General features: G+C 37.7%; 4 protein-coding genes across 8 annotated transcripts in view; 2 read left to right on the top strand and 2 right to left on the bottom strand.

The window, feature by feature from the left end:
• LOC104600927 (phosphate transporter PHO1-like) overlaps positions 1–8,779 on the top strand; it is an 11,542-nt gene extending 2,763 nt beyond the window's left edge. Inside the window, exons 6-16 of one of the 4 annotated variants that reach the window (XM_088901309.1) lie at positions 133–204; positions 1,580–1,709; positions 2,947–3,067; positions 4,310–4,378; positions 5,259–5,508; positions 6,397–6,501; positions 6,630–6,674; positions 6,855–7,007; positions 7,793–8,071; positions 8,161–8,297; positions 8,458–8,779. In XM_088901309.1, the coding sequence (XP_088757435.1) occupies positions 133–204; positions 1,580–1,709; positions 2,947–3,067; positions 4,310–4,378; positions 5,259–5,508; positions 6,397–6,501; positions 6,630–6,674; positions 6,855–7,007; positions 7,793–8,071; positions 8,161–8,297; positions 8,458–8,548 (1,452 nt within the window). In that variant the 3' untranslated portion in view covers positions 8,549–8,779. The remainder of the gene's footprint in view (positions 1–132; positions 205–1,579; positions 1,710–2,946; positions 3,068–4,309; positions 4,379–5,258; positions 5,509–6,396; positions 6,502–6,629; positions 6,675–6,854; positions 7,008–7,792; positions 8,072–8,160; positions 8,298–8,457) is intronic. The other 3 variants (XM_088901310.1, XM_010264097.3, XM_010264098.3) reach the window with 3 other exon arrangements.
• Positions 8,780–13,472: 4,693 nt separating this feature from the next.
• On the top strand, positions 13,473–47,503 carry LOC104600926 (succinate--CoA ligase [ADP-forming] subunit beta, mitochondrial-like). The gene is made up of 12 exons (XM_010264096.3): positions 13,473–13,816; positions 14,000–14,110; positions 14,338–14,449; positions 16,630–16,694; positions 26,981–27,058; positions 42,249–42,323; positions 42,407–42,559; positions 42,683–42,817; positions 45,498–45,662; positions 46,489–46,611; positions 46,902–46,973; positions 47,128–47,503. The coding sequence occupies exons 1-12, from the start codon at positions 13,715–13,717 to the stop codon at positions 47,203–47,205; spliced, it is 1,269 nt and encodes a 422-aa protein (XP_010262398.1). The 5' UTR covers positions 13,473–13,714; the 3' UTR covers positions 47,206–47,503.
• Positions 47,504–51,392: 3,889 nt separating this feature from the next.
• On the bottom strand, positions 51,393–55,124 carry LOC104600925 (long-chain-alcohol oxidase FAO2-like). Of its 2 annotated transcripts, none has more exons than XM_010264095.3 (3): positions 54,479–55,124; positions 53,799–54,071; positions 51,393–53,264 (listed from the first exon to the last, which is right to left on the bottom strand). In XM_010264095.3, exons 1-3 carry the CDS (start codon positions 54,725–54,727, stop codon positions 51,513–51,515), a joined length of 2,274 nt encoding a protein of 757 aa, XP_010262397.1. In that variant the 5' UTR covers positions 54,728–55,124; the 3' UTR covers positions 51,393–51,512. The 2 variants fall into 2 exon arrangements, with proteins under 2 accessions (XP_010262397.1, XP_088758042.1); XM_088901916.1 differs by having other exon boundaries at positions 54,461–54,854.
• A 4,946-nt stretch (positions 55,125–60,070) lies between these two features.
• On the bottom strand, positions 60,071–60,766 carry LOC109114921 (uncharacterized). The gene has a single exon (XM_019198354.1). It carries the CDS (start codon positions 60,764–60,766, stop codon positions 60,071–60,073), a length of 696 nt encoding a protein of 231 aa, XP_019053899.1.
• Between the last annotated feature and the right edge of the window lie 11,323 nt (positions 60,767–72,089).

Here is a 72,089-nt window from a genome sequence, read left to right as displayed (position 1 = left end):
CAGTGATTTAAGCAAATGAACAAGCTATAATAGTCAAACCGGTTGAACCGACCCGGCCACTGGTTGGGATTTATATCTGGGTCAATCTCCTTCTTCTTGATTTTGTTCCAAAAAGGATGATTATGTGAATAGGTGGCAAACCAACAAGCTTCTGAAAGTTATCTGAAAGCGGTGAAGAGATCACATTTCATCAGTTCCGACAAGGTATGGTGTAGTTTAGATGCCTTAGCTAATTAAACTCAGACAGGTGCTTCTATCGGTACGAAAGCAAGGATGCTTATTGTACACCAATACAAAGAACAAAGAATGAATAAAGGATAACTATCAATAAATAAATAAAAAATGAATTAAGGACGGTACAAAATAATCTAAATCGGTTTGTAAAATAAGGAGTTTCACAAAATTCTTTAGGCTCAGTTTGGAAGGAGTATAAATATAAATATATAGAGTACAAAATTTTATATTTTATATTATTTTGTATGTATTTGTATTTGTATTCTTTCCAAACTAAGCATTAGCTTATCAGTTTGGAAGGAGTATAAATATAAATTTGTAGAGTACAAAACTTTATATTTTGTATATATTTGTACTGTATATATTTTTATTTGTACTCCTTCCAAACTGAGCATTAGGCTATATTTGTTTGCAGTGCAAATGTGATTTTGCATCCATTTATTTGTAATTATAATTTGCCCTCTTAATTAATACAACTTTATACTTTTGGTCTCTCATTTGTATTTACTAGATGTGCATATTTTGCATTCAAAAAACTAATAGAAAAATTATACCACTTTCTTCTTACCTCAATTCTCTCTCATATAAAGTGGGAGCCATATCATCTTGCCTCCTAAGTCCTACCTACCAAATAAACAAATTTTCTTCTTCCCATCTCCATTCTCTTTTAGTGGAGACCGCTTCATTTTATTTTCTATTTTATTTCTCACAAGCAAATAGGACAAAGTCAAATCTCTAAAGCAAAAGTAAACTAGAATTTGCACTCTCGAAACTGCAAATTCTTTTCCCTGCTCAGTTTGGAAGAAGTACAAATATAAATATATAGAGTGCAAATTCTTATATTTTGTATTATTTTGTATGTATTTGTATTAATTTCTATTTCTCTCTTATTTTCTGTCAAATCAAGCACATCCTCGTGGTGAATATTCTTCAAAGTTTTGAATTTAAATAAGAGGGTCATGATCCTTAATTTGGTTGAGTTATCGATTATGATACCAAAAATACATGATATCTAAAAAAATTGTGACCAATCAACCAGTATCATAAACATGTTAACCAATCAAATAGAATTTATCAAAATTCACTGATGGGTTTTGATTGGTAAAACCTCTTCCAATATCATGTGTTTTTGGCATCATAAATTTTCCCGGTATAATAGGACATGTTTCTTTTTGGATTTTCAAGCAAAAATAATTTATAACATAGATTCATGGATATACACAAAAGAAATTATACCCTTTTTATCAAATTTATTATGAACATTTGGTAATTACTGATCAATTTGAGTGGATGATTGAAGAGTTTATTGAATTATTTATTTACCTGAGGGTGTGTGTGGGTGAAGGTGGTAAGACTGGCGGATGAAGTGGAGTCCATCTTCACACAGCACTTCGCCAACAACGACAGGAAAAGAGCAATGAAGTTTCTCAAACCCCAACAGAACAAGGATTCTCACATGATCACCTTCTTTGTTGGTAATGAAAAATCTTCCTCCCCACCTTGATAATAGCTGAAATTGCTTAATTGAATGATTTATCATTTTTGTCTTTTTGTATAGTTTTAAAAATTGACTCGAAAATGGAATCCCTTTGACCACTGTGCTGTATCAAACGGTTTGGTTGTCCTTTAGAAGCCCACACACTAATAACTAATAAAAGGGAGAGACAACCCATTTTTGGATACTTCGACGTGGATGGATTCACTGCACTCACTGACTCACATGCTTCCTATTTTCATTCCTTTTCTTTTCTGACAGATGAAGTACTTAGGTGGTGTTTGGTTGTGTGGGGTAAATCTGATTTACTGTGGATTCAACCACATCGTTGTGGACCTGTAGGTGCACTACTGCACTTGAATCCACCTTGATTGATCATTGATCATTGAACCACCCCACAGTCCACACCACACAATGTGTTGTACTGTTATGTACCGTGTTGGAGTGTGGGTTTTGAACTGCACCAGCACCACCAAAAAACATGTGCTCTACAGCCAAGACATATTCCACTTTCCAATGGGGGGTGATAGTTCATTCGGGTCGGGTCGGAACGGGTCGGATTGGCATACTTCAAAAGTCAAATAGACCCAAATTCAGTGCAGTCAGTCGAAATTCTTGAAGTCTGATTGTGGGCCCAACCCTAACCCATTTGCAAGTAAAGCCACCAAAATGGATGGCATTGCTACTTATGTATGGTAGTATAGTGCAAGCATAGAATCCTAATCGATCCGACCCGATCTCTTTAGGCGGATCAGGGTTGATGCATTGGGTTGTTTTTTGCTTACCGTATTGTATGACTACAAGCAAATTCAATTGTGCTTCAGCTTGTCTCTAACAGCTGCTGCTGACTTTTTTTTGTTGGTACTTCTCACTTTAAAAGGCCTTACACCCACCCTGATCATGCGGGCCTAGTCAACCCTGATAGTGATACTTACTACGCTTGCTTAGCGATGTCAAATCGGGTTTTGCATGTTTTAACCCGAACCCGATTGACCTACACCCCGACCCGAACAAATAACCAGACTTTTGTTAACTTTTGACCGCTATTGGCTCTCTCTTCTACGTATTGATGGACGGTTCTGATGCACGAATTGTGGGTCCATCGAGATCGTTGGGAGTTTTCATTTTGTATGATCAAAGGTGAGAAAGAAGAAGAAAAATATGCATTATTGGGTTAGATTATACCAAGCCTGATGATCAGCTGGATGTTGTTACAGGCCTCTTCACGGGTTGTTTTGTTACGCTATTCGGTGTATACGCAATCTTGGCTCACTTGTCCGGTATGTTCTCGGCAAGAACGGAAGCTGGATTCATGGAAACCGTTTACCCGGTTTTCAGGTACCAAAATTTGGGAAATTTCTCAAGATCTTTTGTTTTTTGTAATTTCTCTTTATATTATAGCTTTAATAAAATATTAGATTTTAATTTTAATAGTAATTTTTTCCAAAATTCAATTTAATTAATTAGGGAATAGTGAATTCAAACATAATATATTTATTTAAATTAAATAGACTTTTATTGATTTCAATCTGGGATGTGCAACTTAGGCGGGTTTGAGTTGAGTTTTTGTTAAATTCTAAATGGGCCCGGCCTGAGGCCCAAGCCCGATACATGAAAAATCTTCAACTCAGGTACCCAAACTGTTAGATGGGATCTCCTGAAAGCAAAAGGCGCGTCCGCGTGTAGATACCTTGGGAGCATCACATCCAACCATAGGGAACATGTCTCAATAACATACAAGTATGGGAGAATTCCCAATGTGAGGTTAGATGTCATTCTCTCAGGGCATGTACACGATAGGATGATAGATTACCTCAAGCTCAAACCTAGATGATGATGATGATGATGATGATGATGATGAGCAGGCATACAACATGCAACTTGGACCAGGTTAGTCCAAACCCAAAAAAAAAGTTAAATGGTTGCGTTGGGTTGAAGGTCGAGTTAGGGTTGAAGCATCAAGAAACCAAACCCAAGCTAACCTAAACCCAACATTATATTCATATTTGCATACATGTGTATAGTGTCTATATATAATTTGTACACATACATCCATTTGTATGTATGTGTGTCTATATGCATATGTATGTATATGTATCCACAATTTTAATTTAAGGCTATGCTTGATTTGTAAGGGTTTCCTTACCTTTCCCTTCCTTATCTTTTCCTTCAAACCAAACATAGCCTAAAGGTTAAGACTTTTGTAGTATAATGACTTTCCTGTCTGATAAATTTTTATATTGACCAACTGTTTAAGTAAAAGTGGCAATAATACCAAACAATACCATAATATGGAAAGGTGTGTATGTACCTCTTGACAAACAATTAGGCTACAAATACAAATATGTAGAGTGCAAATCCTTATATTTTATGTTATTTTATATGTATTTGTACTATACATATTTATATTTGTACTCCTTCCAAACTGAGCCTTAGGGGTTTGCACTCTTAATCAAATAGGGGTGTTTTCAAATCCAACAACAACAAATTTACAATAATGTAACTGATTGATTATTGGGGTTATTTTGCTTACTTTTTTTCTCTCTTTTTTTAATACCTCGATCCATGGCATTTGTCAAGTTTAAATGCTGGAAGTCATAAGACCTCAATGCTCACGTGGAGTTCCTTCATTTCACCCTTTTCACACTGGTGGGTTATTTATTTTTAAAATGAAAATATAAAAAAGAAAATCACAAACCTCTCAAGTATTCATTCTCTCTGGAAAGTGGAAACCCCATCATGACTCTCTCTCTCTAACCAATAAAATCCTTTTAACTTCCCCCTCCCTAATATTTGTACCCTTTCCCCTTCCCCATTAGATCCCACTTTCTTTCCTCTTAAATCACTTTGAGCCCCTCTTATCTCTACCTAATAAAGTAGGGGCATAAATTGAATAGGTTGGTTCAGGTAGGGTGAATCCAAGCCTAACACTTTGCATGGGCCTTTAGACCAGACCCAGATTATGGTGAAAGCCCAAGTTTGCCAACCCAAACCTCACATAGGCTAAACCCAACATAAAATGTGATGGGCTCAGATGGGTTTGGATGGGGTTGGTTAGGTTGTTCAAAATCTTCTCACTCGTGTGTTGCACTTTTTTCTTTAATTTTGACTTATGGTAAAACTGGATACCACTATGATTGTAAAGCTATCTATGAGGAAGGTTTGTTTTTTTATTTATTTATTTTTATATAAATATTAGTTATATATCATCATTTATTTCTCATATCTCATACTTATTCAAACATTATGAAATAATCATTGAAATGAAATTTCATGATTTTTTATTAAAAAACTCCCATCGTCCTCAAACACTTGTTTTATTAATTGGTATGCACAAAAATCATTTTCTAAAGCTTAATTCTTACGAAATTTCTATTCAATCTTATAGGCTCACTCACTAAAAATATGAATGAGGAACAATAAAGGGTTCCTTAGAAAAATATAACAAACTAACTAAAGGTGGAAAAGTAGCAACAAATTGTTCTAAAATTGGGTTTAGTACTAACAGATTGCTATTGATTTTGTGTAGCATGTTTGCCCTGCTTAGTTTGCACTTGTTTATGTATGGGTGCAACCTATTCATGTGGAGGAGCACTAGGATCAACTACAATTTCATATTTGAATTTCCACCCAGCACAGCTCTCAAGTACAGAGATGCCTTCTTGATCTGCACCTCCTTTATGACAACAGTTGTGGCAGCCATGGTCATCCACCTCCTTTTGAGATCCAATGGGTTTTTGCCACAACAAGTCGATGCAATCCCCGGGGTTCTCCTTCTGGTGAGATTTAACCACTTGAAAGTTCTTAATGCTTGCTTTCATTTTGTTAAATATCAGTTCTTCAGTTCTAGTTAGATAACTTGAGCAGTCATAGTTTACAGACTTCAATTGCAAGGGAAGTTATTATTACTAGTATACAATTTGCAGCCAGCATATCATATGATAGGGGCAGGTCAATAAGGACATGGATTATAGTAGTTAGAAATGTAGAAATGGTTTGAGCATAATCTAACAATGGATATAGCACTAAACAGTGGAGTGGCAGAACAGGATACATGTAGACAACCCATGTACTTGGGTTAAGGCTTAGTTGAGTTCAGTTCAGTTAAGGAATCCATTATGGTAGTTCAAATTGAATGAGAATTTAAACTATTAACATTTGAGAATTTTCAAATAATGAGTAGAATATAGATTGGATTCCTGCAACAGACATAGAATAGTTGCTGGGACAATGCTTTGCTAAGTTGAATAACACTTGAATCAGTCTAACTCATTAGACTAAGTCCTGTTCTTGTAACCTTTAGAGCCCAGACATGCGTTGAATGGAATTTTGTTGTCTGATCCTGGAAAAATGGAGTCTGTTCATCCTGATGGAATATTACTTCCCAAAACATGTTCCCTCTAACAATACACATCTCACTTACTGTGTCAGAGAGATGTTATTCTTTCTTCATTTTTCTCTGAACTTAAATTCATGACCTTGTGGTTATATGCTCCATTATTGAAGAAACATTTGCATTGGACTTATCTGACTCCTTTAGCTATATTCCACATAAAATGTATAGAGAGAAATACATATCTCTTAGACTTAGGATTGCTTATATTCTACATATAATGTATACAGAGAAACATTTGAGCCTGTGTATAACTTTCCAATTCCATTTTCAGTTTTACATAGGATTGCTTATATGTCCATTCAACATTTTCTACCGCTCAACTCGATACTGCTTTATCCGAGTTATGCGTAACATCATATGCTCTCCATTTTATAAGGTACAGATATTTTTCATTTTCATTTAATCAATTTCCCTTTCTTTCTGGCCAATCATGCCTTTGAATCTACAAAATGCTCTAAGGTCTAGAAACTAAGCATCTTCTGATTCACAACATGCAAATTCCAGGTTGTGATGGTAGACTTCTTCATGGCTGACCAATTAACTAGCCAGGTAATCTTCCACACTATAAGCTCAGAGCTTATTTGAATCTGTAAACTTGTTTAGCCTAACAAATTAATAAATTACAACAAAAAGTGTATCAGTACAAATCATAGAAGTGTGTTTGAAAGATGCTTTTGTTTCCTTATTTTGCTTCTCTAATGGGTAAGCATTTCTTTCTTTTGTCTTCAGATTCCATTGCTAAGACACATGGAGTCTACAGCCTGCTACTTTCTTGCAGGAAGCTTCAAAGCTCACCGGTACCATACCTGCAACTCTAGTAAGCTTTACAAGGAGCTTGCTTATGTTGTCTCATTTCTGCCATACTACTGGCGTGCTATGCAGGTATATTAAGAAGCTGTTATTCACAATTTCACATGTTCCTACATCTATGTATTGCATATTGTAATGTAATATGGCCTCTGGTTTAACAACTTAGTATGGAACCCTAAATTCCTAGTGTTTTAAACTGAAAGCATTACTATTTACTACATGAGGACATAAGTGCATATAAAAGAACTTAATTCTATTTTGATTGTTCTTATAGTAATCTTGTCAAGGAACCTAAATAGGTTTTAATTCTCTAACACACTCCCTCACACAAAAACCCATCAGGCTTGAAGCATTGATAAGCATTGGCCCACTCATTCCTTGTGAAATTTAATTAATTATAAGGCTCTGATACCTTATCAAGGAACCATTCAACCTAAAAGTTTAAGCTGTTAGGTGGGGACTACTTCATTTTACTTCTCTTAAACAAATAAGACACAGTGAAATCTGAATCAAAAGTGATGAAGGGAAATTTGGCCCGCCGGATTGTGGATCATCAAAAAGCAAACCAGAATTTACACTCAACCTATTTGCACTCCTATGCAAATGCAATTCAAACATCAAACAAACTGAGCCTAAACATCAAACATAGAGTGACATTGCGGTTACCAAGATCATCCAAAATTCCAAATTCAATGTAGAAGGGTTAATAAATATTTGAAAATTTAAGAGAAACTGAAAAATTTTCAAGTTGAAAGAATATATATTCTCAATTCTATTGATTCTTTATTACAATAGAAGAAATCTTATTGACTCTCAACTACCATGACTAACATTTGGTAAATTGATGTATTTACAAGTGTTTTAGAAGATGGCTCGATGAAGGAGATGTCAACCATTTGGCTAACTTGGGGAAGTATGTTTCTGCCATGCTGGCAGCTGGTGCCAGGCTAACATTTGCCATGCAGCCTACTCAACTGTGGCTGGTTATGGTCATAATTACTTCTTCAATAGCAACTGTTTATCAGTTATATTGGGATTTCATCAAGGATTGGGGGCTTCTCAACCGAAAATCCAAAAATCCCTGGCTTAGAGATGATCTGATCTTAAAGAATAAGTGCATCTACTATGTTTCCATTGTGAGTTCTCTTTACCTCAGTAAGACTTCAGTGTTTATCTCTTCTCAGGCTGCACTATAATTCCTAAACAACACTTTATTGAACTCTAGGCCTTAAATCTGGTTCTAAGACTTGTTTGGGTGGAGACCGTTATGCACTTTAACTTGCATACTGTTGAGTCTCGGCTGCTAGATTTTTTCTTGGCTTCACTTGAAGTAATACGACGTGGGCATTGGAATTTCTACAGGTACTTTGCCTTTTTTCTTTTGGAATACACAGAACTAATTGTACTTTGCACACTTGGAAGTTAAGCCATATACAGTTGAAACATAAGATTTATATACATTCCTTTTCTAGTAAGAAATATAGGGCCATTCCTGAAACATCAATTTTCCATGACTGAACAGATTGGAGAATGAGCATTTGAACAATGTAGGCAAATTCAGGGCAGTGAAGACAGTTCCATTACCATTTCGTGAGATGGATTCAGATGACTGAAATTGTTTGTGGGGTTGTAAAGTAAGTCTGGAACAAGAAGAAGCAGGTAATCTTGATAAATGTTGGCAACAGGAGCCTAGTCTTTTAATGTGAAATAATGTACTTAAAGGCTGTACAGAAGGACAGGCAAGACTATGTGTAATCTCCTTTGTGCATTTGGTTAGTTCAGATTGGGTGCCAAATTGGATTTAATGCTTAAAATATATCTTGGGTACAAGATTTTGCACTCTACATGAGTCCAGATTTGCTCCTCACAGCATGTCCCAGCCACATAGAATGCATAGGGGATTTATTATTCAGGAACAAATCCCCTATGCATTCTAAATATTTGTATTTTTATTATTTCCAAACTATGCCTTGGGGATGTTTGATAACAGTGGAAATAGCTGAACTGAAATATGACATATTGCTTTGTCTTTTAGCAATATTTTAAATAATAAAATATTTGAGGGTATTAGCAATCAATCCAAGTTCAGCTTCAGCTTTCTTAACAACTTGTTCACTAAAAACAAAGCAATGTCATTCAGTTCAGGCACATGGCTATTAAGAAAAGTTTCGAGGACCAAACTGTTATTTTCTAACAATAGCAGAGCCTTCATCGTAAGAAGTTGCAACTAAACTACTAGGAAAAATGAAAAACAAAAGTATGCTATTATAACAAAATATCTAAAATAGGAATGGGTTGAGGAGCTCAATAAGTTTTTCCCATGTCAGCACTGAGTCGACTGCTTGGTTAGGTTGACATAAGGCAAAAGGAATTTTAGACTGGACGGGGTCAATCCAAAACTGGTCCATTGACACCCTTAGCTGCAACTTGGGCAGGCTCAGGTGGAGCATTTGTTAAGATTTGAATACTTCAAAGTTAGGATACCCAATTTGAACAGCTATCATTGACATGGTTTTAAAAACGAACCGGTCAAGGGTTCGGTTACCGGTTCAAACGGTTTGACCGTTCGATCCGAACGGCCAGCCCATTCTGACAAAAAAATAAGAAAAGTTGGAAAATGGTCAAAACCGTTCGAACGGTTAATCAGCCGGTTCATCGGTTTGCTGACCAAAATCAACGGTTTTGGGGAAACGGAACCAATCAAGTGACCGGTTCCCGATTTTCCGGTCCGACCGTCCGGTCTGGTCCGGTTTTGAAAACCATGATCATTGATCATTTGATAACACTCTTAACATTCTCACCCCAAAATATGGTAGCTTTCTATGTTAAATTTCACTATTTAGACTGTTTAGTATTCATTAATTGTTCTGTGGCATCATCATTAATGTAAGTGTTTACAACTGAAAAAGGGCCATTTTAGACTTAGAAGTTTGAAAAGTTTGACAAAATCCCATCGAGCTTTCGGATTTCAACACTTTTTCAGTTTTTCTGACTCTATTTTAACTTTGAAAAAGGGCCATTTTAGACTTTGAAGTTTGAAAAGGGCTGTTTTCACCCTCAAATTCTAATGGAAAAAGCCATGTTAAGCCAAAAAAGGGCAACATTGGAAACGTCGTCAATGGTTCCATTAGATAATAAATAAAACAATGTGACACTACTCAAGTTAAAAAGTTTTCAAATTTACAAGCCACTTTAGACCCTAAAGTTTGAAAATACTTCAAGGGTCTATAATGGTATAAAGTTAATTGACTAAATTAAATAAATTACACTAATTAAAATAATTAATCCAATTATGTAAATTAAGTCAATTAAGTAACTTAAACTAAGTAAATAGAGTTTTTAAATAAACAAAGTTAATTAAGGTAAATAAGTAAATTAAGTTACTATTAATTAAGTAAAGTAAGAAATAATAAAGTAATTAAAAAATTAAATAAGTTAGTTTAATTTAGCAAATTGGTTTACTAAGTTTACTAAGTTAATTGACTAAATTAAGTGATTGTTAATTCACTATTAGCTAAGATAATTAAGTTAGTGCTTAAATGATAATTTACTCTTAATTATTATTAATTTAACGACTAATTATTTGTTGCCATGCCATCATAGACCCCTTTATCATTATTGTTAATTTACTCTTAATTATTTACTATTATTAATTTAATGACTCTAATTTCTTAAAATTATAATTTACTTAAAAGATCATTACAATCATGATAAAATTAGTAAATTAATTTTTTAATCAATAGATTTTTAATATCTAAAGTGGCAATTTCAAACTTTAGGGTCTAAAGTGGTTTGTAATTTTTCAAATTTTTTGACTTGAGTAGTGCCACATAAGCATGCTTTATTATTTTATTCATTGTCTAATAATTAAGCCAACTATGTAAATTAAACAATTGATTAAGTCAATTAAGTAAAATAAGATAAGTAAATAGAGTTTTTAAATAACCAAAGCTAATTAAGGTAAAAAAGTAAATTAAGTAAAATAAGCGATAAGTAAATAAGGTAATTGATGAAAATAAATTAGTTAATTAAGCAAATTGAGTTCCTAAGTTAACTATGTTAATTTAGTAAATTAAGTAATTGTTAATTTAGTATTAATTAAGCTAATTTAGTGTATTTACTGTTATGCCAACATAGACCCCCTTATCATTGTTGTTAATTTACTCCTATTAATTTATTGACTAATTTAATAAAATTATTGAAGTAATATACTTCAAGAATCATTGCAATCATGATAAAATTAATAAAATTTATTTTTTATTTAATAGATTTTTAACATCTAAAATGGCCTTTTCAAACTTTAGGGTCTAAAGTTATTTGTAATTTTCCAAATTTTTTGACTTGAGTAGTGCCACACAAGCATGCTTTATTGTTCTATTCATTGTCTAATGGAAATGTCAATGATGTCTCCAACTTCATCCCTTTTTGTCTTAATGTGGTTTTTCCATCGAAGTTTGATATTGAAAATGGCCCTTCTTAAACTTTTGAGTCTAAAGTGGCCTATTTTCAAAGTTCAGGGGTTGCTTGATCCAAAAATCTCTTTGCCCCATCCAAACTTTTGTTTGATTAAAATGCTCTAATTTTTGAATTTTTCCCTCTATAATTGTAAGGACATAAAATGTAATTTGAACTACTACTATCCAGGTTATTTATTTTTCTGTCATTAAGTTATATATTTTTGACAAAAAAAGTCTGATATATATTCCTATTCTTAACTAAAATGCCCTGTTTTTAAATTTGATCATTCTCTAATTTTGAGGGGAAAATGTAATTTGAACTAGTAATTTTTACCTCATTCAGTTCATTTTCATTAAGTCTTATATTTAAGGTATTAACTCTCATTCTCTCTCATTAAATCTTATATTTAAGCTAGTTTTTCTCACTGGTAAGTTCTTTACCTAAATCTATATCTAATACTTTTAACAATATAAAATTAGGGATGGCAATTTCTATCCTACCCAACGAGTACCCGTCCCTACTAGCCTCAATAGGGTGGGTGTGGGTTTGGGATTTTTTAATCCATACGTGTGTGGGTAGGGTATGGTATTAGGGTAAACCCGACCCTACCTAACCCACATACTGTTTGAAGGCATGTCGACTTATGCATTAGGTGTTGAATTTAATAATATTTTAAATTTTATGTGAAGAATAATTGATAGCTTATGTATTTTTTTCATGTTTTAATCAAATAATTAGGAATTTTGATGCTTGTTCATGTTATTTTACTTGTTTATTGCTTATATATCATAGGAAATTAGATATGAGTTCTAAAACCAACCAGCCAACCCGACCAACCCACCCTTAAATGCAAGGAGGGTAAGGTCAGGGAGGGTTTTGAAAATCCAACCTGCTACGGATCTAGAGAGGTAGGTTGGATTTAGAATTTACAAAACCCTCAATGAACCCACTGCATTGCCAATCTAATGTTGCTCGATCCGAGGTGTTTCTTGAACCGAGGTTGTAGTTAGATAATCATGCCAATTGGGCAGAGCCAAGGTGGAAGGATGAAGCTGCGCTCCAAGATCTGAAACTAAGAAGGTGGTCAGAGGCCTAAGGAGTTATCCCCTGATTAGGTACTCCGACGCTCAAGTTAATCAAGAATGGTAGGTGGCCGGGCCAAGCAATTAAGAGAACAGTTCTGGTTCAGACAAAGTCACAGTATGGAAGCAGGAAGTCAAAAGTCCCTTACCTCGAGCGGGGGTTACCTACTTATAGCTAAAGATCCATGTCCGATTCGAATGAGGCTTCTAGGATTGTCGGGATGAGGTTGTCTGCCGAGGTCTTCGAATAAGGCCTAATCCCCGACGAAATTGTCATTCTTATCCATACGACACTCTCTTGTCTTGGTTGTGCTTATCCGATGACGTGGTGCCGACGTGGCCAAAGTGATAAGGCTAACGAAATAGAAGGAACAAGCTACTCTAATAAAAAATGAAGTAAAAAAGTATATAAAAGTAAAAAAGAATAAAAAAATTAAAAGATTCAAAAATAAATTATTAGAAAATAGAAAAATAAAAATTGGGATCCATAAGAAAATAACACAAACAAATGATAAAATGAAATTCAAAAAGTAAAAAAAGAAATCAAATAAAATAAAAATTTAATTAGGGGATTTTTATTGTGATGGTTTATTCATGATTTGTTTTTTATTGATTATTAATTGCTATTAGTTAGTAAATGAATTACTCATTTTTATTTATGATTATTTGGAATTTGATGTGGGCCTAGAGGAGTAACTAACTTCTCCCCTTTCTCATCCGAACGTTAACCAAATTGGTTAATCAATGCTTTAGATCTTGAAGTCACTATAAATAAAAATAAATTTTGATACCAGAAAGTCCCATCATCTACCTTTCCATGCATATATAAGTCTATCATAATACATATCAAAAGCGTATCACAATACACATCCCTACTCAAGCTTGTTACATATACAAATACTTTTACTTTGTTATAGGGTGGTAATTTGTAAAACGTCCTAATTTTTAATTAAAAAATGAAATATTAGATAATTTTTTTTTCGAAAAATATTGGAATGCAAACGATTCGTACGCTTTCTCCACGTATTTAGAGAGAGCGGCCATTCGAAGGACGATTCCAATTTCATGCACCAACATGACGAGCCGACGATCCGTCACATTTTCCATTTAGGCAGTCGCTTTCTGTTTCTTTTTCTCTGCTGAACTACATCGTTCTTCCCATCTAAGCTGCAGCATTCCATCAGTTTTTTAGGGCATCGTCTCTTAGAATACCCCGTCCTTCGCTCGAGGATCTAAGGAATGGCGAGAGGATTGCTTGGCAAGCTCGTTTCTCGGTCTCTCTCTGTTGCCGGGAAATGGCAGCAACAGCAGCTCCGGCGTCTCAACATCCACGAATATCAGGTCATCACCCTTCCGTTCTTTCTAGTATAGTTGTTGTTTTCTTCTTTTGGATCTTTGTTGGTTCTTCGATGACATTAGAAAAAACGAAGCTTCAATATTATATGATTGTCTTCTTTAATTCAAGCGTTTGGGTTGTTGTTTTGGTGTTTTGATGATTATTTCTGACTGATGAACATGCGACAGGGGGCCGAATTGATGAGCAAGTATGGGATCAATGTGCCAAGGGGTGTTGCTGTTTCTTCTGTTGAAGAAGTTAAAAAGGCGATTCAGGATGCATTTCCTAAGGAGAACGAGGTAACTGAAGGTTCATGCCCCCCGGGAATTTAATATGGAGATATGTCTATTTCCTTAAGTTTTTGTTGTTCATCATATTTGCAATCTAAGCATTCTCTTTGTTTTATGGAGCATGCTCGAGGTGTTTTATATGTTTGCATTTTGTGGGTGTTTTACATGTTTTCATTTGGTGGGTCAATCTGGGTGGAAATTTAAATAATGTGAATAACTAGCACTTTTTAATGTAGTTGGTGGTTAAAAGCCAAATCCTTGCTGGTGGACGAGGCTTAGGAACCTTCAAGAGTGGTCTTAAGGGTGGAGTTCATATCGTTAAGACTGATCAAGTTGAAGAAATTTCTGGTATGAAAAATTTTCCTTGCATTTTATTATTTATTTTTTTTGAAGAAGGTAATAAAGTATTGTATTGATAAAGCCATGCTAAAGAAAGTATATCAGCCCATGTACAATGAGGACCTGTACATTGGGAATATGCAAACAAAAAAAAAAAAATAAAGAAAAAGTTTCAACCAAAAAAGGTCGGGTTTGCAAAAAAGAACTTAGCAAACCTATAAGGTAACTTTTGATTTCCTCCAAATCCATGATTTTTTTTTTGCCAAAAATGTGGTGATTTCTTGCTTTTCAAATTAACCAGATTATAGTGGCAGTGAAAGTATTCAATTATAGTTTACCCTTCCTATTCATTCCTTTCCAGCCTTGCAGAAGCTATATAACTGATTCTGTGAAACATAAGTGAAAGCCAAAGCAGGAAGTTGTCAATGCCCATAGTTTGTAAGAGTGCTTGCAATAAACGAAAAGATGATTTGGGGACTCTGTGAGTTCATGGAATAAGGAGAAAAGAGCACTGGATCAGGGCAAGCATCTCCTTATCAATCTGTCTGTAGTTTGGTATCTTTCATGAGTGGCTGTCCAAATAAGGTAGGCTATTTTTGATGGAATGTGGGATCACCAAATTTTAACCCAAGGAAAAGCATCTTTCTGCATGAATTGGAGGCTTCCATAGAATGGTGAGGCTGCTTACCACCTCTTAATCTCCTGCCCCATTTCTTTGCTGTATTTGGGTATTGTTTTGCTTTCCTTTTGGTTGCAGGTGGATCCTCTTGTTAGTTTTTGATAGGCTTTTTACCTGGTCTTTTCTGAGGGGCACAAAGAGAAAAGGCAGAATCTTGTGGAAATGTACAAGGGCAAAAGTAATTTGGACAATTTTCTTTTTTTTTTTTTGGGGGGGGGGGGGGGGCGGGAGAATTCAAGAATCTTTGACGATAAAGAAAGGAATAAAGAGGCAGTTATCGAGATTGTTACAGTAAGAGTAGCACACTAGGTGAAGACTGTGAACTGTTTTCAGATTTTACAGTGGAAGACTTCTTTAGAAATTGGGGGTCAATAACTAATTCCTCCTCTAAGAAACAAAAAAACCTTGAGGTATCCCCCCTTTCAATTGAAGACTTCTTTAAAATTAAATTTACGGAAGTAGTTTGGGCGACCTGGGACCTTTTGGAATTGGAGTGATACGGGATGAGGGTGGGAACATTTGTGGACTGTTTTTGGGGTCAATTGAACAGGGTGATTCAGTGAGAGCAGAATTCTTGATTGTGGAAGGGGATTCAAAGATAGTAATTGGGTGGTTGAAGGAAGGAAGGGGTGTTACGGCAATATATAAATGAATTCAGGCGTTTCAAGATGCTGTCAAAACATGTGAACATTCAGGTAAGATGGGTAAGAAGATTTGCTTGGCAGATGGATTAGCTAAGCAAGGAGTACATAGACATCATTTGTATTGGGCTCAGTTATAACAGGGTGGTGGGATTCTTTTGTTGTAGAGGGATTTCTGATCTAACAATCTCTTGTTGTGTAATTCCTCTTTCTTTTTAAATATTTAATAAAATTCTGTCTGATAAAAAATGTTTGTTAAGAAGTAAAATTCCAAGGGAAAATGGTCCTGAGGCTGGAAAGGACCTGGGAAATGAGAGAAACAAAATTATCCAGGAGGCAGGAGCACATCTTTGGCATGGGAGCTTAATCACTCGATGAAAGGAAGAACAAACATGTGGGTTGCCCCTTTGTTAATCTTCTGCAATTTTAATAAGTGGATCATAACCTTTGTTATTTCTGATGAAAGTGGTTCAAATGGTATGGAGGATTCCGATGGGTTTCCAAGGGCTATGGTAGGTGGTTCTAGAGGCATCATTTGGTTCTCAAGTCTTGAGACTCTCAATGGTTCCTAGTAGTGACATATTTGCTACTTATCACCAATAGCTAAGTTCTTCTAGGCTTAAGTGTAGAACTCTGGTAATTGTTTTAATTGGAGAAAATATTCATATTCCTTTTTGGAGATTACTTTTTCTTTGAACTTATTGTTGTAGACATCCTCATGACATCCCAATCTATCAGGATTCATCATTAGTATTGACTGTACATAATTGAAGTTATCAGCATTGAGCACATATTGACAAAATTCTGAAAATATTCTTGTTCTTTATTTTGTATTTACCTGTTTTAGATTTTGATCCCATTGCTTGCAGGAAAGATGCTTGGGCAGATACTTGTCACCAAACAAACTGGACCACAAGGGAAAATTGCGAGCAAGGTTAGGCATCTTTATCTTCCCTATTTCCAATTTATTTTAAATTCTACTAGTCTACCTCATCAGCTAGCTGGCCATTAATGTATTTGCATTATTCATATTTATCTTTACAAAGGATATGGCACAGAAAAGCTAGAAGAGCTAGGGGCAGACTGGAAGGACATGGGTTGAAGTAGTAAGAAATGATTTAAGCACTCATAATTTGACAATGGATATGGCACTGAACAGAACAGAATGGTGAAACAGGATTCATGTTGCTGACCTGATATAGTTGAGACAAAGCTTAGATGATGATTATGATCTTTCACATACCTCTTATAACATTGGAAACTCTTTCAAATTAGAAAAGTATATCTACATAATTTTTGCATTATTTGTTTTTTTTTAATATCTTTATATTTTATTGTAGTGTTTTAAAGCCTGGTCTGGAGGTTTAACTACTTTCAGTGAACCCGTCAGCAGTTCAACTGTTTCAGTCAACCCATGATGTCATCATTGTAAAAATTTAAAAGTTAAAATATACAATAACTGGTGACCTGTTGAACGGATCAGATGGGCCAATGGTTCAACCATTCTGGTCAATGGGTTGTTGACCAAGTCAATAGGTTTTTTTTTTGTAATATAGTTGATTAGCGGTTGACTCAAACTGGGATTGTGAATGGGTCACCAGTCTGATGGCTGGGTTGGCAACAGGTTGAAAACACTGCATTTTCATTGGTAACTGACTAACTTCTAGTTGCTTTTGTTTATTAAGTTTTTATAAACTACCATAACAGCATGATTTAACTACAGTGCCAAAATCAACTTTTCTATGAGGCTTGGTGATTAGGAGAGGGAAGAAATATTGGAAGGATAGAATTAAAGGAGAAAGAAATGCGAGATATCATGTAATAAGCAAGATGACAATCAACAATTACTAAAAATATCATCGTTGATTAAGCTTTTCTTTTCTTATTTTCCTAATACAAGAATAGAGGCTTAACCCAGGAGTTTGTGGTTGGGAGGAGGAATGGAGGAGTTTGTGGGTGTGGCATGATGGAAAAGAACTCTAAAAGTTGAAGTAAAAAAATTTCTATTTGAGGAGATGAAAATCTAGGAGGAATACTGCAGTTTAAATTCTTTTGGACGATTGGAAATTTCTCATTGTGTCTCAAAGCGGTCAGGCCAGACTGGGGGACATGGACCGACTCATCCAACCCAAGCTCATGGGGCTAGGCCTAATTGAGCAGCTAGGATGGGGCTGTCTTGTGACAAGCCTTTGAAGAAAAGTAATACAAGAAGTGGGTTGATGCTAGCAGGCCCAAGGTGAAATCATAAAGTGGCACACGACCTTAAAGTGGCCACGCAATGGGGGGGAGTAAGGAATTGATAGGTGCTAAAAAGGGTCTATCTTCTACCTCGTTGCATTCCTCATCCAAAGCGACTGTTTGCTCAACTTCTGTTAGCACTGGAGCCTCCTTGCAATGGGTTCCTTTGAAATTAGTCCCTTGACTCTCGCTAGAAAGATGGAGGCCTAGGTGTTTAAGGTGAAGCGATTTAGAGGCAACAGAGAAGGCTCTTTAGGCAATGAAGATACAAGTGATTTCGATCTAGAAGATACAACAAGCTTGGGGAATGTGATTTAACTCAACCAATGAATCTAATGGAAGCAAATAATTTTGGAACTGAGATTCTTTGGTTTTTTTTTTTTTTTTTGAGGAAGTGTCAGGAGGTTCTAAGGAAGATGGGGAAGTCGCTGCAGTTGAGAATGTCCATATGATATTTAAGAGTATGACAGAGAATGCTGACAGGGCTCAGGAAACACCTACCCCAACAAGGAAGTCCGCCCTCTTAGTTTAGTCTAAACAAAACTTGAGTTTGAAGATGCAAAACTTGTTTAGGAAGGTTTGCATTGTTACACCCGAAGGGAGTTAGCCAGTCAAGGTTTGCTTGGATGCCTTAGTTGACAAAGAGCGGTTTCCCACCTCTAACCTTCTACAACAGACTCAGGAACAGGGAAGGGATCTAGACTTAAACCTAGCCTTTGAATCTTTGGCTCCAGAGATAGGTCCATCGGCTCCCACCCAAGCAGGTAACTTTGTCCTTTAGGTTTTGGATACTGATGTGTGCACTGTGCCTATAACAGATTATTCAACATCCCAGCTGATCAGACCAGAGCAAGGAGGGAGGTGCGAATTAGGAAATATGAATAGTGAGTTGGGCTTGATCCTAAAAAAGAAGCAAGAGGAGGAATTGGAAGGAATATGGAACCAAACCTGTGCTTTATTGGAGGAGTACAAGAAGGAAGAAGAATTAGAACTTCCAAACAAGAGAGGTGTGGGGGAAGAGGAGAAATTAAATCCTTAGATTAGGGAAGAACAAACAGGTGAAGGAGAGTTAGTAAATGAGAAGGATCAAAAAAAGAAATGCAAAAAGAAGAAGAGATCCGAGGTGGGGAGACTAATTTCCGATATTGAGGGAGACATTGAGTTTAGTGGTAAAGGGGAGAGAAGGAAGGGTCCTTGTTAAGGAATCACCGAACCCAAAGAGGGATCTGTGATTAGTGTGTGGCTGGATGAAGATTATCAGTTGGGATGTGAGAGGCTTGGGGAGTGCAAGGAAAAGAAGGTTGGTTAAGGAACTTTTGTGGAGAGAGAGACCTGACATAGTTTTATTGTAGAAAGTGAAGTTAGCATAGTTGGACAGGAGTTGGGTAAGAAGTGTGTGGAAATCTAGAGGAGTGAGTTGGAGTTCGCCTCCTTCTTGGGGAGCCTCTGGAGGCTTAGTCACTATGTGGAGAGAGGATGTGGTGGAATTAGTAGAGGAGCTTATAGGAAGGTATTCAATATCTTTGAAATTGAAAAACTTGGGTGATGGTTTTACTTGGGTAACTAATGTGTATGAGTCAAATAATCATAGAGAGAGGAATGAATTATGGGAGGAATAGTATGGAATCAATGGATTGTGGGGTGGACTTTGGTGTTTAGGAGGAGATTTTAATGTCATTAGATTTTGTAATGAGTCCAACATCCCTCAGAATGCGGTCACTACGAGCATGAGAAAATTCAATGAATTTATTGATACCAGTGAGCTGAAAGAGATTTCATTGCTGCAAGCTAATTACACATGTTCTTACTTTCAGGAAAACCTCTTTGCTCTAAACTGGATAGATTTCTTTTCAATGAAAGGTGGAAAAACCTTTGGAGGGATTTGGTGGCTAGGGCATTACCTAGATTAACCTCTAATCATTTCCCAATTCAATTAGGTCAGGGGCTCTTGGGAGGACCTCGCCCCTTTAGATTTGAAAATATGTGGTTAACTCACCTTGACTTTGTGTGAAAGGTCGAAGAATGGTGGAATGATGATTTAAGAGGGGTTAAGTGGCAGGGAGTCAAATTTCACAAAAAGCTAAAGAGTCTTAGATCCAAGATAAAAGAGTGGAATAAAGATACTTTTGGGAGGTTAGAAGAACAAAAAACCTTATTACTATCCCAACTGAGGAGCTTGATCCTAAAGAATCCTAAGGGGTCTTAGATGAGCAAGGGAGGGTGTTGAGACGAAAATTCTAGAAAGATTTGGAAGAAGCATTGTTGAGAGAAGAGATATCTAAGTACTTTCATAACCTAGCTAATGGAAGAAAGAGAAAATTTCGTGGCCAAATTGGAATTTGATGGTGAAGAGATCACAGATCAGGAGGAAATGGCAAGGAAATTTGTGGACCACTTCAAGTCTTTGCTGCAAAGGCCTTTGAATAATAGGTCCAGGTTAGGAGTAGAGTGGCCATGTTTAAGTGAGGAAAGTCTGAATTGGCTGGAAAGGGAGTTTGATGAGGAGGAAATTAGACGGGTAGTGTTCATGATGGACAGATCAAAAGCTCCTGGCCTAGATGGGTTTACAATTGCCTTTTATCAAGATTGTTGGGAGGTGGTCAAAGAAGACCTACTTGGGATCTTTAAGGAGTTTGTCAATAGACATCAAGTGAGTCGGGGAGTCAATGCCACTTTTTTAGCCTTAATTCCTAAAAAGTTAGATGTGAGTCACCCTAAGGATTTTAGATCGATTAGTTTGGTGACGAGTATCTACAAAATTTTGGCAAAGGTATTGCCTTTGAGGCTAAAAGCAGTACTACCTCCTCTAATAAGTCAAGCTCAAAGGGCCTTTGTGCAAGCGAGACAAATAGCTGATCAAATACTCATAGCCAATGAATGTGTGGAGGATATGAGGACAGGACAGCAAGGTGTTCTTTGTAAGTTGGACCTTGAAAAGGCTTATGTCTTAGTGGACTGGAGTTTCCTTTTGGAGTTCCTGTTGAATTGTGGTTTTGGGGATAGGTGGTGTAATTGAGTGAAGGGCTGCATTAGCTTTGCTCACTTTTCAGTGTTGGTAAATGGTGTGGTTAAGGACTTCTTTCTAGCTTCCAAAGGATTAAGGCAGGGAGACCCCCTCTCCCCCTTTCTCTTTACCCTTGTAGCAGATGTGTTCAGTAGGCTACTCTCAAAGCCGGATAGGGAAGAGACAATAAGAGGATGGAGAATAGGAAGGAATAGAGTACCAGTGACTCATCTCCAATTTGTAGATGACATTTTTATTTTAAGTTAGGGGGTTGACCTAAGGAAAGTGAGGAATCTTAAAAATTTGCTTGATTACTTTGAGAGGGTCTCAAATCTAAAAATAAATATGGAAAAGAGTAGTGTGGTAGGGATAAACTTGGATGATGGGGCTATTGATTCTGTGGCAGAATGTTTGAGGTGTTAGGTTGCCTCTTGGCGAATTTCTTAACTTTGTCAGGTATGATACTTGCTCTAGCAACTCTGTTTTGTTTTGGGAAGATATTTTGGTGGGTGCCTCAACCCTCAAAGACCTCTTTCCTTCACTCTATTCCATTTCCTTGTTTAAGCATAAGGTTGTCTCCCATTTTCTCCCCTCCCCCTTTTCCCGTTTGTCCTTGACTTGGAACTTTGGTTTCTGTACGGGTTCAAGGGATGCTAAACTTGGTACTGTTATGGAACTTCTTGGTGTCCTGGATAGTGTATTTGTATCCTCTAAATCCGAACAGAAGAATTTGGTCTCCCCACCCTAAAGGTTCCTTCACTTGTGCATCCTTCTTTGTCCAGTTAAGGACCTTTGGACTTGGCCTATTCCCCCTAAAATCAGTTTGTTCTGCCGGGAAGTGTTCCATGGGAAGGTCAATACTTTGGACTGTTTGCAGAAGAAAAAACCTTTCTTGTGTTTGTCCCCTAATTGGTGTATTCTTTGCAAAGCAAATGGTGGGGATTGCTTCCACTTACTAATTTCCTGCACTTTCGCTGTAACTATTTGGGTTTGGATGTTGGTGGAACCAACCTGCAGATATAAGCCTACTCTTTTTTTTGATGAATGAATGATATTTTATTAAATAGAGATAGAAATAGTACAAGCATGAAGCACTCTAAGAGGAGGCAAGAGGTGTTTCCTACCCTTAAAAGTGGTTCCAAACCCAACTCTTTTCAGATTGCCGTTATAAATTAGCCAAAAACAGAGAATCCCTTGAAGCCTCTTGTTTAGCTAAAGAATCTGCCAAAGCATTCGCCGATCTACTAACCCACTGAAAGCTAACTGACATGGTTCTCGTAAGCCATTTGACTTTTTTGATGATGTCCCTATATCCCCAAACAACAGTTTCTGGGTCCGACATCCATCCCACTATCACCTTAGAGTCTCTTTCAACTATCAAATTAGTCACTCCAAGTTGGTTGGAAATCTTTAGTCCTTGTACCAAAGCTAATATCTCAGCCCTTGTAGAGTCTCCATAACCCACTGGACCTGAGAATAAGGACAGAATGTTGCCATCCTTATTCCTCAAGATCCCTCCTATACCCGATATAAGCCTACTAAACCCATCAACTTTTGTGTGGCCCAACAAAAGAGGGAGAATTATGTGAAGATGAATTAGAGCTGCAACACTTTTGACAATTTGGGAAGAGAGGAATGCAAGGATTTTCCAAGAAAAGGAATGGAGACATTTACTTATCAAGGAACATATCCTAACAAGGACAATTCACTGGCTGAAAACTTTGAATTCTTTCCATTTGTTTTCCTTTGATGACCTTAGGAGGAACTGGTTAGTAGTGGCAAATAGCTCCTCTAGGAAGGAAAAGATCATTGCCTCTTGGACCCCACCATCTGACGGTTGGGTAAAGTTGAAAATTTTGATGGAAGCAATCAAGGAAACCCTGGTCCCTTAGGCATAGGAGGAGTATTGAGAGATAAGGAGTTAAAGACAACATCATCTTAGCTTTATACTCTGGTCCAGTGGGAGTAGGAGACTCGGTCAGAGCTGAACTATTGGCAGCTCTACAGGGTATTCAGATAGCAAACCATTTAGGAGTTGAGCGTCTTCTAATTGAAGGAGACTCTAAGATTGTTGTGGGCTGGTTAGCAGATCTGGAGTCAGTCATTTGGTGCTACAAGGATTACCTAAAAAAATGCAAGCTGGCTAACAAATAACATGTCTGTTAGCTCACTTTGGGTGAGCAGGTCAGCGAATGCTTTGGCTGATCATTTTGCTAAACAGGGGGTATTGAGGGAACATCTGTACTGGGAAACATTGTAATGTCTTTGGCGTAGTTTTTACACTCAAACTCAAGGGAGGTTGCACCTCGTGCCCCTCCTTGGGGTTTTTGTAACGTTTCTGATGTATCATTAATAAATCGTTTCTTATTCATAAAAAAATATCATCGCTGATTTTTCTTTCTAGATGTTCGAAGTTGTGAACTGTTTACAGTTAATACATAGTACCTTTTCTTCTAGCTAAAAGCTTTACTAAACAACATGAGGTATGAAGTTCTGGGTGAAATGCTAAGCAGGGGGAATTCACATCTGCGCCCTACAGAGGTCATCCCAAAGTGCCCCACAACACATCCCAACCATGTATTGGGAGCATCTCCAGTGGCAAGTATGGAAGGTGTTTCAAATACACGGTTGGGATGTGCTGTGGGGCACTTGTGGGGCACAGATGTGTACTCAAGCTGGGGACGTTGACCTGAACTGAACTTCCCTGAATCCCAGGACATTATTTGAATTTAGTTTCCCTAACCAGTTGCTATATAGTTTGTTCCAAAAGATGCTAAAGTGAAGGTGCATTCTTTTTCACTGGCTAGTGGTGCTTTAATATTGAATGTGTCCGAATCACCATCCTTTCTTGTATTTTTGATTGATGGAAGTCCTACCTGTTTAATACAATATTTCCATTTACCTTTCAAAAAAAAGTTACTAAGTGACTTTGAAGCACAGACCTAGTAAGTAGAAGTGAATGAAGATAAATTTTAAGCGACTTATTGGCAAAATTTTAAATAAAAGAAAAAAGCAGAAGTATAACTGGATCTAATTGCATATATGGTTCAAAAGCTGTTTTTTTTAATCAGCATAAGGAGGTTTTATTAAGGAAATTACAAGGATACATCAATGTGGAAAAACTCCACCTTGCGCAAACAAAAATTACAATTTTGCCCAACACAATTGATGCCTAAAAGATCCTTGTTTAGCTAGAGTATCCACCATCCAATTAGTAGTTCTGTTCACCTATTCAAAATTGACAGTTAACTCCCTTGTTATACTTTCAATCTCCCGATTGGTGTGTTTATAGATCCAAGGGATTTGGGTCTTACTTTTTTGTCCATGAAATGACCACCTGGAGTCAATTATCAAAAAAAAAAAAGGCCACCTGGAGTCCTCTTTCACCTCCAAATGTTCGAATCCAAGCTGCTTTGCAAGCTTTACACCTTGGAGTGAGGCCATCATCTCTGCTGTCATTGGGTCACCATGCTCAACAGGTCCTGAAAATAAAGCTAGTATCTTGCCCTTTTAATCATGGAAGACCCCTCATAACCGGACACACCTTGGTTGCCTATAAAGCTTCCATCAAAATTGAGTCTTTTAGAGATGGTTGCCAGAGGTCTTCATTCCATGATTATTCTTTCCTTGTCTTGAGCTGAAAGTGCTACTTCCTCTACTTCCAATTTCTAAGAATGACAATCAATGAGAAGAATTGAAAATCTCTCGAAGTCATCACCCAATGTGTCGCTTTTACTTTTATTGTGTCTAAGACTTTCAATTTGGATTGACTTTTCTTCCATTCCATTCTTCCCATATGGTCCAAATCAAAGCTGCCCTTACTTCTCTCCACAAAATCCTTTTCCTTTAGCTATCAAGGTATCAGAAACGCCAAGTGTATTAGAAAGGTAATTTTAAGAAATGTATTGGGATATGCCTTGAATATGCATGTGTATCGGAGAAAAATTAAAATACACATGGAAACACTACAATTACTTCAATAAATCATAAAAATACATCAATACCACTAAATATAAAGCCTCAATGAGGTATACATACATTACATTAATATATTTTAATGGGTTTTGTGTAGAAATACATCGTAGTCAATTATAATTTTCATTAAAAACCCCTATTCTTAACTATAATTTATAAATTATAATTCTTAAGTTTTAAGGGATGGGGAAAATCCAACTATTCTATCCAACCATAAAACATGCATTGGCACAACTTCTATGTGAAAATATAATTAATAATTATTTCTTATTTAAATAATTACTATCTATTTTTTAATTCCAAAAAAATACAAAAAAATCAAGAATAAATAAACATTGTACAATGTATTCAAAAAAATAATTATTGAAGAAGAAATTTTAATTATTCTATGGATACAATAGATCATCCATAAATCTACAATATATTCAATCCTTATGGCTAGATCATAAAAATATAATTAATTATTATTTATTTTTTAATTCTGAAGTATAAAAAAATAAAAAGTAATTTTTGAAGAAGAAATTTCAATTGCACTGTGGATGTGAAAGATCAAAGATCATTCATAGATCTACAACATATGTAGTCTTTATGGGCAAATTATAAGAAAATATAAATAAATAAAATTCATTATTTATTTTCAAAAAATACAAAAAATGAAAAAATATTGTACAAGAAATTTCAGTTGCTCTATGGATCCATAGGTCTAAAACATATTAAGTCTTTATAGGCAGATAAAAAATACATTTTTCATTTTTTTGTTTTGTTATTTTATAATTTTCCCAAATTTCTTCATAAAATTTTCCATAGATCTACTCATAACACCAAAAAAACTGTGGCTTTCAATACAAGAAATGTAGATCAACATAGATTTAAACATTTTCAAGAATTCAAGCAGAAAATAAAAAAAATAAGAGGTCATAAGATATTATGAGAAAAATTGAAAAAACTATCTATTTTTGCAGTATTTTCCAAAACTTGAAAAACTTTCAAAAACCTTAATGATTCACACTTGTTTCTTGTATTTTGTTGCAGATTTAGCACTGTGGCGATGAGGTTTGGAATTTCAGTCGTTTGGGGGTGAAAGAAGGCTTATTTTTTTGGGGGGGGGGGAGAAACCTTCTTTCCTCCTTTACTTTTTAACAAAATTCCCCCTTTATTATTTTTTCTTATTTTCTATTTGTATCTTTTTCCAGCATATCAATCGATGTGCTACCATAGGCCCGATATGCCACTGATACACCACTGGTATGGGTATGATAAGGTGGAAAAAAGATGATACCACCTATTTCCCACCATATCCTGTATTGAGCCTTCAAAGATATGATACTATATGCCCATACGGGTATTTCATATCAAAAATTTAAACCTTGGTCTCAAGAAGTTAGGATCAAAGTGACCTACCACATCCTGAGGTGGAAACAACCTGCACCTAAAGAGAGAAATGCTCCCAAATACAAAGCACAAAAGGGCAGGAAATAGTGGTTCGAAACCTGTTGCTTTCCCTCATGGACGTTTTAAGCTATTTCAAAAAATTGCAGTCAAACCCATCGGAGTAAATCTTAACAGTTCTTGCAGTTCAACCATGATTTGTTTTCCAAAACATTGGTTTGGATTTCATACAAAAGTTTTAAAAAATTCTAATGTCTGGTTGGGTGAATTAATTTAATGTGTACTTATATGTTGATTTTTATTGTCTATTTCCATTTGAAACCTAAAGTGGTCCATACTTAATGTGGTCCATGTGTGTATGGATAATGAGCACAGAAAACATGAAAATTGTGCTTCGACTGATGGATGAGCCTGTGGTTATCATGCTTGTGGACCTGTATACGGAATTATGTATCTTTTTAAAATATTGTCACCTCTATGCATTTTGGTATCTTCTGCTTGTGTTTTCTTCTAATGAATTATTCACTGCAGATTAGTGTTTTTTCATGAATGTTCCATTTGATATTTGTTTGTCTAGAATAGTTCTGAGTACACTGTCAACTATCTTCTTGCAGGTTTACTTGTGTGAAAAGTTGTCACTTGTCAATGAGATGTACTTTGCCATCACTCTGGACCGTAAATCTGCTGGACCAGTATGTTCCCAACTCCACTACTATATGTCTGTCTACTTTCGTATATAAATTACTGAATTTCCTTAACAAATCCATATCCTCATCTTCATAATGATGGTACTGGATGCTTTGCAAGTATGTGTGAAATAATTTTCTCGTAAGAGTATGCTATAGGCTCTGATTTGGGTTACAATATTGCACTTAAAGTTTATTTTAATATCTGTAATGCATGTACTTTACGTCTGTATATAGACATGATTTCAAGGTTTCCATTAACCTTTCCAATTAACACGGAAGGGAAACAACTGTTTAGGGTTCTCTTGGAAGTACATATTCATTTTCATTTGGCTGATTAATTATTATTGGAAAGAACAACCATGTATTCAATGAATAGGAGTATGTTTGTTCATTGTCTTTTTCTTCTTTTTTTTTGGGGGGGGGGGTAATACTGTGTTTTTCCTGTTTGCTTCTTTTTCTTTTTCCCCTTCTCTTTGTTCTTTTTCTCCTCCCCATCTCCAGCATTAGAAGAAGGGAGGAACGATTGGTTGGGGGAAAAAGGAATTGAGCTTTTGAAAGGGTTCTGAAAGCTCTTGTGGTTTTGAGGAGGACAATGAACTCTTTTCAAATGTTTTTATTGGAAAGTTGGAGGTGGAATTAGGAAGGAAAAAAGATGTTTGTGTGGGTGAAGAGGTCAAAAAAGGTGAGGATTCTTTGTTAAACTTGAAAAAAATCCAAGGAATCTAATGCTGGTTAGTTGTTTCATATCACAGAAGTGTTTCATCATTTGAAGGAAGGGTTAATTGGGGATGGCCCATGCAGCAAGTATAAGAGAGTTTACAAGAGGAAGAGGATGAAGGATAGAATTTGAGCACAGATCAGTGCAAGAAGCAGTTTTATTGTGAAGTTGTTGGAGAAAGGGGTGGATAAGAAAAAAATGGCTCCATGTTCAGATGCTCAAAAGGAAAAGAGAAAAATGGATCGAGGAGGAAAACGGAGTCCAAGAGAAAAATGGTTCAGGGTGTGGATGAATTTTTAGAGGAAGAGAAAAATGGAGAGGAGGAAAACGGGGAGGTGGTTATGGATCGAGCGAGAGAAACAGCTCGAAAGGTTGACTTGGAAAAGATAGTGGAAACTGGAGTCCAAGTAAGCAAGATGTTAGAGCTATCGTTTTTAGGAGGGGAAGAATTTGTGGGAAAAAAAGTTGGGAACTGGAACAGAGTTGTATTGAAAATAGAGAAAACTTTTAAGGGAATTTGGTGGGGTTGGTTTTGGTTTAGAGATATTAGGGGGTGTTGTTTTTTGGGCTATTTTCTCTTTGTAAGGTTTAGAGATGTTTTATTTGGGTTGGTGGGTTTGTGGTTTAAGTTTGGGTTATTGGCTTTTTGTGGGTGATAGCTTATCACCATGTTGTACTCTCTTTTTTTTAATAAATATTTTTTTCTTTTTATTTACTTTTTTTAAAAAGTAGCTACTGTTGTTCAGTTAGACAAATTAGAGCATGGAATGCTAAAATGTAGGTGCCATTTGGGAAATTGATCTAAGTACGGATTAATAATTTTTTTATTACATCTTTGGGTGGCACTATCCATGCCATAGAAACTAGGATGACATACATATCAATAATGTGAATCGTGCTATATTGGAACCAAAAACAGAGTCATGGTCTAGAAATGTATGATTATTTGGCATATTGGTGAAAAAGGTATGATGTACCTTGAGGTTTGAGGAACTAACTTATATATACCTTGTGGTTTCAAGAACTACTTACATATACCTTTTATGATGGTCCCACATGGTTAGGCACTCACCCGTCTACTAATGGAGTGTTTAGGGCTGTTTTTATCTATAACTAATATTTTTGTTATCCCAAATTTATGCTTCTATTTTGAACTGAATAAGGAGATATCGCTCCCTAAAAGCCACCCCTCCTCTCTTTCTCTTTCTCTCCGCTATTGCAACATAAAGCCTGCAACCACCCCAACCTCTGTTCAAGCACTGAAGAGATCTCACTGCCGCTCCTCATCTCTCCCTTTCTACTTTCTCTTCTCCCACCATTCTTGGTTCATTGCAACACAAGATGGAAGAGGCGAAGCATATTGCCTTATTTCAGCACCAACCGGTTTCTCCAAAATATAAGTTAGGGAGGGTGTGTTTGCTTTTTGGTTGCTATCTTCGACCATTGAGAATGCAACTTACATCTGGTAGCAACAGAAAACGATCATGTGGCTACTCTCCAGGATCTTTGGTGAGTCCTTGTTATCTAAAACCGCTAAACCTTATCTTTTTCTCTCCTCTCTAATCTGATTTCTCTCATTTGTTGTGCACTGAATAGGGAGGGGTTCCTTCATTCTGAACTACTAATAGCAGAATGGTAGCTTTATTAGCTATTTCTACATGTTTGGCTTCATGGGATCATGCTAAAGCACACATTCTGTTTTATTATCCACTCAAAGATGATCCTCATTTCAAAAGTCAACAATTTAATTCAGAGTTCCTAGAAGCCATTCAACAAGTAGTGATATCTTGGGAGTTGGGATGCCATTGTGAAATCAGAAAATCCCATGACCCCTCAAGCTGTTCTAGTGCAATGACTTTGATAGGACCAAGAGTTACAGCAAACCAATGCCTGTGCATGGGAATAGCCAGCCTGCCTACCAAGTTTACAAAAAAAGGGAGAAGCCACGTCAGCAAGAATGTAGTCCAAGTGGCTGACTGTTAGAACAGAATAACAGTCCTACAACAAGCTGTAACCATCTTGTAACAGACTGCAACTGTAAACAACTTACCTGTCTATAAAAACCCGAAGAAGAAATAAAGAGCCACGGAATTTCAACTGAACAAAGCTCTCTCTCTCTCTCTCTTTCTCTCTCTTTCTCTCTCTCCCTCTGAATCCCCTTTTCTTCCCCTCTCTCTGTTTCCCTTCAGTTCCTCTTCCCTCACGAGTTTGGTTCACTCTATGAACCCTGAGTTAGGCAGCACCTAACAGATTGGTATCAGAGCATGACCAATAAGCGATCTACAGCAATGGAGGCCTGAGTTGATCAGGTGGAAGTCGATCTCCACCGAGTTTCAGGCGAGATGTGAGGTCTCAAGGATACCTTAACAGATCTTGCAAAGATTGGAGCAAAGCCCGCCGGCTGAAGACAGGGAAATCGACCAAGATCGAGTTAGCCAAGGAAGCAATCGAAGAAGCAGCTCTACCTTGGAGAGAAACACCAAACTGAGCTTCCCAATTTTCTCAGGCGGAGACCCCATCCCATGGATATATAGGGCGGAAAGATTTTTTGAATATAACGAGACATCCAGACCAGACATGGTGGCATTGGCAGCAATGCATTTGTACGGAGATGCCATCCCTTGGTATCAATGGTACCGCCGAGGACACCCCCATATTTTATGGCTCGATTTCACGGATGCTCTGTGTGTCCGATTCGGGGCTTCTGGTTATGAAGATTTTGATGAGAGTCTTGCGAAGATAAAACAAGTAGGAAGTGTTTGTGACTACCAATTGGAGTTTGAACGTCTATAGTTGAGAGTCCAAGGGTGGCTGGAGAAGGCTCTGGTCGGAGCTTTTGTGGGAGGACTCAAGGAAGAGATCCGGTTAGAGGTCAAGGCGATGCACCCAGCAACGGTAATGGCCGCGACAGCCCTAGCCCGCACCCAAGAAGAAAAGATAGCTCGAGCCCGACATCTAAACAGGCCCTGGCAGCAAATGAACAAATCATTTACTGCATCAAGACCGGAAGGGATGGGGTTCGGTAAAGATGGCAGCATATTAGGCAAATCACCAGGTAACTTAGGCCCGAGTCCCGTAATTCCATTCAAGAAATTAACATGGGCAGAAATGCAAAATCACCGAGACAAAGGTCTCTTCTACAACTGCGAAGAAAAGTTTGTCCCCGGTCATAGATGCAAAACTCAACAAGCCTTCCTGTTACAGACTGAGGAGGAAGAGGAGGATCAGCAACCAGAAGAAGGATCGTCAACTGAAGAACACTGGGTCGAGACCATACAACCAGAAATATCGCTACAGGCCTTAGCAGGGTTCTCATCACCCCAAACCATGAGGGTGACGGGTTTAGTTCGGGGTTGCCAGGTGTCTATCCTAATCGACAGTGGTAGCACTCTAAACTTTGTAATCACTGTGCTAGTCAGACAATTAGGATTGCCAGTTCAGCCCACAGCCTCATTTAAGGTCCAAGTGGCAAATGGGACCTCACTCCAATGCATGGAATTTGCACAAGCATTGGGTTACGCATCCAAGATCAACAATTTCAGGTTGACTTGTATTGGGAATTCAATGGTTGCAGCAACTTGGGCCTGTTCTATGTGACTGGGCCCGTTTGTCTATGGATTTCATGATAGAAGGGACAAGATACATTTGCAAGGCCACTTAGCTAACCGAGCCAGCCCAATAAGCTTGGCAGCCATGTTGAAAGAAGCACGAGACCCAAAGCAGCTCATCATCTGGGGATCAAATCATACAGGCCCAATGCTATCTCAGGCCCAGGATACAACAACTCAAGCTGAATACAAACAGCAGCTTCGCAACATCCTCCAGCAATATGCTGCAGTTTTCAAGGAGCCAACGGACCTACCTCCAACAAGGGATCATGACCACAGAATCCCACTATTGCCGGATGCGCCTCCTACCAATGCAAGGCCCTACCGTTACCCTTATTTTCAAAAACAAGAAATTGAAAGGCAGGTTCAAGAACTGTTGGATAAAAATTTTATTCAACCCAGCCACAGCTCATTTTGTGTGGATTATAGGGCACTTAATAATATTGCGGTTAAGGACCACTTTCCAATTCCAATAATAGATGAGCTACTGGATTAACTCAAGACTGCAAAAATTTTTTCAAAGTTGGATTTACAGGCTGGATACCATCAGATTAGAGTCCATGAAAGTGACATTTCAAAAACGGCCTTCCGGACTCATGATGGCCACTATGAGTTCCGGGTTATGCCATTTGGCCTTACAAATGCCCCAACTACCTTCCAAGCCTTAATGAACGACTTGTTTGGGCCACATTTATGTCGTTTCATATTAGTCTTTTTTGATGACATTTTGGTGTACAGCCCCACATGGGCCCAACATTTAGTGGATTTGCAGATCACCCTAGACATTCTGTTACAAAATCAACTGTATGCCAAAGAATCGAAGTGTGCCTTTGGGCAGGGCCGTGTACATTATTTGGGCCATGTGGTGGAAGACAGAAGGGTCTCAGCAGAGCCAGACAAGATAGCTGCCGTCCAACAGTGGCCAACGCCATGTAACACCAAGGAACTCCGGGCATTCCTAGGACTCACAGGGTACTACCGACACTTCGTTAAAAGCTATGGGATAATTGCAGCTCCACTGACAGCCCTTCTAAAGAAGGACTCATTCAGCTGGGACAACAAAGCCCAAGTGGCATTTGAAGCCTTAAGAGCAGCGGTGTCATCCCCACCAGCTCTAGTCTTACCGGATTTTAACAAACCATTTGTGGTTGAGTGCGACGCATCGGGACTGGGCGTGGGAGCGGTGCTGATGCAAGATGGTCAGCCCCTTGCCTTCTTCAGTAAAGCATCATCTGTCACACAAAACCACTCTTCAGTCTACAACCGGGAATTGATGGCAGTTGTATTAGCAGTTCAGCATTGGCGCTCCTACCTGCTAGGCCGTAAGTTTGTAATTAAGACTGATCACCAAAGTCTGAAATTCCTATTGGAACAACGGGTCCTTTCTCCAGATCAGCAGTGGTGGGTCTCAAAGTTAATGGGCTTTGATTACACTATTGAATACAAACCGGGAGCAACAAATAGGGTTGCGGATGCATTGTCACGTCAACCCAAACATAGAGTGGGGAGCATACTCCAATTGGAGGTGTTCCAACAACCCACAACCGCACTATGGGCCCAACTAGGGGAGGCAACCGATAGTGATAAGGAACTCCAAGCATAAAGACACAGTTGTTGCAGCGAACAGGGGACAAACCGGGGTATTCTATCCAAGGGTTGGTGCTGTACTATAAAGGGAAAATGGTGTTACCAGCGGACTCAGCACTTTTGGACCAACTCATAAATTACTTCCATGCGACACCGATGGGTGGACACTCAGGAGTCCTACGTACATATAAGAGAGTGTCGTCCCAATTTTATTGGAAGGGTATGCTAAAATCCATAAGGAAATACATATCTACATGCCAAGTATGTCAACAATGCAAGTATGAGGCCCAATCCCCAGTTGGCCTGCTAAAACCATTACCCATACCCAACCAAGTTTGGGAAGATATCTCTATGGATTTTATAACAGGCCTACCGACCTCTGCCGGTAAATCAGTTATATTAGTAGTGGTTGATTGCCTTACAAAATACGGCAACTTCTTAGCACTGTCACATCCATTTACTGCAGTTACAGTAGCTAACACTTTTATACGGGAAATAGCTCGGCTCCATGGGTTCCCAAAGTCTATTGTATCTGACAGAGGCCCAGTCTTCATCAGCCTCTTTTGGAAAGAACTTTTTCGCCTCCAAGGTGTACAGCTCAGCAAATTTACAAGCCCATCCACAGTCAGATGGGCAAACGGAGGTGGTCAATCGTTGCTTAGAAACATATCTACGATGTTTCACCGGAACAAAGCCAACACAATGGGTTCAGCTGGCTGCATTGGGCTGAATGGTGGTACAACACTACCTATCAAATATTGGCTGGGATGACCCCTTTTAGGGCATTATATGGTCGTGATCCACCCGCACTGATTCCCTATGAAAGGGGCTCCACAGCAGTAGCTTCACTAGAAGAACATCTGCTAAATCGAGACAGCCTTCTACAGGAACTTAAACAGAACCTACTCCGGGCCCAACAATGGATGAAACAATCATATGATAAACACCATAGGGAAGAACACTATCAAGTTGGTGATATGGTTTACTTGAAATTGCTTTCTGTACAAAAACAGAGATGGAACAAACTGGCACCTCGCTACTTTGGACCCTTCAAGATCTTGGAGAAAATTGGACCTCTTGCATACAGATTGGATCTCCCACCAGATTCAAGAGTGCACCCAGTCTTCCATGTCTCAGTTCTCAAAAAATGCCTGAAACCAGAGGCTATAACTCAACCACATCTTCCAAATTTCTCAAGTGACATGAACCTAGAAACAGAGCCGGTGCGTATCACTAATTTCAGATGGGTCAAAAAAGGCTCCCACATTGTTCCAGAAGCCTTAGTTGTGTGGTCACAACTACCGGAAGAGGATGCCACATGGGAACCCTATCTACAACTACAACACCAGTTCCCCCATATTGACCTTGAGGGCAAGGTCCAGCTTAACCAGGGGGGTATTGATAAGACCAAGAGCTGCAGCAAACCAATGCCTGTGCACGGGAATAGCCAGCCTGCCTACCAAGTTTACAAAAAAAGGGAGAAGCCACGTCAGCAAGAATGTAGTCCAAGCGGCTGACTGTTAGAACAGAATAACAGTCCTACAACAAGCTGTAACCATCTTGTAACAGACTGCAACTGTAAACAACTTACCTGTATAAAAACCCGAAGAAGAAATAAAGAGCCACGTTATTCCATCTGAACAAATCTCTCTCTCTCTCTCTCTCCCTCTGAATCCCCTTTTCTTCCCCTCTCTCTGTTTCCCTTCAGTTCCTCTTCCCTCACAAGCTTGGTTCACTCTACAAACCCTGAGTTAGGCAGCACCTAACAGACTTCTTGACAGATCTAGTCTAGTTTTTTATGCAATTCTTCAAGCATTCACCTATATATTACATTCAAGGTTGGGTTCAAGTGAGGACTTCACTCCTCATCCTAGTCCCCGCTAGAGCAATCTCCATATTCCACCCGATTAGGTTGGGGAGGCTGAATGCCTAGTAGGACAAGGAAAATTGGCATCCCTAAACACCCCAAAGATTTCAGACTGATTAGTTTGGTGACTAGCATCTATAAGATTGTGGAAAGGTGCTATCTTTGAGGATTAAAGCATAGCTTTCAAGTCACCAAGGCAACCCTAGGCGATTGGGGGGGCGCTTATTAGGCATCACCTAGTGTGTCAAATGTAACCTTGCTTTTCCTAGCGTTTCAAGGCAGTGTCTAAGAAATATCATTGCCTTGGAAAAGAAGGGGCAAAGCCTTTGTTTTTGTCATAGAAAAAAGAATAAAAAAATCAGAAAAATAAGGAAAAGGAAAGCTGATGATGATGGGGCAAAGCCCTTGTTCTTGTTTTAGAAAAAAGATAAGAAAAAAAGCATCAAATGAAGAAGGAGAAGGGGTGTAACCTGTATTTTTGTTCCAGAAAAGGAAGGAAAAGAATAAAAAATTTAAGAAGACAAGGTTATTTCCCATATGGCTATCTCAGAAAAAGGTGCTGACGGCAAGAAGAAATCCCACCTAGGCGTTGCCTTGACAACTATGGATTAAAGCTGTACTTCCCTCATTAGTCAAGCTCAAGGAGCCTCTATACAGGGTAGACAAAGTACATATCAGATTCTTATAGCAAATGAATGTACGAAGGAGATGAAGAGGTTAGGCAATCAAGGCTTTGTCTGCAAGTTGGATATTGAGAAGGTCTATGAGTTGGTGGATTGGAGCTTCTTAATAGAAAAGGAGGTGTGGGTTTGGGGATAGGTGGTCAATTGGCTGAGTGGATGTCCATCTTCTTGTCATATATTCACTTTTAGTTAATGGAGTGGTCAAGCATTTTTTCTCAGCTTGTAATCCACTCTCACCTTTCCTGTCTATAATTGTGGCGGATGTGTTCAATAGACTGATTTGTAAAGCGGATATGGAAGATTTAACAAGTAGTTGGAGGATAGGTAGGAAGTGTTCTGGTGACCCATCTTCAGTTCGTTGATGATATTATTATTTTCTGTGAGGGTAGTGACCTGAGGAGGGTGAGAAATGCTAAGAATATTATAAACTCCTTTGAGTGTGCCTCCAATCTGACAATTAATTTTGAAAAAAAGTGTGTGGTTGGAATCAATTTGTAGGATCAGGAGGTAGAGGCTAGCAGATTGCTTAGATTGTTCCACGTCCTCTTGGCCCTTGACCTACCCAGGTCTTCCTTTAGGTGCTAACCCAAAAGAGTCACTTTTGGTATCCAATTGTGGAAAAATTTGAAAAGAAATTGGTGACTTGGAAAAAGAGTTACATATCCCTATGGGGTAAAGTGACCTTGATTAAGGCTACACTTGCCAATCTTCCAATTTTTTCCTCTTGGTGTTTAGGATACCTCCACTAAAAAGTTAGAAAAGGTGATGGGAGACTTTTTGCGGGAACCAAGAGAAATGAAGAAGGATTATTTGGTTAGGTGGGAGATAGTTAGCAAAAGTAAGGAAGATGGGGGCCTAGGATCAGGAAATGTAGTTCATAAGAAGGAAGCTTTTACTAGGGAAGTGGTTATGGAGATGGCCTTTGGAGAGAGAGAGAGAGGTTATGGCACAACTGCACAAGTTGGTGACTAGAATTCATCGCTATCTGGAGAATGGTTGGGATGCTGGGATATCTCAATGGGCAACTCTTACAACATCTTGGAAGGCTATACATGGGGTCCTCCCCCAATTCCTCAGATTTGTACGTTATAATGTCTGCTTTGGAAATAATGTTATTTTTTTGGGAAGATATTTGGGTGGGCAACCAACCTCTTGAAGACCTTTTTCATTCTCTTTACTTTCTTTCCCTTTATAAAAAAGAGTCAATTTCTAAGTTTCTTTATTCTCTGGTTCTTCCTTTGGGATTTTGGTTTCCATAGAGGCTTATGGGATGATGAATCTGCTTGTGTTTTTGAACTGTTATTGTCACTTGAGTCTGTTTGCTTGGATCCCCTCAAACCTGACTTGAGAATTTGGAACCCTGTTCCGAAAGGTACCTTTACTTGTTCCTCTTTTTCCAAATCCCTCTGTTCTACCTCTGCTCCTCGGGTTTCCCATATATAGAAGCCTGAAACCTTTCCCCCCAAGATTGTTGTTTGCCGCTGGGAAGTTTACTATGGTAAGATTAATACTTTGGAAAACTTGCAAAAGAAGAGACCTATTGCAGACTGTATGGTCTGATTTTCGGTGTCTTGTGTGGTTTGATTTTCGGTGATCAGGTAAGAGGTTTTATGCATTTTTTTGTTGGTGTGAATCAAATGAGAAGTCTATTTCAGACTGTATGGTGGGATTTCAGATTGTAGTGTGCTAGGGTTTGTGCACCCTTCAGTGTGATTCGAAGGGAGGGGTGTTCCTTAAACAGTGTTGGGAAGTTTCAGGCAGTCGTGGAGTTGGGTTTGTGGTGTAAAGAGTGCAATTTGCAGCAGTAGTAAGTGTGCTGAAATCAGGGTGTAGTGTGATCTAGTGTGCAGTTTGCCGAATTCAGCAATATCAGAATTCAACAATGGGAGACAACAATGATAGCAAGACTAGTGTGATGGTCCCTACTGATTACCTGAATGTTCAAATGACCTCCATTAAGCTGAATGGAGAAAATTATGTACCTTGGGCCAAATCTGTAGAAGTCTTTATTAAGGCAAAGAAGAAGGTGAAGCACATAAGGGATGAAAAACCTTCCACCGATTCTCCTGAGTATGATGATTGGGAGTAGGCAGATGCACAGATCATCACATGGTTATGGAATAGTATGGAACCCAAGGTTAGTGTAAATCTCATGTTCCTTGATACTGCCAAAGAAGTGTGGGATCATGCTAAGAAGCTGTATTTGGGTCAAGATAACACAACCAGAGTATATTAGTTGTACCAGGAATACTTAAATCTACAACAGGGTAATCAGAGTCTTGAGGAGTACTATGCTAGTATGAGAAACATTCGTATCGAATTGAATGTTTATCACCCCCTCACTTTTGATGTCAAAATTTAGCAACAACAGAGAGAACAACTTGATGTGACTCGGTTTTTGGTGGGGCTGAAATCTGAATATGAACCAGTGCGGGCTTAGATACTAGGAGGGTCAGCTCTCCCTTCCTTAGAAGAGGTGTTTGCTCGACTCAGGAGGATTTCCATTGGATCTATTGAGAACCCTAATATTTCCGATAGATCAGCCCTAGCAGTATCTAGAGGCCATGGTGTTAGAGGTGGAGCTCGGGAAGCTCAGTTTGGCCGTAGTGGACCTACATATAACCGTGGTGGTGGTCGTACTAGAGGTCGAGATTCAGGGGGAGCCCGTGGCAGAGGACGTAGTTTGGGTCCAAGGAGGTGTACACACTGTGGTATGGATGGACATACCATCAATTATTGCAATGACTTGCATGGTCCACCTTCAACTTGGGCCAATCATGCCGTGACCAGTGATAGTAGCTTCGGACAGGAGAGCCATTTAGCCGATCATGTACCTTCTACATCCACAAATGTTGCTGGGAAGGAGATGATGAGTATTCCCCGTGATGAGTATGAGAGGTTAGTACATGCCACATTTCAGCAGAACACGACCACTCTCGCACATTCAGGTATGGCTTGTCTGGCATCCACACCCCATCCTTGGATTATTGATTCTAAAGCCTCCGATCACATGATTGGAACTCCAAGTGTGTTTTCTTCCCTCTCATTCTTCAACATCACAATCTGTTACCCTTGCTAATGGTTCCACATCCTCCATTTGTGGTGTTGGTAATGTTGACCTGGACCCTGTATCCCTATCCTCAGTTTTGTATGTCCCTAAATTTCCTTTTAATCTTATGTCTACTAGTAAGTTGACCAAGTTTCTTAATTGCTCCATTACCTTTTACCCCTCTTCGTGTGTTTTTCAGGATCTCAAGACAGGGGTGAAGATTGGTGGAGGGCATGAAGCTGGTGGATTGTATTATCTTGATGGTGGTGGAAGTACGTCAATAGCTCTCAAATCGTCTCTCTCTCCTCTCTAGTGGCACTGCCGATTTGGTCATCCTTCATTGAAAGTTTTGATGTCTTTGGTTCCTTCATTGTGTCATCTTTCTATTTTGGATTGTGAGTCGTGTCAGTTAGGGAAACATCATCGTGTTCCCTTTAGTCCTAGAGTTGATAATCGTGTATTGAGTCCTTTTTCTTTGGTTCATTCAGATGTTTGGGGTCCTTATAAAGTGGACATACAATGGATATAAATATTGTCATTTTTGTTTATGATTATTCAAGGATGACGTGGCTCTATTTAATGAAAGAAAGAAGTGAATTGTTTACCATTTTCCAAAAGTTTTATGCTGAGATTAGCAACCAATTTGGTGTTCACATTAAAATTTTTCATTCTGATAAGGGCTGTGAATATCTCTCTTCATCATTTCAGGACTACCTAGACCAACATGGCATTATCCATCAGACTTCATGTACCTACACCCCACATGCATCACATGAATGTTCCCAAATCCTTTTGGAGTGATGTAGTGCTTACTTCCTGCTTCTTGGTTAATTGGATGCCCACGTCTATCCTTGATGGTCATTTCCCATTCACCACATTATTTCCTACCTTGTCTCCGTTTCCTCTCTCTCCTCGAGTTTTTGGATGTGTTTGTTTTATTCATAATTTGGGGCCAGGAATGGACAAGTTAGATGCACAGTGTATTAAGTGCATCTTCCTTTATCTATTCCCGGACTCAGAAAGGGTATAAGTGTTATCACCCTAGCTCTCGACATTCCCATGTATGTGCTGATGTTACTTTCTTTGAGTCTACTCCATTCTTCTTGGGGTCCGGTGATGTTTCTTCCTCCTCATCACCTCCTCCCCTTCCTCTTCCAGTTGTGGACTCCCTTCCTCTTGTTCCCGTAGTGACCAAGTTTTTGCCTCCGGTGCCACCACCTGTTGAACGACCACCGATCCATCATGTGTATACACATCGCTCACATGTACTGGCACCTCCTCCAGCTTCATCATCGTCAACAGATCTGGCAGCTATTACCACACCAGCCCCGACCCCAGTATCTGATCTTGATCTTCCCATTGCCTTGCGGAAAGGTAAGCACAGTTGTACCCTTCATCCTATTTCTAATTATGTTTCACTGACTCATTTTTCCACTTCCCATCGCCAGTTTATCTCTTTGTTATCCTCTGTTGTTATACCTAAGGATGTCCATGAAGCCCTTGCCTTTCCAGGATGGTGCCGTGCGATGGAAGAATAATTCTCAGCTCTGGCTCAAAATCATACATGGGAACTCACCACTCTTCCTCCTAATAAGTAGGTTGTTGGCTGTAAGTGGGTTTATACGGTTAAGTACTTACCTGATGGTAGTGTAGAGCGGTTGAAAGCTAGATTGGTTGCCAAAGGGTATTCCCAAACCTATGGTATTGATTACACAAAGTCTTTCTCCCCGGTTGCTAAGATTGGTTCAGTCCATGTTGTGGTTTCTCTTGTTGCGATGTATAATTGGGCCCTCTATCAACTTGATATCAAGAATGCCTTCTTGCATGGTGATCTACTCGAGGAGGTCTATATGGAGCAACCACTGGGGTTTATTGCTAAGGGGGAGGATGGTAAGGTGTGTCGGCTACCAAAGGCCATTTATGGGCTTAAATAGACTCCTCGAGCATGGTTTGGCAGATTTAGTGAGGTAGTAAAGAAGTTGGTATGAAACAGTTCCAAGTTGACCATTCCGTCTTCAGTCATGACTCTTAGGTAGGGAATATCCTATTAGTGGTGTATGTAGATGATATTGTCATTATCGGGAATGATAAAATGGGCATTGATAGGTTGAAGATCTTTCTGCAGGATCATTTTCAGACAAAGGACTTTGGTAAATTGAAGTGTTTCTTGGGGATAGAAGTAGCAAGGTCCAAGCATGGTATTAACTTGTGTAAGAGAAAATATGCCTTTGATTTGCTTGAAGAAACATGTTTTTTAGGTGCTAAACCAGCTAGAACTCCTATGGAAACAAACACTAAGCTGAGCAGTGATATGGGTGCAGTGTTTGAAGACTCTGGCAGATACCGGCGGCTGGTAGGTAAACTGAATTACCTAACCATCACTCGGCCAGACATTTCATTCGCAGTTAGTGTGGTAAGTCAGTTCATGCAGAAACCTTTGGTTCCACATTGGAATGCGGTTATAAGGATTGTGAGGTATTTAAAGGGGGCTCCTGGTCGCGGTATGATGTACAAAAGTGGTGGAAAACTTGAAATATAAGGATATACTGATGTTGACTGGGCTGGTTTTGTATCTGATAGGAGATCTACCACAGGCTATTACACTTTTCTTGGGTGTAATCTGGTGACATGGAAAAGCAAGAAGTAGACAGTTGTGGCAAGAAGCAGTGCAGAGGCAGAATATAGAGCTATGGCACATACTACTTGTGAATTAGTGTGGCTAAGGAACCTTTTACAGGAGATGGGATACACTGTTGATGCTCCAATGAAGCTCTACTGTGACAATCAGACTGTAATTCACATTTCCTCTAATCCGTTGTTTCATGAGAGAACCAAACACATAGAGGTTGACTGTCACTTTGTTAGAGAGAAGGTGCTGAGTGGAGTGATAGACACTGCATATGTCAACACAGGGAACCAGTGGGCATATTTGTTTACTAAAGGGTTGAGTCGGGGGAGAGTGGATTACATATGTAACAAGCTGGGATTATATGATATATACTCTCCAGCTTGAGGGGGAGTGTTAGTGTCGAGTATGTAGGGGTAATTTTGTCTTTGTGCTTGTGTTTAGGTGCTGATGTGTAAGTTTATGTTAGATTTAATGTCCCTAACTTAAGTAGGGGCATATGTGACTTTTCCACATACATCTAGCCGAATGGGAGAGTGAACTTTTTCTCTCATTCGAACCAGAATCTTTTCTCCTTGTTTCTCTTCTGCTCTTCTCCTTTCTCTCTTTCTCTCCTTTTCTCTTCTCTCTCTCTTCCTTGACTGTTATCAGTCTAACAGGCAGACCGAACACTAACACTAGATAATGGGTACACCCTAAAAAAAGAAAAAAAGGTAAGAAAATGCACATATGGCATAGAGTCCACATTTTCATTAAAAAAAAGATCCGAATGCATAGTTTCTGCCTTTTTGATACTCATAAATTGGACCATTGAATTGTGGAGACCATGCTTTCTCATCCTTTAGCTCATGAGATCATATTTTGTTGCATTATATTGCTGAATTTGTCTGCTCTTGGCACCTTTTGTTAATAATAACCACTTTTATTTATCAAAAATGATTTTCTGACCCTTTATTATATATTTATATTTATTAGTAATGAAATGACTGATATTGATAATAATAGTGGTGGTCTATGATATTTGACTGGTGCTTATCTTCATGTCCATTCTCCAGCTCATAATTGCCTGTAGGAAGGGAGGAACCAGTATTGAAGATCTTGCAGAGAAATTCCCTGACATGATTCTTAAGGTTATGTATCTCATCTTCGTATAATGATTGACAATACCTTTTCCAAATTTATGTTGCTGAATTTACCTTATGTTTTCAACCAGGTGCCTATTGATGTTTTTAAAGGAATCACAGATGAAGATGCTGCTAAAGTTGTAGATGGTTTGGCTACTAAAGTGGCAGATAGAAATGCATCAATAGAACAAGTGAAAAAGCTCTACAAACTTTTCTGTGAGTGTGACTGCACATTGTTGGAGGTGGGAAAAAAGAATGTTTTGTTTGTCCATACCTTTTCCAAATTTATTCCCTTTCAACTCACAGCATCTTTTGTGCCTTTTTTTCAATAATTGATCCATTTCTGTGTAATATTTGCTTAACAGATCAATCCCATTGCGGAAACATCTGATAACCAATTGGTGGCTGCTGATGCAAAGTTGAACTTTGATGATAATGCTGCTTACCGCCAGAAGGAGATATTTTCTCTCCGTGATTCATCCCAGGAGGACCCTCGGGAGGTTCTTACTTTTCTTTATTTATAGTTTCTGTTAATCTATGTCTGTGAAGCTCATCATTCGTGTCCATTGTGATGCCATGGATATGCAAAAGAGGACCCTTGGAAATTCTTACTTTTTCTTTATTTATTAGCTATTTATTTTTTTTTTCTGATCATGATGTTTAGTGGCATTCATGGCTACCTCTATTATCATGACCATGCAACATTGTTGCATAGACATGGACAGGGGGGTTGGAATCTGATGCATATATCCACTAGTCTGACTTGGCAAGATAAGAAAACATGGATTTGCAGACACGTCTGTGGAAAAGTATATACATTAGGATTTTTTGAATTCTGACATTAGATTACCTGTATGAAGGGGTCTAAAATGTCGCCTTGATTACCAAGTAACATTTGATATGAAACATGACTTTCATCTTCTACATTAGTTATTCATTTTTATCAATTAAGCATGGAGATAAAAAGGAAATGTCATGTAGAAGTGTCCTCATGAATCTATGGATTGTTAGACTCCAATTTGTGTCCCACACAGACACATCCATTTAGGAGAGTCCATGCAACATGGTATGCAAAGGAGCAATAAATAACCCCATGGGCTTGGTAAAATATATATCTGCAACTTTTATCAAGTCAAATGCTGTATATAATTAATTATTTGTCTGTATCCAGTTTACCCCTCCTTAGACCCTGGATAAGGAGAAAGAACCAAAGAGATAGAGATGATAGTAGAGAAGAGAGAAAGAATTGGGTTTTATGGAGCCAAGAATTGATTAAACTGACGCAGGTACCTCTGAGTCATAATAATATCAACACTCTCCCTTGAGCATATCTATCCTGCATAGATTATTCACAAGCTTTGGCTATTAAGAAGGTAACTGATTTTTAGTCTTTATAGAAGATAAAAAAACTTTTCCATCACTGACTTTCTAATAAAATGCTAACCCGCTTTGCAATGTGGACTGTCAAACAATATTTGTAAAACTCACAGGGGTGTTTTCAGCTACAGTAATAAACTCCTTGCTCCACAGCCTTGTTCTTATCTTTAGCACTTGACCTAGCTACCATGATGGCACTGAATAGTTGGGGCAAGGCTTAGATGATGATGATAGTGACTTTTCTAGTTAATCTAGAGAGAGAGAATAGGACAAAAAAAGAATTGACTCCATATCTTGCTTTGAATCTGAGAATACAATGGGTTGGGATAGAGGCTAATGTAATGGCTGATTATTTAGCTAAGCCAGGGGTAAATAGGGTTCAACAGTACAGTCTGTACTGGGCTCAGTTGTAATGTATTTCTTCATAGTTCATATGTACATTAAAATAGCCCCATTTGTGGTTATTTCAACCATAAATTTAGCATTATTAATGTATTTGTGGGATTTATAGGAGTTTTCCTAATGTATCCAAGTGTATCCACATCTTTCCACTGTATCCATGCATTTCCAAAGTGTATCCATATCTATTTCTATATGCAAGTTTACCAATGCAATACTCAATACCGATATTTTGAACCTTCCTTAGAATAAGAGGGATCCTTAAGACTTATGCTACTTATCAAACCTAAATTCCCTTTAACACCAATGTAGAGACTACCAAATTGAGACCACTCTAAGAAAATGGCTTCTTCTATATCTATTGTGGTGATCTAAATATTTGGGCTATTTCCATAACCCTGAGATCTGAAATCTTGATCAGTTGACATCTCTCAGATATAAATTAACCTAACACAGGCTTTTACAAGAAATCTTTCCTCAACAGTCAACTTGTACATTGTTAGGAAGGGGACAGCATGTCTGACAGAAGAGAAATACATCCAAACTATCAACAACAATCAAGCAAGATAATCACAACCTTTCTGAACTGCTCAGCTCATACTCTTATGGTGTTCCTAAGGTTTGGTCATTACGAAACAGCTAGAAAGCTGAAAAACAGCGGCAGCAGAAGTGGCATAGAAGAAATTTCACCTGAAAACCTGACCTCCACAAAAATTTAAGACTTGATTCATTGATCAACAAATGTCATACAGTACTGTAACTGTGTAAGTGGTCCTATTCACCAACTACTTCATGTTACATCATATGAATCAAACAACCACACATGAATTTTTCTGAATTTCTGCCAATCTTTTTTTTTTTCCGAAAAAGAACCTTAAACTTCAATCAACATGAGTCAAATGATCAGAAAAAGACAACAAAAAACAATTCCTACCAGATTTAGGGTTTTTACTTGCAGTTGTGGTCATTGTCTGCTGATGTCATATGTACGTCCAGGATGTCAGAAGGGCATCCTGGAGAGCATGTTCAGCAGAAGAGGCTTTTTGTTTATGAAACTGAAAGGGAGAACATAGAGGGAGGGAGGGTCATTAGCTCTCTTTATTTACTAAATGTAAATCAAGATGAAGAAAATAGTTATTATGCATAGTTAAAGTTTTAATATGTATGTGCATGCGTTTGCACATGTATGCATGTGTGTGTATTATATGGTTTTGTTTCTGTATATTGTATGATGAGTCTTGAGCTTGGTTCTTTTCTCTTATGTTGAGCCATTTGCACAAAGGAAGTCAGGAAGACCTTTACTCTGACACCTAGAGAAAAATCTAAAGACAATAGAAACGAATCTAGATTATTTATACAGTTTTCTCCTTTTGTTTCTTACACTAGTGTTAAATTTATTGACAGGTTGCTGCATCTAAAGCAGGTCTGAATTATATTGGTTTAGATGGGGAAATTGGTTGTATGGTGAATGGTGCAGGATTAGCAATGGCTACAATGGATATAATTAAATTGCATGGTGGAACACCTGCCAATTTCTTAGATGTTGGTGGGAATGCCTCAGAAGGCCAGGTAATGGGTTGCATTTTGGCTTGCTAATTGTACATTATAGTCTTGCTTTACCATGATTTTCATTTGGCCTCTGTTCTTATTGTAGCAGTCAAATTTGCTCTTTCCTGCTAACAACTCTACAACACCAGCAGATGAGCTGTAAAGCACCTCTTTTGGAACCTTTTTAATCAAAAGAATATATTTTTTTTTGTGACATCACATAGCAGACATAATAGGGGACTTGAGGGGTCATGTGAGACCCTCTGGCCAAACCACGGAAAGTTTGCAGTTCTGCAACAGTACGTCCATTTTTTGGAGTCATTCTGTGTGACCAACCAAAAATTATTGTTTGGTTCCCTTCATTATTGGGTTAGAACTGTATTTGTTCTTTCATTTTTTCTTCTTTTATATAAACATTATTGATGCTGATTAGAAGAGTAAAACAAAAAGGAAAGCCTTGCCTTAACAGCTTAATTTAAACCGGAGGGGGGATTTCTGCAGTAAACAGTGTGCATATAAAACTTAGTATACATGTAATCATGTATTATCTATTTGAAAGCTAGTGTAAATGAGGCATTTATGTGTACTTTTAAGTCTATACTCTACCACAGTATATAGAAAAAGCAAGGTGAATGAAAGAAAGCAGTTGGCTTTTCACTTTAAGTGATTGCTGCAATAATTTTTCAGTCCCCTGAATGGTTCATCAGTATCTTTTAATTACATGTTAGCACCAAGAAACACAATGCAACATCCTAAAGAAAAAGTGGCTTTGTATCTTCCATATTGATCTTGTAGAATTATGTCAGGTTTCATTTTTCATATTAATCTTCTCTAATATTCTGTGCAGGTGGTGGAAGCATTTAAGATATTAACATCTGATGAGAAAGTGAAAGCAATCTTGGTTAACATTTTTGGAGGAATCATGAAATGTGATGTAATAGCAAGTGGAATTGTCAATGCTGCTAAACAGGTGATTTACTGCACCTGTATTCTATGTATTCATGTCAAGTGTTTCTAAAAATAGTTAGCACCTTCAAATTATAATCTAGTTGGAAGAGTACCAAATTTTGCTGCCATTTTCCATATTGGTGTGAACTTGTATCAGGAAAAGCTGAAAAATATACATGAAATTCTGTCAGTTCGAGTTTTGGCCAAAACCCATTGAGCATCTTTTTGGTGTAATCACAAATATGTTTGTTCAACTGTCATTTATTGACTTGCTGCAGATGTAATAAACATTTGTTTGGTTTTGTTTGGAAGGTTGCTCTAAAAGTACCAGTGGTCGTTCGTCTTGAAGGCACAAATGTGGACCAGGGGAAGAGAATTCTGAAGGTAAATGTGAAACGTTGCACCACTAGGCATCAAATTTATTTGATCATCACTAGAAATTTAGCAAGTTAGCATTTATTTCTAACATTAGAAGATGAAAAAGAACCATCAGAGTAATGTTTCTTTTATTGCTGTTGACCACAAATGGATGCTATAGGAGAGTGGGATGACATTGATTACTGCGGAAGATCTAGATGATGCAGCTGAGAAAGCAGTTAAAGCAGCCGCAAGTTAACTTCAATCCACATATTGTAGCATACACTTGATTCTTTTCTTGTAAATGTAATTTCATGTATGGGTGAGTGAACATACGAATTTGGGTTTGGGCAAAAGGGAAGAGTGGTAAGAAGATTCAACGGAGGTTCCAATGGAGGTTCAAGTAAGAGATCTTGAATAGTGCTGTGGCAAACACGGACAAATTGTCAAATTAATGAATCATTGTGTTCACCCCCTCCCCCCTGCGGGAATTTCAGAGTATCAATACATACGATACTCAATTGCATATTGTACGATTCAAGGTGTTGATACTCTTAGATGATGATGGTGATTATTATTATTATTATTAGGGTAAAATACAAAAACCTTCTCTCTATTTTTTAAAAAATTAACAAGTACCTCCCTTCCAGATCAAGACGGAAAACGTTAAAGAGATTATCAATTTTTTAAATACCTATTTTACCCTTTTTAAATACTGTTCATCTTTTTTCCCGTTTAAACCCAGAAGCAGAGGCAGCGGTGGGTCAGAGAGAACATTCAAACTGTAATACAGGGATTGAAACCGTGTATTTTACTATTAATTAAACAAAGGTTAAGAATATTTTGTTTTACTATTTATAAGAAATTGAGAACAGTTTTCTTGAAGGAAGAGGAACAATTGTCAAGAATAGATTTTCCGAGTTTAATGAATGAATTCGTTTGATACCCAAAAAAGAATTTTGAATCTCGTGTAAATTTACAGAATGCACAGCAAGACTGCTTATTTATTTATTGAATTTAAATTTCATAATATTAACGAACGCCCAAAATCCCTCGGTGACCTATCGACAGCCCTATAAAGAAGTGGGATATTTCAGCATCTGTGATTGGTTTTTATCGGCCTCCGCAGTCGTAGATCTAATTATTCGACTTGATGTTAGGTCTCATTTTCAGTTTTGAAATGATTAAATTTTTGGCTTTCTTCAACTTTTATGAGAATTTCAAGTTTTATCTAAAGAAGGATGGTTTGAATGCCAGCAGCTTGGGAGGAAAACTTTTTAGTTCTGGAAACCTAATGTCTCCACCATTGCTCGGTGTTAGGGAGAGACAGCAATGTCTCAGTTGTTTCATCGCACTCTATTGATGGTAGCTGCCAGAATGGCTCAGGATTGAAAGAGTGTAATTACATGGGATTATCTGACTGTTGTTCAGGATTGAAAGAGTGTAATTACATGGGATCATCTGACTGTTTTTCGGTGGACAGTTGTGCAATTTCTGGCTTAGCTGGAAGAAAATAAAAACAGTCTGAATTTGAAAGCCACAGAGCTTAGGCTTGGGCTTCCTGGATCTCAAATCTCCTGAAGGGGGTCCTCAACTGTGCCTTCTGGGCATTCGAAAGGTCGTTGGGGGGTTCTGGGCGGTCGTGAATATTATGAATTTTAAATTCAACAAATAAATGAACAGCCTTGCTGTACATTCTGTAAATATACACGAGATTCGAAATTCTTTTTTGGGTACCAAAGGAAAATCTGTTCTTGACGATTGTTCCTCTTCCTTCAAGAAAACTGTTCCGCCGCTGCCTCTGCTTCTGGGTTCGAACCCCGGAAGAAGATGAACAATTTTGAAAAAATGATAATTAATTTTGTGAAAAAAATAAAGGGGAGGTTTTTGTATTTTACCATTATTATTATTATTAAGTTTCAATAGTTGAGTCAGGGCATCGCTAAGATGTGATGTCGTAACTGGTAGTATTAAAATCAATATATAATTATGTATTGTAATGTATGATACACACCAATATGTATCGATCCTTGGAACCTTGCTTGAAACCCAAAGCAAGTAAAACTATACTATGGTTCTGGTTTTTGAGAAAAAAATAATGATTAGAATGAAAAAGTTAATTTTTTATGGCTGAGACCTTTAAGGATCCGCTGACCAGGTTATATTGTTGGAAGGTAATAAAAGAGATCATAATGAATGTTTCTTTCAGTCGGTGGCTGATTTGCTTCTGCCTCCAAACTCCAAGTACATAGAGCTGGAATGTCATTCTCATGACTTCACTTGGCCACTGCCTTGTTGATTTTTTTGTTAGGTACATCTTAATATCCTTACCAGGTCTTAGCATCCTCAACTTGAGGCGTTGAATATGGACACATGACCTCTTTTAATAACTAACTGCCTCAAGTGGGTAGGAATGTCTTATTAGTTATAATAAATGGGGCTGAGCTTTCAGTCTATACAATTAATATACCCTTCTCTATCACAATCAATAAGCTAAATGGGTTAGAAGCTTCTTGATCCAACTGGGTAAACCAATCTTAGATCATGCATCCTGTTTCAATTAACTTGGTTTATCCGTGTTAAACATCAATGGCCTAGGTTGTGCCAACAACAGAGTTTTTTCCAGCATGACATTCACAGTGACACATTAGTTCACCCAGCAACTGGTACAAAGAATTTGAGAGAACTTTGGCTGTCCACGTTCGACAGCCTCTGCTCTCTACAGAGCTCTATCCACATGATACATTAGTCCATACAATCACCCCTTTGACAGTATCATTGTTACATGAATTTCATATACTAACATGTCTGCACAAATGAAGTCCTATGGACTGAACACTTTGCCAAAATTTTCCCAAGCAAGGTTCCAAATACATAACCCACTAAAACCCTATATTACAGGAATTTAGGGATTTCTTTCATATCTAAACCCCCATAACATGTTTATTGTTGAAATACCAGACAAAAAAAAGAGTATCGGCCCTTTGAACTGCTTGATTGCGCATGTTGATACTTTGAACCATGGCGTGGAGAGCCATGTTGACAGCCCAACCTTTTTTTCCCACTAGAATTTTATTTCATTTTAGTCCTTCTCACTACAACGATTGTCTACACAAAGGTCAACATAATTACTGGAACCTTTTAACTTATAGCTGATTATTTAATGAACTCTTTTTTGGTGATTATTCAAACATTCTTCCACGATTCAAAAGAGTGCAGCGTGAAACATGGTATGAGATCATCATGTTCAACTTTACTTTCGGCCCATTTTGGCTGGACACCCTTTTTTCTTTCGATTGATGTAATCTTACCCAGTTAGTTACCCATTGATTTGTAGCTGGCGGTGTTACTGGGCTGAATTTCGATTCATGGACAGAGGGTGAATAGAGGAACAGGGAATCAAAAAAGATATACCAGAAATCTTTTCGATTCATCTTTTCACAAATATTTTAGTCGAGTCATCTACAAATGCATTTTACAGACTTACAACCATAAAGATAAACCAGAAAACTTTTAAAATGAAAAAGTTGGATTTTGTTTTGAAGAAAATACGACTTTGACTCTTTCAGCCGATATCGACCTTTGCTAAGAAAACCAGTTCAGATTGACAGTAGACGTTTTGTATTAAACTAAATACCCAAAATTTCCTTTTCTTTGCTCTTTATTTAGTATTATCTTAGCACTTTAAGCACCTAACTTTGGACAAACTCACATCTCTCTCTCTCTTTTTATTTTTGTCTCAGCATGTCGTTTTCTCCTTGTAGTACCTGGAATTTTTATTAGTATTCTATGGCCTTTCCTTTCAATCTTCAAGTGATATTTTCAAGTTGGGGGGGGGGCTGCTTCTTTTTCCAATTAAATTCCCTCACAGTTGAAGAATCAACAAATGAAGGTTATGAAATCACCCCTCTCTCCTGCTCTCCTCTGGTGCCATTTAATTCCAAGAATAATGTGAGAACCGGGCCAATTTATTCACACTAAACTCAATTCCATTTTACAATTAATTAGGTAGGCAGTCATTAGTCTGTAGTTAGTTACTACATTCGATTTTGAAGAAAATGGAGGAAAAGAATAGAAAAAAAAAGAACAGAGAAAATAGATAAAGACAACAAAATAATATGATGATTTTCTTTTAGGAGCGAGTGGCCAATTTTGCTTTGCCTAACTTTACACTGTTTTCCTCTACTTTCTATTTCTCTTGTGAGAAAATAAAGGAGATGAAAAAGGAAAATTTACCTCCCAGTTTTTATTTTAACTTTTCCTCAATTTTGGTTTCTTTTGTGAAGCAAGCTAAGGAAAGTTACTTTTTTTAAAGGTTATCTTTTCTTGCATTGGCTGAAGAGGGAAATTCATTCCATTTCTGGGATACAAGCCCCCTAGACTTGAAAGTTGAAAATTATGTTCACATTTCTATAGAACATCACATTGCATCAATAAGCAAAGCAATCAGCATGAATCATATGACCTCTTAATTATTCAATTACATTTGTAATAGTAAGTAATGACAACCAAAGGTTTTTATATATAAAAGATATATTGGAAGTAACAGATAGAAAGCAGTGGAGATTATGTGCCCTCAGAGAATTTGCCCTTGTTCAATGATTTAGCAATCTTCTTTGACAGGCAGTAAGCGATGGACTGGATTGTGATCATGGGATTAACCCCAACTGCATTTGGCAAAACACTTCCATCACATACATATAGGCCTTCTGCTTCCCAACTTTCTCCATTCTCATCAACTGCACCTTCTTTCTCAGTAGAACTCATCCTACAACTCCCCATCTGATGAGCAGAGGAATATAAGGTCCAGTTCTCTTCCCCTGACAGAAAACCTCCTGCTGTAGTAACTGTTTCCAAGAATTCCTCCAAATCTTCCTCCTTAATCCCTTTGCATTTTATTCTCTGCCCATCATTTCGATGAGTGCCCACTTCAACAGCTCCTGCTGCAATCAAAATCCTCAAGGCTTGCTGTAATCCTGCCTTAAGGTTCTCCTTGTCTGACTTGCTAAATTCATATGTTATCATTCCCCGGGATTTCACTTCTCCTGAACCCTGATCCCTGATCAGTGCAAACAAGTGAGCAGTCCTTGCATATTTTACCATCCTCTTCTTCATGTCAAGCCCTGACACCCAAGGGACCAATGAGCCAAATGCAGCAGGCCCAAGTGCAGGAGTTTCAATGATGGCCTGAACATCAGATTTTTCTGTGACCACCTTATGTATTGATGTGATTATTCCCCCCTCAAATGCTTTCCCTTTAAGCTTTGGCATCGACTCGGGGAAATATCCCCATGCCATTGTAACAGGATGGAGACGCAGGTTCTTGCCAATGTTTGGATTTTTCAACCCACTAGATATCATTAAAGGAGGTGTCAAGAGAGACCCACATGCTGAGATTGTTACCTTTGCCTCAATTTGCAATTCCTTTGTGATATTCTTACTGTAAGCTCTTGCCATCACTCCCAAGCATTTCTTCTTTTTAGTTCTACCATGGTTATTCTTTTCCAACATGAACCTCTTGGCTAAGCATCCTGTTAAGATCACAGCACCATGATCTACAGCATCTACCAGCCAAGTAGTATCAGTCCCTCGTTTATCTCCTCTCCTACAACCAAAACCACAAGATCCACAGTAATGGTTCTCCGAGGAATTCCGTGGCACAGACTCAACTTTCAGACCGAGATTTTCACACCCTTTTTGAAGGACTTGATTCTGTAGTCCTTCCTTGACACAGTTTTCTGTGACACCATTCCTTTTAAACACAACATCCATGGCAGAGAGATAATCAGAGCTACCAAAAAGTGGAATCTTGTGACCAACAAACCACTCCCTGAGCACAGAACTGGGTGTTTTGATGGATGCAGACCAGTTCACAGCAGAACCACCACCGACTGTAGATCCAGCCATTATCATCACTTTCCCATCAAAAGTTGATAGCATTCCTCCTGATTCGTATAGTTGGTTCAAGGAGGGGCCCTCCACAGAAGAATAATCTTCAGGCGCGAAGTAATTGCCTTTCTCAAGGACAATGACTTTTTGTCCAGAACTCGCAAGGACTGAAGCTGCTACTCCCCCACCACAACCAGAGCCAACAACCACAACATCACACTCAATTTTGTGGAGGTTCCTCTTTGGATCTTCAGTGACTTTGAAGCCTTTTTGGGTGAGGGATTGGACAAGAGTTGAATCAGATTCATTCATTGTTTCTATGATTCCTTTCTGGAGGGGCCTCTTCTTGTCTGTTTTGTGTGAGCTCTCATATGTGTCTACATGATACCCAATCGCATCCCATGCTGGGTTTGTTGAATTTTCATCAGTCTGGTACAGAAAGGGAACAAAAGGAATCCAACTTTTGAGATCATGAAATTCACTCTCTATAGTTCCAAAAATAAATAAAAGGATCTGCCAGTTCAACATCCATTTACATTGCTCCTAGTTATAAGTTTTAAAAACAAATATGCACATGTATGCATTTGATTTGTTTTTAGAGAGAGATCTGAGTCTTTTTCAGGGCTTTGAAAAAAACCTACAGGTTTTGTAGAAAAACTGATACATCTACAGCTTTTCTAGGAAAAATAAAACATTGTCTATGGGTGAAGGAATAAATAAATAATTAAATAAACATAGAAAGAAAGAAACGTGATCTAAATCATCTTTTGAAATTCAAATGGGGCATTTATTTTACTGGATTTCTGGGTCACCTCCAAAAGCCTGAACCAGCCCAATAAGAATAAAAAAATAAAAGAAACTGAATGAACAATCTCTATGCTTCTCTGAGAATAAGACTCAACATAACTGGAAATAGCAAAGAAATTTTGGATGGAAGAGAGATTTAATGGTGAGGAGCTTTACCAGGCTGAAAAATGCGAAGCAACAGAAGATTTTGAACATGGCAAACATTAGTCTCAGGTGTATCTGATACCTCGCCCTTGACCATTTCTTCAGAACCTCTTCTCTTTTCTCCAAGGATAGTTCTGAGAACTTGCAAAGGAATGGCCATCGGGAACCAAAGCTTAGAGTACCACAAATCAGTAGTGTTCCCAATCTGGTTGAGAGCATCCACAGAAGCAGTCGCACTACGAGAACGCCATGCCATAATGCCTTCGTGACAATAAGCTCTGCAACCTGTAATCACCAAGTAATATTTCAGAACTGGAACACTGCAAAAGTCAATATAATATATATTTAAAATATAAAATAAGAAGAATTACAGAAAAATTAAGAAGGAAAGAACAGATAACATTTAAAGCAGATTGTTATAGCAGTGCAGTCTATTAATAAGAACCCACCAGGCACCAGCCCAGAGAGCGTGGTTTAATTAATTGGTTAGTTAATCCATTTAAGTTGGAATTGCAAATCACTAAGAAGACCCGCAAAACTAAGAACCAAACGCTTTTCAACAATCAAAACCCAACTTTTATCAGGCAAAATAATATGAAGAAAACTCACAAAAGAAGCTTATCAGTAATCACTTCCAGTAATGAACCAAGCGAAGAGAAAATAGAGAGACCCACAAGTTCAACAACCGTCACCTCATCAGGGATAGGCTTCTGAGAGCCAGAAGCAAGGTAGAAGGACTGAATACTTTTGCTGGGTGGGCTTTCTTTGCCGTTGACATGGAGAGAACCTAGTGGGATAGGCGGTATGAGAGCCTCACAGATGGCAGTGACTACTTGCATCTCAGATAAAGAAAACCCATGACTGTAGCTGCCTTGTCTCCTTCCTCCTCTGAGTAGAGGATGACACTCTCTTCTCTTCATTGTCTGCTCTTCCCCGTCCATTCTCTTCTTTGTACTCTTCTCTATATTCTCTGTATGTATATGCTGCTTTTCTCAATGTTGTGTCTCTTCTGGGTCGATTCTGGATGTATATATATAGACTTCAGACATCTCTACGTGGAACACGAATCTCAGGAAAGGGAGGGAGAGAGACCCAGTTTTAGTTGGAGTCCGGATTTACTAAAACTTACAGCTTTGTGTTAAATTGTACAGAAACAAACCGATGAGAATTCATTCAAAATTCAGGGGTGGTTTTGATTGATCAAAGACTATCAGAAGTGAGAGTGGGTGATTATGATTGAATAATCAAACCCACCCCCTGAATTTTGTTGAATTCTCATTGGTTTGTGTACAATTTAACACATAACACAGCGTTAAGTTTAGGAGATCATCAGGACTCTTTTAGTTGAGCGTCGGTCAGCATTTAATGTAAGAGGGAAACCCAACAACCCGCTCATGACTTCTGTCCCTTTTTACGGTTATACATATTTATTGCTTTGCTTGGATGATTTTATTAGATGGAGTGATGAAATAGCAAATATGTTTCCTTCTTTCTTTTCTTCGTCGCTTTCCTCCATACGGGTCTTCTTAGTTCTTAAGGAAAAAATTAACTGACCCGTTGACCCGTTTAGATCTCAGAGGGATTTCTGGTACATTCCCGGGTCGTGGCTGTAAGTGTCCAGATCCGATACCACAGCCTAGAACCCGGGTTGGATCATGTTGGAGGGATGGGATGGATCATATGGGTTGTTTGTTTAATTAGAAGATTGAGACGGGGCCTGTGGTGGCTAAGTTGGAAACGTGTTGAAATGGGGCAGGTAGGAGTCATGTCAACAATTTGCCACATGTAGATCTATGAATGAAGTCCACGAAGGAAGGAAAAGGAAATGTAGAAACAATAGGTATAAAAGAATAAATACCTATACATACAAATGCAATAAATAAAATATTTAGATAATGGAGAGATCCATACCATGTATATATCATGTATATATGATATCATGTAAACCTATAGACCATTTGTTTGGAATAGGGAAAGAAAAAGCTATAAAATCAACAAATTTGTAGGTTTTGTAGGTTCTAACATTTAAGAGCATTGATTCTTAATATCAATACTAGCGGAGGAGGCCCTACGTTGTAGGGGTTCGTTCATAAATTATCGGGTTCGAGCTTAATTCGAATTAGAGATTTGAGTTCGAGCTCGAGCTCGGCTCAAGTAAAAAAGTTGAAAGTTTGAATTCGACTACCTTTGATTGTAGGTCTTTTAAGCAACCAAGGTGCCAAGCTGAGGTCTTTCTCAATTGCCGAGGTGCCAAATCGAGGTCTCCCTCAGCTGTTAAAGTGTCGAGTTGAGGTTTCCCTAACAGGCGAGGTCTCAAGCTAAGGTCTCCCTTAGTTGACAAGGTGCCAAGCTAAGGTCTCACTCAGTTGTCAAGGTGCTGAGCCGAGATCTCCCTCAATGACCGAGGTGCCGAGGCAAGGTCTCCCTCAATGGTTGAGGTGTTGTCTAGCTCGAGCTCGATTTGAATTAAAGACTTGAGCTTGAGCTCAGAAATTCAAGCTTGACTACCTTTGATTGTAGGCCCCTAGCAGCTGAGATGCCGAGCTGAGGTCTCCCTCAATTGGAGAGAGAGTGACATTCTTGTAATTTATAAGGAGAGAGAGAGTGTGTGACACTCTTGTAAATTTGAAAGGAAAAAAGCAAGAGAGAGAGAGAGGGAGAATTGGTAGGAGAGAGTGGCATTCTTGTAATTTCTATGAAAAAAAGGCAAAAAATACTGTTAGATTCCATTTCCCTCATCCTCAGGCCTTCTTACGTACACATTTCAGCTTAATATATTTATATAGATTGATGTGGGTACAATCACCTCGACCTTGGCTTTTTTGGACTCCACCCAGAACTGGCTCCTTGAAGCTGAATACTAATAATGGTGGTTTTGTATATCCAAATAAGGCATCTTTCAGGTTTTTTGGCCAAGGAGTAGGGACTTAAGGTATTTTCGGTGGGCTGGATGTGGCTCTTGCACTTCTACATCCCATCTTGTAGCTGAAGTGTTGGCTATTTTTTAAGCTCTCAAAAATCAAAATAGTGATGTATAAAGGTATCAGGATTGTCACTGTGGAGTCGAACTGTTTTGCAGTTGATTGATCAATTGAGATATTGTACAATTGGTACAAAATTCAAAAGAGGGAGATCATGACAAAAACAAACGAATTGAGAATTGTCTCATTAGATGATTGACTCGTCGAATGACGACATGTATTTATATATATGCGATGAGGTTAGTGCAGTTGCGATGAGTCAATACAAATATCATGTGGTGGACGTCTTTGGGTTGCCAGTCTGGCTTTTTGGAAATTTCACAACAGAATCTTGTTTTGTTAACACCTCCCATCAAGTTGGGCATGAAGGGAACGAATACCCAACTTGCCAAGTAGATAATGAAATCCAGCTCCTAAGGCTTTGGTGAACAAGTCAGCTGGTTGTTCCTCTGTTGGAAGGTGAGAGGTCTTGATTGTCTTGGCTTAAACATGCTCATGTAGGAAGTGACAATCAATTGCTATATGCTTCGTCCATTTGTGAAAAAACTGGATTTGCTGCTATATGAAGGGCCACTTAATTATCACAGTGAAGCAATAATGGTTGAGTGATAGAAATGTTGAGACGATGGAAATGGTTAAATACACTAGTCGGCGTGAATAGAGTAACAAAGCTTTAGTCGTGTAATGGTTAAATACACTAGTCGGCCAATGAGACGATGGAAATGACTAGGGTATGGAAGGGAGTTTGTTCATCAAACCGTAGTTGTTGTTCCATTGGAAATGATGCTGGGTGACAACTAGTCATATCGGCTTCATGTGGTATGTCAAGTAGGTACTTTCGTTGATGTAAAAAAATCCCAGATGAAGAGTGATGAACCTAAATCTCCAAGAAATAAGTAAGTGGTTCCGAATCTTTGAGACGGAAAAACTTGTTTAGGTATTGTTTTAGATCATTAATTTGATCAAGATTGCTACCAGTGATGACCAAATCATCGACGTAAACAAGGACGACAATGTATGAACCTGAATTGGAGGAGAAGAGAAGCGAGTAGCCATTTAATGACTGAGTGGGGCCTTATTGCTTGAGGGTGTCTGAAAATTTCTTAAACCACTATCGAGAGGCTTGCCATAGACCATAAAGGGATTTGTTTAGTTTACACACTCGGTTGTCACCAGGATTAGAAAGTCCTGGTAGAATTTCCATGTAGACTTCGTCATGGAGATCTCCATTCAGAAAAGCATTGTTAGCATCGAGTTGGTGAAGAGTCCATCCTTGAATGGCAACAACTGACAAAAGGCACCTGACTGTAACTAGTTTGGCCACCAATGTGTATGTGTCATGGAAGTTCAAGCCCTCGACCCGAGTGTACCCCTTAGCCACAAGTCTCACCTTATAACGTTCAACTATTCGATCAACTCGATACTTAATTTTGTACACCCATCATACACCAATGACTCATTTTCCTAATGAAAGTTCAACGAGAGTCCATGTGTTATTTTGTTTTAATGCTGAAAGTTCATCTTCCATAGCTTTCCACCACCGTGGATCAAGAACTGCTTGATTGTGTGTGCGTGGCTCAGTTAGGGTGCCCGCATGATGAAGAAAGTTAGTTGAGTATCCAGAGAACTAACAATCATAATTCCTTAATTATTCCAGAGTTTTTCATTGTCCATGAGGTTAAGTTATGTTAGTTATGCTAGAGTTACATTAGTTAGGGCAAACTAGATCAGGCTGAACCGAGTTAGTCTGAGTCGGGCTGGGCTGAATGGTTTGCTCATCATGTAGAAGGCAATTAATGTTGTCAGAAGTGGGTAATGGTATAACCGAGCCCCGATTTGTGACATGTGTTGACTCATTCAGCATGAAAGGGAAATGATTTTCATAGAAGACAACATCATGTCAGGTGAAGATTTGTCAGGAATCCAGATCAAAGATTTTGTAAGCCTTTTGCCCAAATGGATATCTAACAAACACTCCTCTAATTGCTCAAGCAATAAACTTGTCGCGAGTACAACTGTGGTTTCTATCATAGACCAGGCAGCTAAGTACGCGAATATAATCGTATGGCGGTGGTTGATTAAACAACAATTGGAAATGAGTCTTCCCACCGAGTACTTGAGTTGGAAGATAAATTGATCAAATATTCTGTTATGGTTACACACTCTCCCCAAAAGGAAAGAGTAAGTCCTACCTAAAAGTGAAGTGCTCGGGCTATCTCAAGCAAGTGTCTGTGCTTGCGTTCGACCACACCATTTTGTTGCGGTGTATCAACGCAAGAATGTTGATGAACAATTTCTTGTTGTAACAAAAAACTCTTCATGGGATATGAAAAAAACTCCAATCCATTATCTGTCCACGTGACTCGTACAGAACATTAAAACTGTGTTTCGACCATATTGCAGAACTGAGAAAGATAATAAAGAACTTGAGTTTTACTGTGCATCAAATACAACCAAGTGCTACGGGAAAAGTCATCCACTATGGTGAGAAAGTATTGTGCACCACTATGAGAAGGAGTAGAATAACCGCCCCAGATGTCAACATGGACTAGATGAAATAGTCCCGTTGCTTGAAAGCTACTTATAGGAAATGAAATGCATGATTGCTTTGCACGATGACAAGTTTCACATGGCAATCCTGCAGGAAGAGTGAAGATGCCAGGAACTAATGAAAGAGAGTGCTAAGAAGCATGACCTAGGCGTTTGTGCCATATGTCAGCAGTGACTTCACCGTGGGCAGCCAAAGCAGAGGAATATGGACTATCGTCAACAGTGAAGTGGTAGATTCGTTTCAATGCTTCACATGTGCCAATCACTTTCTTTGACACTAGGTCCTGAATCACACAAGTAGTTGGCAAAAAAGGGCGGTGCATTGCAATTGATCAGTTAATTTGTTAATAGAGATCAAATTGCAATGGAAACCAGGTATATGGAGAACCTCATGAAGAGTAATATCGGGGGTCAGCATAACCGGCCCTTGATGTGTTGCTTGCAAAACCACTCCATTGGGCAAGCGAACTGGCTTAGGTTGGAACAACACTTTATGAATAGTAAGGAATTTCAGATCAGAGATCATATGATCTAAAACTCCGCTATCCAAGATCCAAGAAGGTTGGTGGGGAGATTTATCAAGAACCTTACCATAGGCATTGGCTGTGATGTTATTTGTTGTTACGAGTGTCATAAACCAATTATATTGCTCCAGGCTTAATCCCTGTATGGGAGATGCTTCAATATTCTGTGTACTGACTGAAGCAAATGCAGCTTTTGTTCCTTTGCCATTTGCTTGTGTTTACCTTTGTTTCAGTTCAATGGATATCTAGGAAGCTCAAAACAGCAGTCTCGTGTATGCCCAGGTTTCTTGCAGTGCTCACATTTCATCTTAGGCTTGGTCTGGGTATTAGACACCGAACGGTTCTTGGAAAAATTTGCAAAGAGTGCTGCTCTGACATAAAGATCTACATTGATCGGTGTATTGACAATGGCAAGGTGTTTCTCTTCCTGGACTGTTAGAGCGTATGCCCTATTGATGTTTGAAAAAGGATCCAATCTAAGAATATCGGATCTAACATTGTTGAAGACATCACCAAATCTCATGAGAAACTGATGCAGTTTCTTGTCTTCTCGCATGGTCACAAATTGTTTAGCCACTCTACAAGTGCACTCGGGTACATGAATCAGTGGTTGGAGCTCGTTCCATAGGGCTTTCAATTTGGTGAAGTAGGCTACTACCGAAAGATTTCCTTGCTGCGATGTTGTAAGGTTCTTTTTGAGTTGGTAGGTTATTGGTGCATTCTTCTGCAAGAACCTCTCTTCAAGATCTTTCCATATTTCACTGGTTGTGTCTGCGTAGACAACACTATCATGGAGTTCACATGCCAAAGTCACCATTGAATTGCATTTGATCCAAAGTGATTCTTGCGGTGACCTTGCATCTGGTTTTGGCAGTGAACCATCAACAAAGCAATACTTGTTCTTGGCTCTCAAGGCATTTCTCATCGCACACTGTCAGGTCGGGTAGTTGTCTCCATTGAAAAGGCAAGATACCAACAAAGTTTCTAGATTATCTGAGGTATGCAGGAAATAGGGTGAATCATGATTCAATTCCATCGCAAGAAAGCTAGATGGAAGAACGAAATACAGAATCTCAGAATGACTCTGATACCATGTAAAATTGGTACAAAATTCAAAAAAGGGAGATCACAGCCGAAATAAAGATTTTCACGATTACCAGGAAAAAAAACATTGAATGAGCGTTTATTCTCTCCTTTTTCTTTTTTTTTTGGGGGGGGACATTGGTGCTTTAAAAAGAATCACCATTCTTAGACAATAAATAAAGCAAACGATTGCTACCTAATAGAACCTCCCCCCAACCCCCATCCCACAAAAAAAAAAAGAAAAGAAAATCCATGCAAATTTGCTTTTTCAGAAAAGAAAACGATTGCTACCTAATATAAAAGCAGTATTCTCTAGGGACATACTCTATTTTTTGTATAGAAAATGCTTTTACTTTCCTTGACAAATTGCTTTTTCTTTAATTTCTCTTCCATTTATCCGTGCATTTCTTCTCTCCAGTTTTTTAATGTCTTTTGTCTGTGTTTATTCATGAAGAATTAAAATTTTGTAAAACGGAAAACTAATTAAATAATAATAATTAGAAGAAAGTAAGGGGTGAAAAAAATTAATTAATGGAAATAAATATTTACTGTTTAAGTGATGCATGCTTTCCAATTTCTTTTGTTAAACTTCATTTTGGATCACGGCTTTTGTCAAATTTTCAATAAAACTTTCACTCCAGGTCAGAAACTAAATTCTTGAGCTAATTTGGTGTGTCCGGATATGGTAGCACACTTAATTGTCTTTGGTAACATTGCTGTTTCTACTTTAAAAGTAATGAATTAATCAAATACAAATTGACACTGCTGTTTCTACTTTCAAAGTAATGAATTAATCAAATACAAATTGAGAGTGCTGTTTCTACTCTAAATCAAACTAAATTCTTGAGTTAATTTGGTGAATCAGTGTGTTTGGTATTGATGATGTGCGATCTGAAATCTCCTAGTTAGAAGATGACCTGGACCTTAGTCGTGTAGCGAGTTGGACCAAACTGCAAGACAGAGGATTAGAGCACCTGGGGCGGTTAACTCGGCGAAGTCACTCCGATGCTTAAGTCAGTATTGTGTCGTGATTGCGAGCTAGAATTTGAGTGCTAGAGAGCTTGGATGCAAGTAATCACACGTACTTGGACTGGGATTGATGCCTTTATATAGTTGAGTTATGTGGGTTTCCCGAAACAGTTCCGAGATCTACGGCCTGAATGGACGAGATCCATTTCCGCTTTAGTCGGGGAATAACGTATCAGTCAATGAACCTCATTAACGCCACCCAATTCGGACGGGGAGAAGATAAGGCTTGCCGTTATGCGGTATGATCCCGTAATATTCGAAGTTTGCTGGGAAGCTATTAGGATTTATTACGCGTCACTTCAGTTCCCAGGCCCCGAACTTGATTAGCTGCCGAGGTGGTATTACGCCAAGGCGACCTTATGCCGAAGTGACTTTATGCCGAGCTCCGCATATTGCTGACTAGGCTCATCTTTCTGAGTTGTCATTCTACAGGTAGATCGCATCCACATGACTTATTTACTAGGTCGTGCCAAATTATACCTCATCAGGTACCATTGTTGTTTCTACTTTAAAAGTAATGGGTTAATTGATCAAATACAAATTGACATACAACTGTTGTTTGATTCTATTTATAGTTGAAACAGTTTTATATATAATTCTAAGCAAGGTTCAAAGTATCGACACGTATTGGCCCATAGCGGCTGATACGTATCGTTCTGGCACCCCTCCGATATGCCCCTACAATGGGTGTATCGGGGATCTGACTGGTCCAGGGGATAGAGGAGACCTAAACCGGTTGCAATATAGGGTATTGATTCACTCAATACGCCCAAGAGAACCTTCCAGACTAGTAATAATACCTTTGCCTCATTCACTTTTACAAACAGGAACTTAAAAAAAAAGAACAAATTAATTAAAAGAAAAGAAAGAAACAAACTACGATTCCAAATGAAAAAAGACTGTTTAGAATGATAGATAGAGGAAAATGATGCATATCAGGTGAAACCTTTTGCTCCCTATACTATTCTTTCACTAATGTGTTTGGTTGTAATGCAAATAAATTTTAATTGATGTAAAATCATGGCAGTGCAAACGATTTGAGTGTAAATTCTGACCTATTTTTATTTCAAATTTTAGTTTATTTTGTTTGATTTTAATACAAATGAAGTAAATTAAAACATGAAGCAGAATAAAATAAAATCCAAAACAAAATTAAACAAAAATTTGCATTTTTTACATTTGCACTCCCATGCATTTATGCTACTGCAAATAAATTTGCACTGCAACCAAACACAGCCTAAGGAATTGCCTCCCCATGATTAACAGCCACACATTATTATTATTATTATTATAGATTAATTTTTAATGGAATATTTGCAGAATTGTATCAATATCTAGATTTTTCTTGTTTAAGTAAAGTAATTATAATTAATTTGCCGATCTACTGCTTAAGATGCTTTTCTTCTTTTAGTTATGCATGTTTAGGCATCTCTATCTAGTTTCTTATTTTTGTGATTTGTCCACCCAAATAGTGAAATAAGATGTATGTTCATCATAGGGAACATTTGATAATGGTTGAAGTGGCTGAACTGAATGATTTATAATTTTGTCTTTCAGTATATTAATTAAATAATAACAAATATTTGAAAGAGTCCTATTCAACTAACTTCTACTTCAAACACCAAGCTCACTATTGGTAATAATTAAGAATAGTAACTCAGCTTAATTAAATAATAAAAATACGAAATCCAATAGTTCTAAATAATCAAAATGAAACCAAATAAAAAAAAGCTTATAAGATGTATTAATACCAACCCAACAAGAGAATATCGATTATAAGAAATTACAGTGATCTAATACCAACGCAAACATACATGATATCTAAAACAAAGAGAAATAGAATAAAACTATTGATTTGAATATTGAGACATGTTTCGCCAACATTGTCCTTGAATTTGATAAAAATGAATAATTTAAGGAGGTATTCAACATGAGCATTTTTTTTTTCATTTGTATCAGCAAAAAATAAAAAATAAAAACAAAAAACATGTTTTTGAACTCTGTTTTTGTTTTCAAATGAAAAAAATAGGTTGGTTTTGTTTCAAAAAGCAATATATGCTTTTAGAACCAACAAAATAATAGTTTTAAAAATAAAAACAAACTTTCTAGTATAAAAGTATATGATTTATGGAATACGATATTAAATAATTAGATGGAAACATGTTTTTAAAACCAGATTCAAGAACATATTTGTTTTTATTTCAATTTTGAAACACACACAACCAAGAACATGTTTTTTCATGTTTTTGCTTTAAAAAACAATCTATTTTCAAAACAGATAATTGTGATTTGTGCTTGGAACCGACAAGAAAAACAATTCGTATTATAAAACACCTACTAAAATTATATATGAATAATAATGGGGGAGACAATATTGCAATATATGTTTTGGCACAAATTCAACTCAAACCACAATATTTCAGTAGTGAACTTAGCACCACTAGGTCTACATAGGACAAGTGAAGCAGTGATATATGTTTTTAATTTTCATATTAGTCTGTTAGTCATACATGTAACAATTGGTATCAGAGCCTACCACCACATCTCAGGTTTGAATTATAGAAAAGCCTACCTAAAGTTTAGTGCAGAAATGATTACTTAGAGCAGTGTAAAAACTATTATGAAAATGGCTATTTAGAGCAAAGCAAATAACCTAAAGCTTAGTGAGAGCTTTTACAGAAAGGACTACTTAGAGCGGTGTGAAAATCATAGTTTCTAAAACTGGATTGGATTGGACGGTCAGATCGGAAAAACCGGAAATCGGTCAGGTGATCAGTTCCGTTTTATCCCAGAACTATTATTTCCTCCAAAACCGTTGATTTGATCAGAAAACCGTTAATTCGGGTGATCAAACTATTTAACAGTTTGACCATTTTTTATTTTTTTATTTTTTTAAGAATGGACTATTTGTTCGATTCAAACGGTCGGACCGTTTGACCCAAGAACTAGACCTCTGACTGATTCATTGTCCGGTTTAATTTTAAAAACCTTGATGAAAAGAGCAAATTACAGCTATGGAAAAGGAAAAGGTTATCTGCCACAAGAGTATAGAGCTGTCATGAAAAGGGCCATACGCTTTAGTAAGACTGCCTGTAAATACCAGAGATTGCATTCAGCTTTTATTGCATATCTATTATAGTTAGACCATTGAAAAGGGCCATCCTTACCTACTTTCTACATGCCTAACTGTACTAAATCATTTTATCCCAAAAAATGAAAGAAAAGGAAAGACAATGAAAATTTGGAAATAGGGTTTCTTGAAAACAAAAAATTATGCAAACATTCTGAGAGCATGGCATCCATTTGTATAGCTAAAACATCTCCCCATGAATTTAATACATATGTACATAAGATACTCCCAATGTGCAGATGGATGCCATGCTCTCCGGGTGACTTATCACGATGACCCCATGCATCATTAATTGATGATGTGGTCAGTACTTAGTAGTATTTGGATAGGAATGATAGCACCATCTTATGATGACCAAATATGTATAGGGCTATCAATGGCCTGGGTCAACACCTGATGGACCCAAATGGATTCGAACCCATTACACTTCTTTGAGTTCCAATTAATCCGGCCCTATTTATTTAGGGTTTTTCAGATTTTAAATTTATTGGGACTGCAGGTTTACTTCTTTTAACCCTGATTCAATTAAAATTAAGTATGCATTGTTCCTAATGTGTGTGTATATGTATACTATTACAAAGTTGATATTTGCTTTGCTTTTTGTATAGGTCATAAAAATTAAATTTGATTATATAATGTTGATTTATATCTTTACCTTTTTACACATAACACTTGTTATTTTATAAGGGATCAATGTACAAAAAATTTAATTTGATCAGAAGAAAAACTAAGAGAATATATAGATCCACTGTCAAAATACCATATACAAGGGTAAAGGCATGTCAAGTATAATTAGGTTACGACAACTACTAAGTTTTCATTTTGCAACTACTAGACTAAATCCAACCCATTGACAGCTCTAGACAAAGACATCTTGTAGATATTACTTAAATGAATTAGTTGGATGTGTAAGCAATATCTCACACATGGCACATGGCATGAATTGCCTCAATGAAGTTTGTGTAGCAAGATATCTCCACATGGGTTAGGACTTTGCGACTTTGCCTGACAAAGACGATATCTCTCTCTCCACACACACACAGTGCCATGCAGGGATGTGTTAGGCAAGAATAAATCCACAACAAATCAAATGAGGAATTTGAGAGTTTTTTTTTTTTTTTTTTTGTATTTTTGGTTGATGTGTTCGGGAGTTAACATCTCCACCCCACAACGGGTCGCCCCACAACACCTTACAGCACATCCCCTCCGTGTATTGTGAACATCTCCCGAATAAATCCACAACAAATCAAATGAGGAATTTGAGAGTTTTTTTTTTTTTTTTTTTGTATTTTTGGTTGATGTGTTCGGGAGTTAACATCTCCACCCCACAACGGGTCGCCCCACAACACCTTACAGCACATCCCCTCCGTGTATTGTGAACATCTCCCGATGTTAAAATCATCGGGAGATATTTCTAATACACAGCGGGAATGTACTATGGGGGCGAAAATGTGATTTCTATGCTCTGGATCCCCTCCCCATAGTTGTGGTTGTGGGAATCGAACCCGTGCCTCTGCAGGAACAAACCAGCCAATGTACGAACTGAACCACCCTTTCAGTTGGCAATTTGGGAGAATGTTTCTCATAGAAATAGATCAAGATAAATGAATCAGATAGTATGTAATATATTATGAACCATAGAATATCAATTTATCGTTGTCATCATCATTATCATCTTTTTTTTTTCAATGGTACTACACAATGGGGGTATGGCCCATCAAGCATCCCCTTAACCTCCCCAATCCTGGTGGCAGTGGGATTTTTATCCCAAGTTCCATGACGACTTGTGGTTGGTGTGGTTACATGAACCTTGTTTCATCAATCATTTATGTAGGGTCATATCTATCATCAAATTATGTGTGTTTAAATCATTTATTACTCTTTCCACCTAAGTCTTTTTCCATTTACCATTGTTCTAATCCCTTCAACTTGTAAAAGATCACTTCTAATATGTGTTATATATATATATATATATATATATATGGTTTTCAATGCATGTGATCAAATCATATTGGTATACTTTCTCTTATTTTGTTACCTATTAAAATACTCCTAGATTCCTTTGAATGACTTTATTTTTGTCCCTATCCTTTCTATTTGAGAGGAAAACAATATTATAAAAATAAAGACCATTTACTAAAACATCCCTATAGTTTTAGAGATTTACTAAAACCTACCCTACTGTTTGTATTTTGCTAAAACATCTCTTAGAGTTCGCAACTGATTTACTTAAATGACATTCTGTTAGACGAAAGTGAAAAATGATGGTTTTGACCCTAATGCCTGTTCGGACAAACTTAATTAAAAGAAAGCCATTTTTGCCCTTAGTAAAACATAGGCACGTTCCTAAATCTTGAAGCTTCAACCACACATACTCAACATCGATCTTCTCTAGCCAAGTTCTATTGTAGGGGTATTTTCTTTCTAAAAGCTTGATATGAAGTGTTAGGGGTATTTTCGAAATAAATAACCATGGCCCATGCCCTTAAACATTTTCCTCTTGGTTTAGTTATGGTCAAATGACCATAAAAAATCAGTTGCAAATTATTGAATGTTTTAGTAAAATGCAAAATTAGGAGTAGGTTTTACTATATCTAGGGGTGGGTGTTTTAGTAGATGACCCAAAATAACTATATAAGGCTCAATTTGTTTGCAACGCATATATGAAAGTGCAAAACTATCTTTGTTTGGGAGGAGCTAGCAAGGTGTGAAACAAAATTATATGGTCTCAACTTTATAAGAGACGGAAGAAAATTGTGGGGAAGAAAATTAAGGTAAAAGGTAGGTTATTTGTTTGAGAAGAGTAAAATGGAAAATACAATTATGTGATCTCCACTTTGTGTGAGAGACAATAGAGGTTGGTGCAAATTTTGTATCAGACCACTGAGAACAGATGAGACAAAAAAAGTGCATATTTTGCATCAGGTAGGGTGCAAATCATAGTTATTACAAGGAAATGCAAGTAAATCTAAATCAGGTGCAAGCTTTGCACTCAGTTTAGATTTGCACTGCAGACAAACAAAGCTCGAAATGAGCCACTGTCGAAAGGGAAGTTACACATTTAAGAAAACATTTGATATGAATGTGGTAAATATTAATGCAATATAATAAAGAAAATTGAGTCTTGTCATGGCACTCAAATGGTATGGTACCTAACAAATTCTTAAACAATCATAATGGATGTTGCATTTAATTCTAACCCGATACCACCCCCCCTGCCCCACACCTAAATGGGGTAGGTTAGGGTACAGTATTTAAATCCGATTCTTTCCAATCCGTATATTGTTCGAAGGCATGTGAATTTATGTATTAGGTGTTGAATTTAATAATATATTAAATTTATGTAAAGAATGATTGATAGTTTATGTGTTTTTTATATATTTTAATCAAATAATTAGAACTTTTGATGCTTGTTCATGTTATTTTACTTGTTTATTGCTTATATATAAAAAAAAAATAATAATAAATTAGATACAATTCCCACTAATCTGACACACCCCACCCTCAAATGCGAAAAGAATAGGATCAGGGAGGATTTTGCATTTTTCATATAAAGAGAGGGTTTGGATTTTAAAAATCCAGCCCATTACTGATTTTGGGAAACTAATGCTCGCCTTTCATTTTTAAGGAATGCGAGTTACCATCTCAACTAATGGGAAACTAAACTTAATTGACACTGTAAGCTGATTTTAGTCCAGTTGGGAAACCACCTCCATCCATGAAATATAGGATAAGTGAGAAGTTGTAACTGTCACAAACCAACCAGTCCTTTGTCCCAGACCCAACATCGATCTTGCTTATACTCATCAGACACAGAATTGTATAGGTCCAAACTACCAGACTGAAACCAGATTTGTTTTTAAAATTATCTAAATATGGTTTATTAGGCTCAGTTTTGAAAGAGTACAAATACAAATATACAGAGTGCAAAACCTTGTATTTAGTATATATTTGCACGGTACATATTTGTATTTGTACTCCTTCCAAACTAAGCCTTAATGAAAATGTGAGAAATTTCATCTTGAAGGTGCAAACATGATACATGAGGTCTAATTAATGAAATTGTGGTACTCCAGTTGAAATTAATCACACCATGTATGATAATAACTAGTTTACACAATTGGTACTTCACAGCAAAATCTCAAATTGGGAAATTGATCAATTTGTATTTTTATCTACATTTTTCTTGTTTTGGTAAAATGATTATAATTATAACTCCAAAGGAGTAGAACTTAAAAAAAAAATTATTCACTAAACTAGAGTCCAAAGGGCCAGTGATTCTTGATAGTTTTCTGTCTCTATTCTATGCTTGGTCTAGCCTGAGACCGGCTCTTGTTATCTCAAGTCAGGCTGGGTTTCTGCTATTCAGCACCTCGGGTCAATTTTGTGTCTTAATCTGGCCCAAGCCAAAATTTTTGGGTCAAGATGGACCTGGGTCTTCCTCGGTCCAGCCCAATCCGATGGTCACCCCTAGCCCCATTCAACTGGCTACTACAACTCTAGAGAAGCCAATGGGTATTGGGTATGGAAGTATTTCCTTGGATGTAGATAACCACAGTTTGTGAGTGTTCTTAAGCCATCCCTTATCCTTTTGATAGCAAGACAACTCTCCATTTTGCAGGATGAGGGTAGCTTTAATGGATTTAACCAACATCAGTTCACTGAGCTTTTTCTCATGCTGGATTCTAGGTCATTGTGATGAGTGAATTTCTTTTAATAAAGACTGATCCTTGGCCCAGTTGTCAACCCCAAAAAGAGGGCTTTTATCTCCTTTCCCTGTAGTTCATCTATCAAAAAAATTAAATGATCTTCCATATGTAATGATGTAAAGAAGGGAAGAAAGTAATAAAGACATCACAGAAACTCCAAACTGTTTTGGATAGGGAATTAGAAGAATGTGCTAAACTTATTGAGCAATTTGTAAGCTGTCAAAATGGTTCCTTCTTGATTGATAAAAAGCGATGGAAACAGTCTTATTTATTGGGAAGCTTAAACTTAAAGTGGAATCCTTTTTTATAATGCATTCTTCAAAAGTGGTTGAGCAGTAGTATCATATTAGTGGTTGTGGAGAAATCTTGTTCCACTGAGAGTGGAAAGTTTTGTGTGGTTGGGGCGGCCATCAATTTGGACAGGGTTTAAGAAAAATCGAGTTGAGTTGGTTTGGGTTGAAGGGTTGAAAAGTATGGACCTAACTTGACTTTGGGCCTCTAGCAACCTGAACAAATTAAAAGATATCTAAATTTACACTAAAGTTAGACTTCACCGAGTTATTTGAGCAAATCAATTTATGGGAAGGGTTGTGGTTGGACGTATTGTATCAGTATCGGTAGTCATGAAGACACATGGATACACCAATACATAGGGTTAGGGGTTTTGAAACTATGAGGTGATAGAAAGCATCCCTCACATGCAATAGAATAAAAATATAAAAGAAAGCAAGATTATTGGTCTAATTAATATGCACTGATACCCAATTGTAGGTATCGAGTATATCGATATTTTGATCCTTGGGCAAGGCATTCGTTATTTTTTTTTTGGTGTGTGTGGGGGGGGGGGGGGGGAGAGGGTTAATTGAAAATGCAATGCTTAGATTATTCCAAGGGGGTTATTACAAGGAAAAAAGTGTTCTTGGACCTCCATAAATGTATGCCGTGGAGTATTATTAGAAACATCTAAGGTAGAGGCTTGTGCCCTTGCTGAAAGAGTTGAATTCTCCATGAATGAGAACATGAGTTGATTCTCAATTTGAGCTTTTGATTTTGAAGGTTATGCTAAAATTTGTTTGGAAGTGGAAAAAGGGTTTCTCTTGTAAGGAAGAGAATAGGCTGTAACTTGTAAGACTTTTTGATTTGTGTTTTTAATTGTAATATCCCTTTGCTTTGCTTTCTAGTGGATTGTTGCATTCATCTTCGCCCGGTATGTGAATGTCACTACAGTTTGTCTAACCACATAAATCTTAAATCTTATATTCTTAATTTTTATATTTTCTCTATATACTTGTGGTGTCATTCTATCCAAGTTTCCCCATTATTACTGATAATAATGGAGGTCCATCGTTTAGATATTCCTTCTATTGTTTTTGTTGTTGAGATTACTTCTCAGCATGTTGACTCATTGCCAATGATTTAGTAGTAGGGGTGTAATTGAGTCAAGTCGAGCTAAGTATCAGGCTTCTCAAGTTCGAATTCAACTCAAAAGCACAACTCAAGTTTAGTCGAGTTTCATGTATTTTGTTCGAATTCGACTTGAGTCGATACTCACAAATTGTTCGAGATCAGCTCGATTCAACCCAATTATAAATAAATTAGTATTAAAATTTATAAACAAATTAATATTGTAAATAATATAAATAAAAACATATTATGAAAATCAATTATAAATGTATTATTTATATTATAAATAAGTTAACATAAAAATATAATGCTTATTTATATTATAAATACAAATATATTAAAAAAATAGTATTTTATTATTAATTCAATTAGGCTCTCAAGCCACTTGAGCCGGCTATTGTGGAGCTCGAACTTGACCCAAGTCAAACTCGACTCGAATTTGATTACTTCAAGCCGAATTCAAGTATTCAGCAAGTCTAGCCCAAATAACATACAAATAGGCTCGACTCACTTATAGCCCTACCTTATGGTTAGGGATGGCAATTTCTACCCTACCGGTACCGGGTAATTTCTTAAAATCTCCACCATCATTTACCTAGATTTCCCGAGAAAAAGGCTTTCCAAGCTTTTCTCTCCGAGATGTCACTATTAATATGTAAGAACTTGGATGTATATAGTATATTTAGGAAAAGCTACTATTGTGCTACGCTCCAAAAGGCTCTTGGTTTCCCACTCTGTCAAGCTGCCAATGAATGGGCTTTATCAGTTTCTATCCTTGTATTCTGTTTGAAATGTGAGAGGTCCACTTCTTTCCGTAAGCTTTTGTTCTTTTGTGGACCTGATGAGCTCCACTTCCTCCATTGACTGTGTAAGCCTTTGGGCCAGATTTTATT

The sequence above is a fragment of the Nelumbo nucifera genome, chromosome 3 (genome assembly GCF_055504915.1).
Source record: "Nelumbo nucifera cultivar China Antique chromosome 3, China Antique-T2T, whole genome shotgun sequence".
Taxonomy (NCBI): Eukaryota; Viridiplantae; Streptophyta; class Magnoliopsida; order Proteales; family Nelumbonaceae; genus Nelumbo; species Nelumbo nucifera.
Note: the sequence above shows the minus strand (reverse complement) of the source record. Positions and strands in the feature narration are given on the sequence as shown.

Excerpts from the sequence above, each read along its gene's own strand:
- LOC104600926 (XM_010264096.3), top strand. The coding sequence starts at position 13,715 with ATGGCGAGAGGATTGCTTGGCAAGCTCGTTTCTCGGTCTCTCTCTGTT. Across the intron at positions 42,818-45,497 it reads CCCAGGAGGACCCTCGGGAG|GTTGCTGCATCTAAAGCAGG; the intron begins GTTCTTACTTTT and ends ATTTATTGACAG. Across the intron at positions 46,612-46,901 it reads TTGTCAATGCTGCTAAACAG|GTTGCTCTAAAAGTACCAGT; the intron begins GTGATTTACTGC and ends TTTGTTTGGAAG.
- LOC104600925 (XM_088901916.1), bottom strand. The coding sequence starts at position 54,727 with ATGGACGGGGAAGAGCAGACAATGAAGAGAAGAGAGTGTCATCCTCTA. Across the intron at positions 54,072-54,460 it reads AGGTGACGGTTGTTGAACTT|GTTGCAGAGCTTATTGTCAC; the intron begins GTGGGTCTCTCT and ends TGGTGATTACAG. Across the intron at positions 53,265-53,798 it reads GCTTCGCATTTTTCAGCCTG|ACTGATGAAAATTCAACAAA; the intron begins GTAAAGCTCCTC and ends TTTCTGTACCAG.
- LOC109114921 (XM_019198354.1), bottom strand. The coding sequence starts at position 60,766 with ATGAGAAATGCCTTGAGAGCCAAGAACAAGTATTGCTTTGTTGATGGT.